Source organism: Coregonus lavaretus (assembly GCF_964263955.1).
Source record: "Coregonus lavaretus genome assembly, chromosome: 3".
Classification (NCBI taxonomy): domain Eukaryota; kingdom Metazoa; phylum Chordata; class Actinopteri; order Salmoniformes; family Salmonidae; genus Coregonus; species Coregonus lavaretus.
Genome location: NC_139990.1, coordinates 11982615 through 12054703, shown reverse-complemented (window position 1 = coordinate 12054703; position 72089 = coordinate 11982615). Strand labels below are relative to the sequence as shown.

The window sequence follows — 72089 nt, the reverse complement described above, 5'->3', positions numbered from 1 at the left end:
AGGTTTGTTTCAGGCATTGTTTCTAGGCATATTTTAAATGCCTAAAATGTGTATTTTGTGTCAGTCAGCTCTTTCAGTAACGCTACATTTAATGGAATAAGTCCACAACAGTACTGTATTATTGTAAAGAAAGAAAGCATGTCCACAACTGATATGCTCTCACTGTGATTTTGAGACAGACATTGTGATCCCAGATAACATAATGGTCCTAGCTGGATCTAAACATTGTCTGTGTTTTCAATAAAATGTATGTGGGATCACGTCAGTGTTTACGACTTTCCTGATTTCTTTATATTCCTATTTGTTTCCTTTTACAGTACTTTATCATTCTATTCTTCTCATTAATGCTTCAAAGTGATTGTCGAGAACCCGGTTCTCCATTCTAAGTCTATTGCCGGTTCTAGCGATGAACAGCATTTCAGCGTAGTCTACTACTGTAGGTATGTTTGGTTGTTTAAAATGCATTGTTTTTCCTGGAACAACAGTCTAAAAGTTTCTATTTAGTCTTTTGTATTTCTTTAAAGTGAAAAATAAACTATTACTGACTGACTTCTGTTTTTGTGTATGTATTATAAATAATGTGTTGTGTGGCTCTTGCCTGGCTACCATCCATATTGCTCTGGCCAAACTGATGTTTCTTCTCCACCATGAGTCTGGATTTGCCTCCCTCCCCTACAATTTCTAGAATGCGAACAAATTCTGAGCATTGTGATTGGTCCCAGAAACTGATGGGTTGGGCCAGAGCCAGCCTGCATTTTGACTTTATCAACTTTGATACTCTGATTTGTTAGAGATGATCCAATCGCTGAATAATTTGTTTTTTAGGATGGCAGATTCAAACAATGTATGTAGCAATCTTTAATAGAGCAGCAGAATTAAGTTCAGGGTGAGTTGTCAGGCAAGATGTGGCTCAGCTGGTAAGGGAAAGGAGCTAGCAATGCCAAAGTCGTGGGTTCAACCCTCGCAGGGATCACTTATGTATGTGCTCTGACTGCTCCTGGCTACAATCACACCTTACAAACCGGACCCGCTACATCTCCCTCAGTGGCTACACCTCAGACTCCGCTGCAGTTATACAGGGTATCCGCGAGGGCTCTGTGCTGGGTCCCTTACTCATCTACAGTGCCTTGCAAAATTATTCATCCCCCTTGGGGTTTTTCCTATTTTGTTGCATTACAACCTGTAATTTAAATGGATTTTTATTTGGATTACATGTAATGGACATACACAAATTAGTCCAAATTGGTGAAGTGAAATGAAAAAATTACTTATTTAAACAAATTCAAAAAAATAAATAACAGAAAAGTGGTGCATGCATATATATTCACCCCTTTTGCTATGAAGCCCTAAATAAATAAAGTCCACCTGTGTGCAATCTAAGTGTCACATGATCTCAGTATGTATACACCTGTTCTGAAAGGCCCCAGAGTCTGCAACACCACTAAGCAAGCAGCACCATGAAGACCAAGGCGCTCTCCAAACAGGTCAGGGACAACGTTGTGGAGAAGTACAGATCAGGGTTGGGTTATAAAAAAATATCCGAAACTTTGAACATCCCACAGAGCACCATTAAATCCATTATTAAAAAATGGAAAGAATATGGCACCACAACAAACCTGCCAAGAGAGGGCCGCCAACCAAAACTCACGGACCAGGCAAGGAGGGCATTAATCAGAGCCAACAAAGAGACCAAAGATAACCCTGAAGGAGCTGCAAAGCTCCACAGCGGAGATTGGAGTATCTGTCCATAGGACCACTTTAAGCCGTTCACTCCACAGAGCTGGGCTTTACGGAAGAGTGGCCAGCAAAAAGACATTGCTTAAAGAAAAAAATAAGCAACCACGTCTGGTGTTCACCAAAAGGCATGTGGGAGACTCCCCAAACATATGGAAGAAGGTACTCTGGTCAGAGATTTTTGACCATCAAGGAAAACGCTATGTCTGGCGCAAACCCAGAGAACACCATCCCCACAGTGAAGCATAGTGGTGGCAGCATCATGCTGTGGGTTGTTTTTCATCGGCAGGGACTGGGAAACTGGTCAGAATTGAAGGAGTGATGGATGGCGCTAAATAAAGGGAAATTCTTGAGGGAAACCTGTTTCAGTCTTCCAGAGATTTGAGACTGGGACGGAGGTTCACCTTCCAGCAGGACAATGACCCTAAGCATACTGCTAAAGCAACACTAGAGTGGTTTAAGGGGAAACATTTAAATGTCTTGGAATGGCCTAGTCAATGCCCAGACCTACATAAGTGCCCCAAACGGCACGGGTCATATGATCAATGGAAGTTTTCATATGGCAAATGGACGGTCCCTTACTAGACATCCGCGGGTGTGCTAAAAATAGGGCGACGGCCTCGGGTCACGAAATAAAGTTTCCAGGATACTCCGTTTCCGAGATATAGATGTTTCTTTTTTTGTGGTTATTTTTGCAGTACCGGACAATTCCACAGTGTAGCGATCCGCAGCATATTGCAAATGGAGATTTCATCAGCCAAATGGACATGGCCGTTTCTCGTAAACGGAACAGACTTCAAAGACGAAACTCGGTGAGCAGAGGGGCGGCCAGATGTATTTTTAGCCTGAAAACAAGATGGCGTCGAGGTTACAACGCTCTTTGAGTTAATGCACATTTTCTGGGTTAAAGGTCGAAAATGGTAATACAGCGCTAATTTGACCGCTGCACGTGAAAAAAATGGAACCAGCAATTTAACTATCGTGGTTTATGAGAAATCGTACAACGTCATCTTCGTGATTATAAAAAACTTATGTTTTTTGTAGAAAAAAGTTATAGGTCCAGTTGAGGCGTGTTAAGGCGGATCTGTTAAGGCAGGTTTTGGAGCTCTATGTGATCTGTGATTTTATGTGATTTTCTGTATAAAATGTGTCCATCTTCAACTAGTTAGGTGCAGTTTAATATTGCAAATGTACAGCAAATGGACAGTGTCCATTTTCCATTACATATACAGTGGGGAGAACAAGTATTTGATACACTGCCGATTTTGCAGGTTTTCCTACTTACAAAGCATGTAGAGGTCTGTAATTGTTATCATAGGTACACTTCAACTATGAGAGACGGAATCTAAAACAAAAATCCAGAAAATCACATTGTATGATTTTTAAGTAATTAATTTGCATTTTATTGCATGACATAAGTATTTGATCACCTACCAACCAGTAAGAATTCCGGCTCTCACAGACCTGTTAGTTTTTCTTTAAGAAGCCCTCCTGTTCTCCACTCATTACCTGTATTAACTGCACCTGTTTGAACTTGTTACCTGTATAAAAGACACCTGTCCACACACTCAATCAAACAGACTCCAACCTCTCCACAATGGCCAAGACCAGAGAGCTGTGTAAGGACATCAGGGATAAAATTGTAGACCTGCACAAGGCTGGGATGGGCCGGCTACAGGACAATAGGCAAGCAGCTTGGTGAGAAGGCAACAACTGTTGGCGCAATTATTAGAAAATGGAAGAAGTTCAAGATGACGGTCAATCACCCTCGGTCTGGGGCTCCATGCAAGATCTCACCTCGTGGGGCATCAATGATCATGAGGAAGGTGAGGGATCAGCCCAGAACTACACGGCAGGACCTGGTCAATGACCTGAAGAGAGCTGGGACCACAGTCTCAAAGAAAACCATTAGTAACACACTACGCCGTCATGGATTAAAATCCTGCAGCGCACACAAGGTCCCCCTGCTCAAGCCAGCGCATGTCCAGGCCCGTCTGAAGTTTGCCAATGACCATCTGGATGATCCAGAGGAGGAATGGGAGAAGGTCATGTGGTCTGATGAGACAAAAATAGAGCTTTTTGGTCTAAACTCCACTCGCCGTGTTTGGAGGAAGAAGAAGGATGAGTACAACCCCAAGAACACCATCCCAACCGTGAAGCATGGAGGTGGAAACATCATTCTTTGGGGATACTTTTCTGCAAAGGGGACAGGACGACTGCACCGTATTGAGGGGAGGATGGATGGGGCCATGTATCGCGAGATCTTGGCCAACAACCTCCTTCCCTCAGTAAGAGCATTGAAGATGGGTCGTGGCTGGGTCTTCCAGAATGACAACGACCCAAAACACACAGCCAGGGCAACTAAGGAGTGGCTCCGTAAGAAGCATCTCAAGGTCCTGGAGTGGCCTAGCCAGTCTCCAGACCTGAACCCAATAGAAAATCTTTGGAGGGAGCTGAAAGTCCGTATTGCCCAGCGACAGCCCCGAAACCTGAAGGATCTGGAGAAGGTCTGTATGGAGGAGTGGGCCAAAATCCCTGCTGCAATGTATATAATAATAATAATAATATGCCATTTAGCAGACGCTTTTATCCAAAGCGACTTACAGTCATGTGTGCATACATTTTTACATATGGGTGGTCCCGGGGATCGAACCCACTATCCTGGCGTTACAAGCGCCATGCTCTACCAATTGAGCTACAGAGGACCACAATGTGTGCACACCTGGTCAAGACCTACAGGAAACGTATGATCTCTGTTATTGCAAACAAAGGTTTCTGTACCAAATATTAAGTTCTGCTTTTCTGATGTATCAAATACTTATGTCATGCAATAAAATGCAAATGAATTACTTAAAAATCATACAATGTGATTTTCTGGATTTTTGTTTTAGATTCCGTCTCTCACAGTTGAAGTGTACCTATGATAAAAATTACAGACCTCTACATGCTTTGTAAGTAGGAAAACCTGCAAAATCAGCAGTGTATCAAATACTTGTTCTCCCCACTGTATTGCCAGTGCCAATATTTAATATTGCAATTGGACAGACTCACACAAGTACTCTTTTGAGACCCAAAGAACCACCCCAGAAGCCCAGGACACAGAGAAAGCACCCATAGATACATGCTCTAGCCTGACAAGTGCTCACACTACCCATCAGACCGAGAAAAACTCACACACACAGCCAAGCTGGAGTGATACAGTGTGGGGCTTACAGACGCACAGAGCCTGCAATAGTTACCTGAATTCGAACCATCAAAGAACCGTCAGACCTAGAGCTCTGAAACTTTAAAAAACTGTTCTAGAGCTTAAGTCGGTCCTGCACAGTGAGCTATGTGGCTCTAGAAGGTTCTCCAGCCGAGAAACAGCATTGTCCATTTGCAATATCTTCAATTCATTTTTATGATCACGAAAATGACGACATTTAGAAAAGTCCCAGAATCACAAGACTAGGTGCATTGAAACCGCCCCGGCCCATCGAAACAGACCCTATACGTTTCTGGCCGATAGCTCGTTCAGGGACCCCATCTGATTAAACAGGGAGTTACCATCACCAAATTGTCAGGCTAAAATCATCACTGAAAGGCAAATGGATGGCATCACTGTAGTCTCTAGGCCGTTCCGAGTTCAACGAGGTGCCCCACTTGACCGTAGCTCACTCGATCTGACCGCAGCGACTGTGCAAATAAGTAGGCCCGGAATTGATGCCTGACTAGTAGTGATTTCAACATGATTTGACATATTGCGGCCTCTGGGTCTCACAGAGACACGCCGTTTTCGACTATCTCATCGGTGGGAGGTTGGGGTGGACAAGCCACAGAGTTATTCTAGCTGCGTGCAGCGGTTCATTCAGTTTCACCCATCCGAGTTGTTCCCTTAGGATAACATGGGTTTACAGGTTATGCTCTAACTCTGCTCTTGTTAATTCAATTTGCAAAATTCCTTTTGCCACATGTTCAGGGTCACCTGTAGCTCTACAGATATCAATATTAATAGAGTACATGGTCCCCTTCATATCCTAAAACGGAAGTATGAACTTTACCATTAACAAATGAACCGGGTGAAATAAAAAAACGGACAGGCTGAAATCAACACTGAGAGGCAAATGAATGGCATCACTGTAGTCTCTAGGCCGCTCCAAGTTCAATGATGTGCCCCACTTGACCGTAGCTCGCTTTGGCTGACCGCAGGGACTGTGCAAATAAGGGGACCAGAGTTATTCCTGAGTAGTAGTGATTTCAACATGATTTTGACATATTTCGGCCTCTGGGTCACACAGGGACATGCCGTTTTCGACTATGTCATCGGGGGAGGTGGACAAGCCACAGAGTTATTCTAGCTTCGTGTGGCGGTTCATTCAGTTTGACCCATCCGAGTTGTTCCCTTAGGATAACATGGGTTTACAGGTTATGCTCTAACTCTGTTTCTGTTTATGCAATTTGCAAAATTCACTTTGCCATGTGTGTTCAGGGTCACCTGTAGCTCTACAGTTATCAATATTATTAGAGTAGATGGTCCCCTTCATATCCTAAAATGGAAGTGTGAACTTTACCATCAACCAATGAACATGCTGAAATCAACAAACAGGCAGGCTGAAATCAACACTGAGAGGAAAATGAATGGCATCATTGTAGTCTCTAGGCCGCACCGAGTTCAACAAGGTGCCCCACTTGACCATACTCGCTCGGGATGACCGCAGTGACTGTGCAAATAAATAGGCCCGGAATGAAGCCTGACCTAAATTTGAGGTGCTTTTGGGTGAGAGCATTAGAACCGTTGAGGCTAGAAACAAAATTCAACCACAGGAACGCTCCTAAGGTCCTCCCGATCTGTGCAAGCCTACCCTTGACCATGTGAAATTAACCCTTAACAGTGAAAACAGGGTGCATTTATTCAAACTCATTTTCCATAGAAATACATTGCCTGCTGCCCTAACTTCAACTTGACACCTATGTGGGTTTTGATTGCCATATCAAACTGTCTTCTATGACAACCCATCACGCCACTATAAGGATTACCTGTGTTGATTTTAAGCTTCCTGGAGCAACCAGAAGTGGTAAGATTGACCCTAAACCTGGTTTTGATTTCACTCCCTGCAGTTAGTGAAAAACACTGCATTCAATCCTCTGTAAATAATTCAGTTCTTCACGTATAGACCTGAAACTTAGGATTCTGTAAAAGCGTGTCCCAATGAGGATATGTGTTTACCTTCAGCTTCTTGTGACAACCGGAAGTGCCTTAAATTGGGGTCATAGGTGCTGTTTCGAAGGGTTAAAAAAGTCACATCCTTCCAAAATGTCATATGTGTGATTAGGCAACCCTCGTGAACCGGTAAATTGCAGAAAACCGGGTTTTTATCCGGGGTTTTTTGAGAGCACAGCTTACTCCATGGAACTACAGACCTCCAGGCCTCTAGGCCTACACTCCCTGCCCGGTCAACAGCCCTAGCCCTGGGCCAGAGAGTAAACCTTACTCCCTGGAACTACAGACCTCCAGGCCTCTAGGTCTGCACTCCCTGCCCAGTCACCAAAGCTGCAGGGGTGCCCAAGGGCAACATTACTCTCATTTGAAAAGCGTTGAGAGGCTAGGTGGATCTTCTGTGGAGAAGTTCTTCCCAGCATTTCAACCTCCCTCCTCCCTGACCCAACAGCATAATGCAAGGAGAATGGAATGTTATATAGGAATATTCATTTGGAAGACAATTGCCCACACAATGTGTTGAAATTAATGTATTTCCAGATTATGGTTGGGGGGCATATAAAGAGCAACATATGTGAAGATCAGCAGGCTCTGACGTTTTTTGGGCTAAAATATTGACATCCAGAAAGGTCTCAGGACAAGGCCCAAAATGAAGCCTGGCCTAAATTTGAGGTGCTTTTGGGTGAGAGCATTAGAACAGTTGCGGCTAGAAACACAATTCAACCACAGGAACGCTCCTAAGGTCCTCCTGGCTCCTAAAGCCATCCCCCCCCTTGTACTCCTGGTAACCCTTCCGGTCACCCTGTGCATGGCTGGACTAAGTGCAATGAGTGAAAAGGGGGCACTTAGTCGTTTTTTGGACCATTTTTCAAAATTTTCAGAAAATGTTAAAAAATACTTCTCGAGTGGTTAGAGGTCCCAAATGTGGACTGGTACCCTCTCTCGTGATGGACTAATGTTACAGTTACGACTGTCGTTTTTCATTGGGTCACCAGGTGCCTGCAGTCAAAACTGTCCTAAAATGACCGGTGGCACCCCCTTGTGGCCGAACCCAGGTGGGGGGGGTGTGGCCCACCTCGGGGGTCTCCCCCAACCTGGCCATGGACCCCCAGCCCACCCCCGTGGGCCCCTGGAGCCATCCCCCTGTGTACCCCTGGTAACCCGTCCGGTCACCAGGTGCACTCCTGGTACCCTGTCCGGTCACCAGGTGCCTGTAGATAAAATCATATTTAAATGACCAGTGGCGCCTCCTTGTGGCCAACACCGGTTGGGGTGAGTGTGGCATCACTCAGGGGTCTCCCCCAACCCGGCCATGGACCCCTAGCCCACCCAGGTGGGGCCCTGGAGCCATCCCCCCCTTGTACTCCTGGTAACCCGTCCGGTCACCCTGTGCACGGGTGCAATGAGAGAAAAGGGCGCACTTAGTCGTTTTTTGGACAATTTTTCAGGTTTTTCAAAAAATGTTTTAGAATACTTCCCGAGGGGTTAAAGGTCCCAAATTTGGACTGGTATCCTCTCTCGTGATTGGCTACAGTTACCCATGGGCGACAAGTGGGACTCTGTCGTTTTTCATTAGGTCACCAGGTGCCTGCAGTCAAAACTGTCCTAAAATGACCGGTGGCGCCCCCTTGTGGCCGAACCCGGGTGGGGGGGTGTGTGGCCCCCCTCGGGGGTCTCCCCCAACCTGGCCATGGACCCCCAGCCCACCCCCGTGGGCCCCTGGAGCCATCCCCCTGTGTACCCCTGGTAACCCGTCCGGACACCAGGTGCACTCCTGGTAACCCGTCCGGTCACCAGGTGCCTGTAGATAAAATCATATTAAAATGACCAGTGGCGCCCCCTTGTGGCCAACACCGGTTGGGGGGAGTGTGGCATCCCTCGGGGGTCTCCCCCAACCCGGCCATGGTCCCCTAGCCCACCCAGGTGGGCCCCTGGGGCCATCCCCCCCTTATACTCCTGGTAGCCCGTCCGGTCACCCTGTGCACGGGTGCAATGAGTGAAAAGGGGGCACTTAGTCGTTTTTTTGACAATTTTTCTGATTTTTCAAAAAAAAAAGATATATACTTCCCGAGGGGTTAGAGGTCCCAAATTTGGACTGGTACCCTCTCTCGTGATGGGCTACAGTTACCCATGGGCGAAGTATGAACTAAACGGGAAGTATGAACTTGCAATGTATCATATGGCAAATGCCATTGTAAAATATTGCAATTGGACAGCAATCAAGTCAGCCATTTCATTGCTTAAAATCATCATAAACAGTCAAAGGACAGTACATACAGTGAGGGAAAAAAGTATTTTATCCCCTGCTGATATTGCTAATGGACAGTGTCCATTACACATGATACATTGCCAGTCTTAACATGTTATGATGGACACTGTCCATTACCCATATGTTTAAGCAGTGATTTACCATCACAAAATGGACAGGCTGAACTCAACACCAACTAGTGAGGGAGAGGAACCACTATGTCTGTTTGACTCATACTTTACATTGCTAATGGACTTTTTGTACATGCCAGTCTTAACATTTAATACTGCAATTGGACAGTGTCCATTTGCCATGTAATGTATTGCCAGTGCCAACATGTACAGTATAACATATTAGCACTGCCAATGTATCATATTGCAAATGGACACTGTTTAAGCAGTGATTTACCATCCCAAAAGGACAGGCTGAACTCAAAACCAACTAGTGAGGGAGAGCAACCACTATGTTTGTTTGACTCATACTTTACATTGCTAATGGACTTTTTGTACATGCCAGTCTTAACATGTTATACTGCAATTGGACAGTGTCCATTTGCCATGTGATGTATTGCCAGTGCCAACATGTCCAGTATAACATATTAGCACTGGCAATGTATCATATTGCAAATGGACACTGTTTAAGCAGTGATTTACCATCCCAAATGGACAGGCTGAACTCAAAACCAACTAGTGAGGGAGAGCAACCACTATGTCTGTTTGACTCATACTTTACATTGCTAATGGACTTTTTGTACATAATAATAATATGCCATTTAGCAGACGCTTTTATCCAAAGCGACTTACAGTCATGCGTGCATACATTTTTGTGCATGGGTGGTCCCGGGGATCGAACCCACTACCTTGGCGTTACAAGCGCCGTGCTCTACCAGCTGAGCTACAGAGGACCACATGCCAGTCTTAACATGTTATACTGCAATTGGACAGTGTCCATTTGCCATGTGATGTATTGCCAGTGCCAACATGTCCAGTATAACATATTAGCACTAGCAATGTATCATATTGCAAATGGACACTGATTAAGCAGTGATTTACCATCACCAAATGGACAGACTGAACTCAAAACCAACTAGTGAGGGAGAGGAACCATTATGTCTGTTTGACTCATACTGTATATTGCTAATGGACATTTTGTACATGCCAGTCTTAACATGTTATACTGCAATTGGACAGTGTCCATTGCCAATGTATATCAATAAGGACTTACCATTATGAAATGGACATGCTGAAATTAACACCAACAAGAAAATCTGATTTCCTATGACCAAACATGACAAATTGACCTTCTCGGTTGATTCAGGACTTAACATACACCATTTGGACATTATATATATATAATTTGTATATTTCATTATATATATTTCATTTGGACATTATATATCATTTGGACATTTCATATGCCATTTGGACATGGTGCCGTGGCTTTTGCGTTCGGAACCCGACTTCCTATGATCAGATGTGACAAGTGGACACTTTGTCCATTTGCAGTATAATTATATTTACATTTTAGTCATTTAGCAGACGCCCTTATCCAGAGCGACTTACAGTTAGTGAGTGCATACATTTTCATACTGGCCCCCCGTGGGAAACGAACCCACAACCCTGGCATTGCAAGCACCATGCTCTACCAACTGAGCTACAGGGGACTATAACATTCCACAGGCCTAATGGACAAACTCACATAAAATAAAACAAATCTATATCCATACAGTTCTTTAGTAATGTATAATTTAGACAAAATAAAAAAAAAAAAAAAATAATCAAAAACACACCTTTGACGAAGTCATTTCACCCTCGAGATTTGACTTAGGTTTACATTTGCAATATGCTTTCGTACGGTGGAGCGAGCTCGCCATCCTCAGAATTTTTGAGTTACTACACTGGCATTTGCCATATGACATTTGCAATATGTTTTGCACCAATTGCCGGCATTTGAGTGGTCTTTTCTTTTGTGTGTATGTTTTGTCCAATGCCAATATGTTGCCATTAATTTTTGTCCATTAGGCCAATGCTTTCCCTTACCTCAATCCAATTGAGAATCTGTGGTATGACTTAAAGATTGCTGTACACCAGCGGAACCCATCCAACTTGAAGGAGCTGGAGCAGTTTTGCCTTGAAGAATGGGCAAAAAATCCCAGTGGCTAGATGTGCCAAGCTTATAGAGACATATCCCAAAAGACTTGCAGCTGTAATTGCTGCAAAAGGTGGCTCTACAAAGTATTTATTGTTTGTGTCACAATAAAACATATTTTGCATCTTCAAAGTTGTAGGCATGTTGTGTAAATAAAATTATACAAACCCCCCAAAATCAATTTTAATTCCAGGTTGGCAACAAAATAGGGGGGTGAATACTTTCGCAAGCCAATGTACATCCTCCCTCTTGGTCAGATCCTTTGTCACTTAAACCTTGACTTCCACTGATATGCCGATGACACCCAGATCTACCTCAGCACCAAATCCCTCCTCAACTTACCTCTGACCCACATTGAATTCTGCCTCTGCAATAAAAACATGGATGCGATAAAACGGAACTCCTCCTCATAGGCACCACTGTCTCTCCCTCCCTCCATGCATGCAACCTTGGCATCATCCTGGACTCCACCCTCTCATTTGACCACCACATAAGACAGACTGTCAAATCCTCATTCTTCCACCTCCGCAACATTGCCAAAGTCAGGTCCTTCCTTTCCCGTCCTGCCGCTGAAAACCTCATCATGCATTAATTTCCTCCATCTTCACTACTGCAACTCACTACTCTCCGGCATCAACTCAAGCTCCCTCCATAAGCTCCAAATGGTTCAAAACTCTGCAGCCTGACTCCTCACCAAGTCCCTGTCTCCCAACGTATTGACTACAAGATCCTTCTTCTGACCTACAAAGCCTTTCAACACCTTGCCCCCCTTACCTCTCAGACCTTCTTCTCCCCCACCAACCCATACACGCACTTCATTCCGCCACAGTGGGCCACCTTGTCATCCCCAGGTCGAAGCTCCAGAGCTTTGGCGACAGGGCCTTCTCCAGGCTTGCTCCTAGGCTCTGGAACTCCCTCCAGCCACCCTTAAGCATCCCCTACTAAGACACTCATCTCTTCACCATACTGAGCAGCACCTAACCCTTACCCTACCCCTTACTCTAAACTGGGTTCGGTTCATATCCAAATTCCAACCCTCCCCTCCCCATACACTGATACATCACACTCTTTCCCTTCTTTGAGCCCACCCATCTCTTTATTAATGTCTTGTTTAGTCTGATGTTTTGTTTTGACTCCTGTTTTGTTGTTTTTCTATAATTGTAAAGTGACTTTGGGTCCTTGAAAAGTGCTATATAAGTCCCATGTATTATGATTATTATTATTACTTTACTACTAGTCTATTGCTAGAGGACTCCTGATATCTCCAGGAGTGATAAGTATATATATTTTTGTCTTTATCTGTTGTGGTCTAGTACTGTCTTTTTGCTAGCTAGGGCCATCTACTTTAAGTGCTGCCTGTTTTCCCAGTGGCCTACTTGGTGTGTGAACTGCTGACTGCTCATAATTTGCAGATAGTTGTTGACACATCAACCAGGATCAAGGGGCAGGGCAATTTGTGACTTGTTTTGGTAATCAGTGGCTGTATTGGGGGGGGAGTGGTTTCACCTCTCCTAGGCAATCAGCAATTAGTACAGGGAGGCGTGGTCTCTACCTTTGCTAGGCAATTAGCAATTATTGTTAGTTATTCAGTCTCGGCTGTGTCAGTGGCGGTAGTGTCGCAAAGCAAAGACCGTCGCGAAACAAAGACAGTTCTGTGGAGTTGTTCGAGGGAGGCTCCACACCACTCTCTCACTTGACTATGTTACCTAGTTATTTACAGATTATCTAATTTTGCTATTTTGTAGCTTTGTCAACTATGTGTGTGTTTTCTATACCTGTTCGCACCTCTCCCTTTAGGCTTTACAGACGCTCCCCACCCCTTGGCTGCAACCCTTCTAATTTAGTGTACCCTGCGCGCACAACCCATGTGGAATTCCAGGTCTCTGGCAGCGTTTGGAACTGCCGTTCTGTGGTGAAGAACGCTGAGTTAATCTCAGCCTATGCTGCACTTCAGTCCCTTAACTTTTTTGCCCTGACAGAGACATGGATTACCCCAGAGAACACTGCTACTTCAGCTGCTCTTTCTTCATCTGAATATGTTTTCTCTCATAGTCCGAGAGCATCTGGTAATTTCTCCTAAGTGGAGATGTTCTCTTTTCTCCCTCTCTCACCTGTCCATTTCCTCATTTGAATTCCATACTGTCACTGTCACTTGTCCACTCAAGCTTAACATTATTGTCATCTATCGCCCACCAGGTGCCCTTGGAGAGTTCCTCAATGAGCTTGACACCTTGATAATCTCATTTCCTGACGATGGCTCACCGCTCTTCGTACTTGGCGACTTCAACTTCCCGACATCTGCCTTCAATTCATTTCTTTCCAACTCACTCTTTCCCCTCCTTGCCTCTTTTGACCTCACCCTTTCCCAATCCCCTCCAACTCACAAGGCAGGCAATACGCTTAACCTCATCTTTACAGGTGTCTCCCGAGTGGCGCAGTGGTCTAAGGCGCAGTGGTCTAAGGCAGTGCAGGCTGTGCCACTAGAGATCCTGGTTCGAATCCAGGCTCTGTTGTAGCCGGCCGTGACCGGGAGACCCATGGGGCGGCGCGCAATTGGCCCAGCGTCGTCCAGGGTAGGGGAGGGAATGGCCGGCAGGGATGTAGCTCAGTTGACAGAGCATGGTGTTTGCAACGCCAGGGTTGTGGGTTCGATTCCCACAGAGGGTATGAAAAAAATAATAATGTAAGTCGCTCTGGATAAGAGTGTCTGCTAAATGACGTAAATGTACTAGAGGCTGCTTGCCTACTAATCTCACTGCAACCCCCCTCCAGGTCTCTGATCACTACTTTGTTTCCTTTTCTGTCTCCCTTTCCTCCAACCCTAACCACTCAGCCCCTACCCAGATGGTCTTGTGCCGTCGCAATCTTCGCTCTCTCTCTCCCACTACTCTCTCCTCTTCTATCCTATCATTTCTCCCTTCTGCTAAATCCTTCTCCCTTCTGTCTCCTGATTCTGCCTCTTCGACCCTACTCTCCTCCCTTTCCGCATCCTATGACTCTCCCTGTCCCCTTTCCTCCCAGCCGGCTCGGCCTTCCCCTCCTGCTCCGTGGCTGAGTGACTAATTGCGAGCTTACAGAACAGGGCTGCGGGCAGCTGAGCAAAAATTGAGAACTAAACTTCCGGAGGACCTATCATCCTTTCACTCCCTCCTCTCTACCTTCTCTTCCTCTGTATCCACTGCTAAAGCCACTTTCTACCACTCTAAATGTCAAGCTTCTGCCTCTAACCCTAGGAAACTCTTTTCCACCTTCTCCTCCCTCCTTAATCCTCCACCCCCTCCCCCTCCCTCCTCCCTCTCTGCAGACGACTTTGTCAACCACTTTGAAAAAAAGGTTCACGACATCCGCTACTCATTCACTCAGCCTATTGCGTCCACTGGTCTTACTCACACAGAACTACCCTTGACCTCTTTCTCCCCTCTCTCCAGATGACATCCTGCGACTAGTGAGGTCCGGCCCGCCCGACAACCTGCCTGCTCAACCCCATCCCCTCCTACCTTCTCCAGACCATCTCTGGAGACCGTCTCCCATTCCTCACCTCCCTCATCAACTAATCCCTGACCACTGGCTGCGCCCCTCTGACTTCAAAATGGCACGAGTTGCTCCCCTCCTCAAGAAACCAACACTCGACTCGTCTGACGTCAAAACCTATAGACCTGTATCTCTTATTTATTTTATTTCCAAAACACTTGAGCGTGCTGACTCTGATCAACTTTCTCGTTATCTCTCTCAGAACGATCTTCTTAACCAGTCAGGCTTCAAGACGGGTCACTCAACCGAGACTGCTCTTCTCTGTGTTGCATCCTACCTGGCAGGCCGCTCCTACCAGGTAACGTGGAGAGGATCTGTGTCTGCACCACGTACTCTCACTACTGGTGTCCCCCAGGGCTCAGTTCTAGGCCCTCTACTTTTCTCACTATACACCAAGTCACTCGGCTCTGCCATATCCTCACATGGTCTCTCCTATCATTGCTATGCGGATGACACTCAACTACTTTTCTCCTTCTCCCCTTCTGACACCCAGGTGGCGACACGCATCTCTGCGTGCCTGGCAGATATCACAACTTGGATGTCGGCCCACCACTTCAAGCTCAACCTCGACAAGACGGAGCTGTTCTTCCTCCCGGGGAAGGCCTGCCCGGTCAAAGACCTCTCCATCATGGTTGACAACTCCAGCGTCGCCCTCCCAGAGTGCAAAGAACCTTGGCGTGACCCTGGACAACACCCTGTCGTTCTCTGCTAACATCAAAGCAGTGACCCGCTCCTGCAGGTTCATGCTCTACAACATATGTAGAGTACGACCCTATCTCACACAGGAAGCGCCGCAGGTCCTAATCCAGGCACTTGTCCTCTCCCGTCTGGACTACTGCAACTCGATGTTGGCAGGGCTCCCCGCTTGTGCCATCAAACCCTACACCCCAAACCAAGCACTCGGTTCTGCCACCTCAGGTCTCTTGGCCCTCTCACCCTTACAGGAGGGCAGCTCCCGCTCAGCCCAGTCCAAGCTCTTCTCTGTCCTGGCACCCCAATGGTGGAATCAGCTTCCCCCTGAAGCTAGGACAGTGGAGTCCCTGCCCATCTTCCCAAAACATCTGAAACCTTACCTCTTCTGACATTATCTTAAGTAATCCTCCTCCTAAGTGGTATAATTATTATATTGAGGTGAAGCTGGTAATGCTGTCTAAGCTCCACTAGAGGGAGTGTGTCCTCTACTATTGTCATACATAGAAAATATTTGGAGCTGGCTTGATGTTCTCTCATTAGAGAGGTACTCTAAGACTAATGCGAGACCAGACTGATGCGTGGAGAACGGACACCAAATTAGAACGGATGAATTTTGGTCTGTGCACGTGTGGAGTGTGAGACATATAAAATGCCCTCTTTTCTAATTGGCTAAACAGATCAAATCACATTTTATTTGTCACATGCTTTCTAAACAACAGGTGTAGATTAACAGTGAAACGCTTATGGGCCTTTCCCAACGATGCAGAAAGAAAATAGAGAAATAATAGAAAAGTAATAACATGTAATAATAAATACAAAATGAGTAACAATAACCTGGCTATATACACGGGGGTACCAGTACCGAGTCAATGTGCAGCGGTACAAGGTAATTGAGGTAGATATGTACATATAACCAGGAATAAATTGACAGATAATAATCAGTAGCATCAGCGTATGTGATGAGACAAAGTTAGTTCAAAAAGGGTAAATGCAGATAGTCTGGGTAGCTATTTGGTTAACTATTTAGCAGTCTTATGGCTTGGGGGTAGAAGCTGTTGACAGTCTTATTGGTTCCAGCCTTGGTGCATCGGTACTGCTTGCCGTGCTGTAGCAGAGCGAACAGTCTAGGATGGTTACGTATCTGTCGTATACCAGTCTGGCCTCGCCCTAATCCAGTCATTTCATGTCTGTCTGTGCATGTTGAAGTAACCATATTAAAGGGAAATGATCTAGGAACAGAAATTCAACTGGGCCCAAGAGTTTTGGGGAAAGAGTCTAGGAGCAGAAATGGAACTGGGCCCAAGAGTTTTGGGGGAACACGCACATTCTCAAGAGTATTTCTTCTGATTATGTCTGCCCAATATGAAATATCCTAAATGATGTCTGTTCTAAAGAATATATCTCTTTCTGATGCATGCCTATTCTACATAATGCATTTCTACCAGAGTGTTTCTACCAGTGATCCCTATCATTAGTTCAGACAACAATCCCATGATCATGCCCTAACCCTGTCCTGCCCTCTCTCCTGTTTTTGACTGTGCAAATGACCCTTTCTCCTCCTCTTTAATTATTTCCCCCCATTTTCCTAATCGAATGCTCAATTCCATATTCAGCCCTATTCCATAGATACGTGTATCGGTCTGAACTGAGCTAATTGGAATAGGCTACTACTACAGCCAATGCTAAGAGATCTGGACCTTTATGGCACAGTTGGTAGTGTACTTGCCCCATGGACAGTGTTGCTGGTTCAAACCACGCTTCAGCTTTCCCACCTCAATTGCTACAAATATGTACCTAAGACAAACTATCATGGTCCAAACACACCAAGACAGTCGTGAAGAGGGCACAACAAAGCCTATTGCCCTTCAGGAGACTGAAAAGATTTGGCATGGGTCCTCAGATCCTCAAAAAGTTATACAGCTGCACCATCGAGAGCATCCTGACTGGTTGCATCACCGCCTGGTATGAAAACTGCTCGGCCTCCGACCGCAAGGCACTACAGAGGGTAGTGCGTATGGCCCAGTACATCACTGGGGCCAAGCTTCCTGCCATTCAGGACCTCTATACCAGGTGATGTCAGAGGAAGGCCCTAAAAATTGTCAAAGACTCCAGCGACCCTAGTCATAGACTGTTCTCTCTGCTACCGCACGGTAAGCGGTACTGGAGCACCAAGTCTAGGTCCAAAAGGCTTCTTAACAGCTTCTACCCCCAAGCCATAAGACTCCTGAACAGCTAATCATGGCTACCCAGACTATTTGCATTTCCCCCCCCCACCCCACCCCACCCCAATCCCCTCTTTTACGTTGTTGCTACTCTGTTTATTATTTATGCATAGTCATTTTAACTCTACCCACACGTACATATTACCTCAATTACCTCAACTAACCGGTGCCCCCGCACATTGACTCTGTACTGGTACCCCCTGTATATAGCCTCCCTACTGTTATTTTATTTTACTGCTGCTCTTTAATAATTTTTTATTATAATTGTTTTACTTCCCTATTTTTTACTTAACTCTTTTTTTTCTTAAAACTGCATTGTTGGTTAAGGCCTTGTAAGTAAGCATTTCACTGAAAGGTCTACACCTGTTGTATTTGGCGCATGTGGCATATACATTTGATTTGATGTATGGGAGAGTGAATTACACTCTGACTTCAACATACAGTACCTAATACTGTATATACTGCACCTACACACAGTATATTATCTTCTTAAACAAGGCATGTCAGACATGGAGGTTATCTGGAACACATCTGCTGCATACACGCCGATCATATACCTGTACGTGTCATGCGTGTAGTTAGTGTGTTGCTGCCAACTGTGCCAAAGCCTCCTGTTGGTTATTTGTGTCAAGGTTACTTTCTAGGATGTCATGTCAGACATAACACACATACACACACACACTTCACATATATGCATGCTTCACACACACACTCACACAAGCGTGCACACACACACATATACACACACACTACACACACACACAGGGACGGACTGGGACCAGAAATTGGTGCTGGCATTTATATCATACCAGCCCATTTATTGAGGCCCCCACACCGGACAATTGTTTTTCCTTGAAGCCCCCATTATTAGCCAAATAGTGATCATTTTGCGGAAAACACCCAATTTAGACAGGCCCACTGGGCTGAGAATGGACCAGCCCATCTGGCATTTGCCAGAATTGCCCTATGGCCAGTCCGTCCCTGACACATGCACACATGTGCCCACACACACACAGGGAGATTTAGGGAATATCAAATAAGTAAATCTACAGGGGATTCAAGTCTCCCCATGGACCCCATCGATCAGTGACTTTAGCATAAATGTGTACAAAAAGACAGGTGCTTCTAATGGAACAAAGATAAACTGTTATTACAACAGGCTAGGCTACAACACATTCATTCATCTAAATTATTTTACAAGAGGCCCTCCAAACTGGGAGTCGGGGAATAAATAACATTATAAATCACCTGTCTGGAAAATGTATGCACTCACTAACTGTAAGTCGCTCTGGATAAGAGCGTCTGCTAAATGACTAAAATGTAAAATGTAAATGGAAACTTGTATTTATTTTTTGAAATTTGAATTTGCCTGAGCATATGGCACACACCTCCATCACAAGGGCCTGAGCCTCCCTAGCCCCTCGCCCCCATGCAAGCAAAAAGCCAAGCCCCTGCCCGTTTCCCCTCCTCTCTCTTCCACTCCCCTCCCCTCCTCCCAGCCAGGACGGAAGTGTGTCCATTCCTCCCAGTAGGATTAAAGCGGTTGGAGGATCAGTCAGCAACACGCGCCCATAAACAGGACGGGACGAGCGCGCGGCCAGCAATAGGACCGCACCGTGTTGTGTATGTGTCTGTGTTTATATTTCAGAGCGCGTTCACCAGAACGGAAAATAGAACTACAGACAGACCGATTGGGCCTACAGAATCGTTATAAAACGGCATTTCCATAGCACCTTCTGAGTTCCTTAAGGTTTATGCGATTTGAGTGACTCGGAGGCTCGTGCCTTTCCTCCTCCAAGGTTCCAGAGAGGCGCGTGGAAAAGCCCTGTGCATTCCTCCTCGCGAAGGGAGGGAGGGAGAGAGAAAGAAGGGGGATACGCATACGTAAATACATACGTGCCTGGAGCTGGTTTCGACTGTGGGACTGTGCGTAAAGAAGTGGGGGTTTAAAAAAGGAGACGGTTGGGGTTATTTTGTCGCCAAACGGACCTATAGAGCGGCAATGAGATCGAGTCGCTGGTGAGCCAATGCTTTGATGAATAATTTACGGTCTTGTCGGTGGAGAGAGAGCGAACCACAACCACCGCCTTCTGCCAGCCTCTGACGCCGTCGGAGAGGGCCCCGAGTGATGACTAGAGAGAGCCAACAACACTGACTCTGAAACGGGACGAAAGATTTGGACATTGAGTGGTGTGATGCTGTGTCGGTTGGAGAGGAGAAAAGGAGCTTTGGGCACTTTGCGGAGGATCCTGTACACATTCTGTTTTCGGATTATTCTATAAACCCGCCATGCCGCGACATCTAAAACAATAACAACAACAAACGAATAAATAAACATAAACCAGTCAACTCTAAAGGTGGCTCTTTTGGACATGCCCTCATGAAAATAACCCATCCCCCCAGAAAAAGAGAATAGATTTAGGCCTATGTAAAGTTGGCCATAATTGTAGTGAGTAGCCTATAATGATTATTCTAAAGCCATATCCAAGTAAAGAGATTTAATCATTGTGAACTGAAATGAATATTGCTAATTTGATTTGAAGAGAATCTTATGAAAGGGCTGCCTTTATTTGCATATCTGGCGTCAGTTGAGGGTTATTTTTTTGAGATAACACCTATAGGCCTATCCTATGTATGTCTATTTTGACTGTAAAAAACAACATATCTACCTCAAGAACCTCAGCCTGTTTTCCACAGAAGAGAACACAAGGGGAGAAACAAACATATGTATCCCAAATGAATACCTCAGTAATACCTCAGTGGATGTTCTTATAAAGTGTAGCCTTGTTTAAAACCCCTCAGATGGCTTCATTCTCAGACTCCGACCTGCAAACCTGTCCTCTCTGCAAGGAGCTCTGCGGCTCCTCCTCCACTCCTATTTCCTCCAACTCCTCCACCTCATCCTCCTCCTCTCATTCCTCCTTGTCGTCCTCCTCCTCCCGGCGCCTCCATGTTCTCCCCTGCCTCCACGCTTTCTGCAGGCAGTGTCTGGAGGGCCAGCGCAGCCCTGGGGACCCTCTCAAACTCTGCTGCCCCACCTGCAATCAGAAGGTCTCCATCTCCGAAGCCGGAGTGGACTCCCTCCCTTCCTCCAACTTCCTCTTCAGTAACCTTCTGGACGTGGTGGTGAGCACCGAGGAGCAACTCCAACTCGGCCAGAATACGAACGGCCACCACCGGGGGGTCGGTGTGGGCTCCATACCCGGGTTCCACCACCCCCACGGCGGGCTCCTCCGCCCACACCGCCTGGGAGAGCCCCAATGCAGCTCCTGTGACGAGGGGAACCCGGCCAGCTCCCACTGCCTGGACTGCCAGGAGTACCTGTGTGATAACTGCGTCCGCGCCCACCAGAGGGTCCGGCTGACCAAGGACCACTTCATCGAGAGGCTGGCTGAGAGCCTGCACCAGCACCAAGCGGATCGAGGCAAGGCCAGCCCCATCGGAGGAGTTGGAGAAGGAGGGGGAGGTGTGGGCGTCTCCCTGGCCCAGTCCTTTCACTACAACTTCTCACTGCTACCTTTGTTCCAGGACAGGATGAGCTTCTGTCAGAACCACGACAACGAGGTAGGGACACACACTTGCACACACATACACACACACATTCAAATGATAATGAGGTCTGGGCCTAGAGTATATGGCACAGGAGGTAGTGCCTTCACTCTGTGGATCCACAGGGTTTCTGGGTTGAGCACTGCTTCACTACGCTGTTCTCCCTAAATCACTACGCTGCAGCTATAGGCTTAGTCCTTACAGCTGGTCTTCATATGGCCATAGGTGTGGACTTTAGACCCTCTCACATTAGCACTCTGTGCACACACACACACACTCACACACACACAGCCATGTCAAAAACAAACACCAACATAAACTGTTTAAAGCCCAGCAGTTCTGTCTGTAATGCCAGCTAGTTGAGTGATACCAGGCAGCCTTACCCCTGACCCCCTGGTACCACAGTGTAATAGCATTATCTGTGTAGTAACCACACACACACACACCACACAAACACAGTGTAATAGCATTATCTGTGTAGTAACCACACACACACACACACACCACACAAACACAGTGTAATAGTATTACAGTAAGTGTGTCGTAGCCAGGGCCTTACGGAGGGCCATATGGCCTGGAGTTCAAAGACGAGCTCAGTGGCTTTTCACCTACTTCCCTGGAGACACAGGCAGGCATGTGCACTGTACACACCAGCCAGAGGGAGAGGCATCTCAATCCACATATGTTTCGCTGACAGCATAGAACCCATAGGCAGAGGGAAGAGAAGACTAGTGGCTCGGCGAGGGAGTAGAGAGGGCGACCAATAAAAACATTTAAAAAAAACATGCAACTGGAACTTGGTTACTGTGATATCTGTAGTGGTCAAGGAGAGACATTCCACAAGAGCAACATTACTTAAAAGCAAGTCTTCGTTGTCCTCACTCATTATTATAGGTATTGTTTACCAGATGGCTTCTGTTGGAGGGAGTGACTCACACACACACACATACATCATATACACACACATCATACATACACATAACATTGCCAGTAAGGGCTCTGTTTTCCAGTAATGACTCACTCAATGGTGTGTTTGAACTGTGATGTCTCTGCCTCTAGTCCTCCAGCTGATGATTAGTTCTAGTGTTCATCTTCCTATCTCACCCCTCCTCTCACCCTGCCTCACCCCTCCTCTCACCCTACCTCACCCCTCATCTCACCCTGCCTTACCCTACCTCTCCTCTCACCCTATCTGACCCCTCCTCTCACCCTGCCTCACCCCTCCTCTCACCCTGCCTCACCCCTCATCTCACCCTGCCTTGCCCTACCTCTCCTCTCACCCTACCTCACCCCTCCTCTCACCCTACCTCACCCCTCATCTCACCCTGCCTTACCCTACCTCTCCTCTCACCCTATCTGACCCCTCCTCTCACCCTGCCTCACCCCTCCTCTCACCCTACATCACTCCTCAGCTCACCCTGCCTTACCCTACCTCTCCTCTCACCCTATCTGACCCCTCCTCTCACCCTGCCTCACCCCTCAGCTCACCCTGCATCACCCCTCAGCTCACCCTGCCTTACCCTACCTCTCCTCTCACCCTATCTGACCCCTCCTCTCACCCTGCCTCACCCCTCCTCTCACCCTATCTGACCCCTCCTGTCACCCTGCCTCACCCCTCCTCTCACCCTATCTGACCCCTCCTGTCACCCTGCCTCACCCCTCCTCTCACCCTACATCACCCCTCATCTCACCCTGCCTTACCCTACCTCTCCTCTCACCCTATCTGACCCCTCCTCTCACCCTGCCTCACCTCTCCTCTCACCCTATCTGACCCCTCCTGTCACCCTGCCTCACCCCTCCTCTCACCCTACCTCACCCCTCCTCTCCCTGAGGGCAGATACACACACAGTGACCCAGTTCTCCAACCTTTGCCCTACACACTGGGGTCTGTACGCAGATGAGGAAGATCAGTACAAAGAGGAAACGTTCCCCTTTGATCTATAGAGACTCTGGACCACCATCAACCGCACTGACCAGATGGCTTCACACACACTGCCCCCTTTCCATGCACATACATTCGCAAACACTATATGCACAAGTAAAAATGCACACAAACACACACACACACTCACTATATGCACACACACACACACACTAGACACAGACAAACTAGACACACTCACACACACACGACACACTGGAGTTGGAGGCAGGGGTTGGGGGTAGAGTTGAGTAGTGTAAAGTGTTGGTTGGTTGGTATTCAAGTGGGGATGGTCTCTTCTTTTACAGGCCAATGTGGAATGTGAGTTGTTTGGAAATGGACAGCTATGTGTCTAGTGTGTGTGTGGTGTGTGTGTGTGTGTGAGCGTGCACTCACACACCACACACGTGTAACCGACTCCCCTCTTGGAAGTCTTGGATCGGAGAGTGGGGAATGTTTGGGGGGTGGGGCAGAAAATCTAGTGTCGGGAATGCTGTTTGTCCAGAATACACACACACACACACCAGTACGCATGAGAGTGAAGCCACCTACTACTCCTCCTGTAAGTTGCTCTGGATAAGAGTGTCTGCTAAATGACTTATACTAAACAAAAATATAAACCCAACATGCAACAATTTCAACGATAGTTACAGTTCAATTGAAATAAATTCATTAGTGTCTAATCTATGGATTTCACATGACTGGGCAGGGGCACAGCCATGGGTGGGCCTGGGAGGGCATAGGCCCACCCACTGGGGAGCCAGGCCCAGCCAATCAGAATGAGTTTTTCCCCACAAAAGGGCTTTATTACAGACAGAAATACTCCTCAGTTTCATCAGCTGTCCGGGTGGCTGGTTTCAGACGATCCCGCAGGTGAAGAAGCCGGATGTGAATGGCCTGGGCTGGCGTGGTTACACATGGTCTGCGGTTGTGAGGCCGGTTGGACGTACTGCCAAATTCTCTAAAACGATGTTGGAGGCAGCTTATGGTAAAGAAATTAACATTCAATTATCTGGCAACAGCTCTGGTGGACATTCATTCAGCATGCCAATTGCACGCTCCCTCAAAACATGAGAGGTCTGTGGCATTGTGTTGTGTGACCAAACTGCACATTTTAGAGTCCCCAGCGCAAGGTGCACCAGTGTAATGATCATGCTGTTTAGTCAGCTTCTTGATATGTCACACCTGTCAGGTGGATGGATTATCTTGGCAAAGGAGATATGCTCACTAACAGGGATATAAACAAATTTGTGCACAAACTTTGAGAGAAATACGCTTTTTTTTTGTTGTGCGTCATGAAACATGGAACCAACACTTTGCTTTTATATTTTTGTTCAGTGTAAATATAAATGTAAAATGTAACATCTCGCGAGAGAAAGGGAGAGTTTGAATTCCACAGACTAGGTCTCACTAACTCTACCTGTTTGAAAACTTTGTCAAAATGTTAGTGAACAAATATGCATACGAATGATTTTAATCATATTCCTCACAACTGATCAATGACTCCATACTCTATAGCCCTCAAACTCAACTCTGGACCTCGAAGCCAGTTCCACTGCGTTTTGTCATTGTTCCCCTCTAATCATGAACTGATTTAGACCTGGAACACCAGGTGGGTGCAATTAATTATCAGGTAGAACAGAAAACCAGCAGGCTTCGGACCTCATAGGGTAAAGGTTGAATACCCCTGCTCTATAGTGATATCTATTGAACAGAAAGTCATTGTGATGTCATTGTGTTCCTTGCTGGTCTGAATATTTGCCATGGCTAGAGTTTCTCTCCTATTTCTATGTGTGTAATATGATTTCATGCTTTTAATTCACCACTAAGACACAAATTCCAATATAAATGAAACTTCTGCAGCTTGGGAATGGGTAATATTATGTTTTAAAAATAGGGCTCACTACTAGTCCAAATAATGATTTCAGTTGGTCAGATTGATTTATGGATTCATTGCAGGATAAAGGGTTTGCCGTTAGAATGTTGTTGTGCTTTATAGTTAGTCGTCATGGTGGTCAGCTTGTCTGTGGTCAACATCTTTTCCGTTATATGATAACTACTTGGTTGGGTAAGATGGAGTAGCCCACACACTGAGGGGATTAGATTAATGCCCCGGGTGAACCGGGTTAGCTTTGATTGCATTGGTTTTGGAACCGGGCGGAATCCCGGCCGTGAGCCAGTTACCCCGTTTTGGCTGACAAAACAAAAGTGACCACAATAGGTGAAGCAGTAATGCAGGAGTAATGAGTAGGATTCTGGGTTTTCACATGCTTTATCTGCCTTCCCAATACAAACTAGTTTGAAAATTCAAACATATGTTTTATATAAAATGTTTCTTAATGACGCATGCCTTGTTGACAACATGACCGAGCGGCGCAGATTACTGCTTGATTTGAGAAGGGCGCTCTCCTCCCTCACCGCTTTTGCCCATTCACATCACCGGCCATAGCCCGGTGCACCGCGTTTCAGCTTTATCAAACTCCCTTACTGATAAGCGTGTGTGTGCGTATCTGTCAGATCCCTGTCATCTCTTCTTCTCATGGGCTCTGTCATGCTGTGTAAGCAATGTTGATGGAAAATTGGATGTGTACACACACACACACAGCTCTGTCCAAAGGAGGAGCTATGCTATTGAAATGTCGTCATTATTTTCACCCCCAGCACACACACTTCCCATCTCTGGGTCTTTTTTTAGCTGAGGGTCAGAGGTAAGGGGTGAAGGGTCACTGGGTTAGGCTGGGGGAGGGACAGACACACACACACACACACAAAATCTGCACTATACGGATGAGGCCAAAGATTTTAACTAATCGGTTTCATGCCCTCTCCCCCTACCCCCTCTGTCCCATGGGAGGTAGGTTTTACACATGGGCCTATTGTTTTAATGAAGAGGAGTGTCTTTGCATTGTAGCTCAGTGTAACACCCATTTCCACATCAACACACAAGTCACTCTCATTGTTACTCTTTCTTCACACACCTCCCCCAACCTCTCTCCATTTCCTTGTCTACTGGCTGATCAGTATGTTCAGCTACTACTACTACTGGTTGTTAGGCTAAAACCAGTTCTAGAGAATAAAAAAAAACACTTACACACACACACACATTTTGCATAACACCCGCTATAACATCTGCTAAACTGTGTACGCAACAAATACAATTTGATTTGATACACACACACCATTGTGTTGATGGTGCCCAGCAGGATTGGATTGCAGCTATCTGGCCTCCCACAGAGTCTATTTCTTTGTCGCACTGAAATTATTCCCCAAGAGAACGACTGGCTTTAGGTTCCTACTGCCAGAACACGATCAGAGAGAACACATCAGAAAGGAGAGCTTTATCTGACAAACACTCACACACACACACACACACACACAGTCAGTTTGTGAGGCCTTAGGAGGAAACTCGACCCAAAGCTGAGACCGATACAAGAGCAAAGGAATTCCCGTAACTCAATTTGGGCCTCCTCAAGCTCTCTCACACACACACACACACACACACACACACACACACACACACACACACACACACACACACACACACACACACACACACACACACACACACACACACACACTTGTATATAAAAACACACAAATACACATCTGGGATTTCCCCAGCTCTCTGCAGTTCTGTGTTTCTCATCAGCAGTATGTTGAAGACAATGGTGATTATTCCTTCATATGAAGGTGATGGAGGGGCTGTTGACTGTCAATACACCTCATTGAATATACCTTTCTGTCTGGCCTGGGTGTGTTTGTGGAGGGCAGGCATTGAAGTTTCAGAGTTTCTCCTTCTTTGTGTATCTTCCATCTGTGGGCATTTATCCTCTGAAGATGTGTGTGTGTGTGTGTTTCTGAGCGGCCAGCAGAGTTAGATTATGTGAAGTCGGAATTCCAGGGTCTTAATTCACAACATGTGCTTCACAATTAGAGAACTGCCCCAATGTGTGCTTGCTCGTGCGTGTGTGAGTGAGCGTATCTGTGTGTGTCCCTTTGTTGCGTTCCCCTCTGACAACACAACTTATTTTCTGTCTTAGAGAGCTTCTTTCTTCTTAGTCTACTCTCTTCTTCTTTGTCATAATTTCTTTAACCTGGTGATCTCATCGGGATTAAAAACATTGTCAGTAGTTGTTTGTGTCGTTGGTGTGTACACACACTGTCATTAATATGAAGCTTATTTATATCGACGGCATATTTTTCTGTGTGCGTCTCTTGCGTGCATATGTGTGTACTATGATACTCTTTGCACACCGAGGCATGCACTGACTTGGAAGTGTCAGCTTCCTTGTGTAAGCAGGACACTTCCATGTACGGGTCACTCTCTTTAGGCAGACACGCTGGCATGTGTGTTGTGCCTATGATGTGTGTCTGTATGTATGTGTGTGCATGTATGTATGTGTGTTTATGTGTGTGTGTGTGTGTCAGGTCTCATTGTGTCACTGTGATGGAGGATATCTGCCTGACCCTTGACCTTACAGACACAGCTCCTACACACACATGTCAGACAAGTAAAACAAAATACCTACCAGCTGCTTCAGTACTCTTTCACACACCCAACTTTGCTCCGGCAACTGAGTTAGGAAGGACGCCTGTATCTTTGTAGCGACTGGGTGTATTGATAAGCCATCCAACTGAGTTAGGAAGGACGGCTGTATCTTAATAACGTCACCATGCTCAAATGGATATTCAATGTTATGTATTTTTTTACCCATCTACCAATAGGTGCCCTTCTTTGCGAGGCATTTGAAAACCTCCCTGGCCTTTGTGGTTGAATCTGTGTTTGAAATTCACTGCTCGACTGGGGGACCTTATAGATAATTGTATGTGTGAGGTACAGAGATGAGGTAGTCATTCAAAAATCATGGTAAACACTATTGGTAACACTTTACAATAAGGTTCCATTTATAAAGGGGTTATAATTACATTATTAACTGTTATTTAATCATTTGTAAATGCATTATAAACTCAAGACATTTCATCTTTTCATTTTGTATTAATTTGCGAACAATTCTAAAAACTTTGACTTTATGGGATATTGTGTGTAGATCAGTAATACAAAATATCAATTTCATCCATTTTAAATTCAGGAATAAATTTAGAAAATGCTGTAATGTAACAAAATATGGAAAAGTGAAGAGGTGTGAATAATTTCTGAAGGCACTGTAGCTGAAGGCACACCTATATACAATAAAAGCAACATACATTTGGAATCAAGCCATGAATAAATAAATGAAGGTGTTAGAATGGTGTGTGTGTGTGCACGTGTGTGTGCACCGCCACACCAGAGGCAGGTACAGTGCATTCAGAAAGTATTCAGACCCCTTGACTTTTTCCACATTTTGTTACGTTACAGCCTTATTCTAAAATTGAGGACATTCAGAGACTTGTCCCGAAGCCACACCTGTGTTGTCTTGGCTATGTGCTGTTGGAATGTGAACCTTCGCCCCAGTCTGAGGTCCTGAGCGCTCATCAAGGATCTCTCTGTACTTGACTGTATCCTGACTAGTCTCCCAGTCCCTGCCGCTGAAAAACATCCTCACAGCATGACACTGCCACCACCATGCTTCACCTTTCGGGATGGTGCCAGGTTTCCTCCAGATGTGACACCTGTCATTCAGGCCAAAGAGTTCAATCTTGGTTTCATCAGACCAGATAATCTTGTTTCTCATGGTCTGAGAGTCTTTAGCTGCCTTTTGGTAAACTCCAAGCGGGCTGTCATGTGCCTTTTACTGAGGAGTGGCCACTCTACCATAAAGGCCTGATTGGTGGAGGGCTGCGGAGATGGTTGTCCTTCGGGAAGTTTCTCCCATCTCCACAGAGGAACTCTGGCTCTGTCAGAGTGACCATCGGGTTCTTGGTCACCTCCCTGACCAAGGCCTTTCTCCCCCAATTGCTCAGTTTGGCCGGGTGGCCAGCTCTAGGAAGAGTCTTGGGGGTTCCAAACTTCTTCCATTTAAGAATGATGGAGGCCACTGTGTTCTTGGGGACCTTCAATGCTGCAGACATTTTTTGCTACCCTTCCCCACATCTGTGCCTTGACACAATCCTGTCTCTGAGCTTTACGTACAATTCCTTCGACCTCATGGCTTGGTTTTTGCTCTGACATGCACTGTCAACTGTGGGACCTTATATAGACAGGTGTGTGCCTTTCCAAATCATGTCCATTCAATTGAATTTACCACAGGTAGACTCCAATCAAGTTGTAGAAACATCTCAAGGATAACCAATGGGAACAGGATGCACCTGTGCTGAATTTCGAGTCTCATAGCAAAGGGTCTGAATACTTATGTAAATAAGGTATTTCAGTTTTTTATTTTTAATACATTTGCAAACATTTCTAAAAACCAGTTTTTGCTTTTTCATTATGGGGTATTGTGTGTAGATTGATGAGGATTTGTATTTATTTAATCCATTTTAGAATAAGGCTGTAACATAACAAATGTGGAAAAAGTCAAGGGGTCTGAATACTTTCCGAATGCACTGTAAGTTAGTCAGACTCCCTCTCTCTATACCCTCATCCTTTCCTCGCTCTCCTCCCTCTATTCCTCACTCCCCTTTTCCCTGCATGCCTCCTACAATCCATATCTGGAGGCATATGAGGAACTGTACCTTGTAACTAATGTGAGATCTGTCCAGTCCTGTACAGTTATCATCATACCTTTCTGTCCATCTTTGTTATTGTTGACCCTGCTGGGCTGAGGCATGCTAACAAAGAAACAAGTCCTTACAGCTTGTGGCAGAGTACACGTTTGCGTTGGAGTGTGCGTGCATGTCTGTGTATGAGACAGAGAGGGAGGAATGGAAAGAAACTCTATCCAAATCCAATTTTACAGCCCTCTAACCAATTGTACTATTATGTGTGTTTTTTCACGTTATTTGTCATTTATTCTGTACATAATGTTTCTGCCATCGTCTCTTATAACCAAAAAGAGCTTCTGGATATCAGGACAGCGATTATTCACCTCGTATTGGACAAAGATTTTTTCTTCAACGAGGCGACCGCGAAGGATATCCTACAGACACCCGACAAGGCCCAAATTCCCGTAATTCGCAGGAGAAAGAGACTGAGATATCGTGGACGTAGGTCGGGGTGCCTCGTAAGGATCCGACGGCGAGCGAGTAAACTGCCTCTTCCATCAATCCTATTAGCCAATCTTCAATCATTGGAAAATAAATTAGATGACCTACGATTACGCTTATCCTACCAACAGGACATAAAAAACTGTAATATCTTATATTTCACCGAGTCGTGGCTGAACGACGACATGGACAACATACAGCTAGCGGGCTATACACTACATCGGCAGGATAGGTCTGTGTATATTTGAAATAACAGCTGGTGCACAAAATCAAATACTAAGGAAGTCTCAAGGTTTTGCTCGCCTGAGGTAGAGTACCTTATGATGAGCTGTAGACCACACTATTTACCAAGAGAGTTTTCATCTATATTTTTCATAGCTGTCTATTTACCACCACAAACCAATGCTGGCATTAAGATTGCACTCAATGAGCTGTATAAGGCCATAACTAAACAGGAAAACGCTCATCCAGAGGCAGCGCTCCTAGTGGCCGGGGACTTTAATGCAGGGAAACTTAAATCCGTTCTACCTAATTTCTACAAGCATGTTAAATGTGCAACCAGAGGGAAAAAATCTCTAGACCACCTTTACTCCACACACAGAGACGCATACAAAGCTCTCCCTCGCCCTCAATTAGGCAAATCTGACCATAACTCTATCCTCCTGATACCTGATTATAAGCAAAAACTAAAGCAGGAAGCACCAGTGACTCGGTTAATAAAAAAGTGGTCAGATGACGCAGATGCTAAGCTACAGGACTGTTTTGCTAGCACAGACTGGAACATGTTCCGGGATTCTTCAGATAGCATTGAGGAGTACACCACATCAGTCACTGGCTTCATCAATAAGTGCATCGATGACGTCGTCCCCACAGTGACCGTACGTACATACCCCAACCAGACGTACATACCCCAACCAACTTTTAAGCAGGTCAACATTCACAAGTCCTCAGGGCCAGACGGATTACCAGGACGTGTACTCCGAGCATGTGCTGACCAACTGGCAAGTGTCTTCGCCGACATTTTCAACATGTCCCTGACTGAGTCTGTAATACCAACATGTTTCAAGCAGACCACCATAGTCCCCGTGCCCAAGGACACTAAGATAACTTGCCTAAATGACTACCGACCCGTAGCACTAACGTCTGTAGCCATGAAGTGCTTTGAAACGCTGGTCAAGGCTCACATCAACACCATTATCCCATTATCCCAGAAACCATAGACCCACTCCAATTTGCATACCGCCCCAACAGATCCACAGATGATGCAATCTCTATTGCACTCCACACTGCCCTTTCCCACCTGGACAAGAGGAACACCTACGTGAGAATGCTATTCATTGACTACAGCTCAGCGTTCAACACCATAGTGCCCTCAAAGCTCATCACTAAGCTAAGGACCCTGGGACTAAACACCTCCCTCTGCAACTGGATCCTGGACTTCCTGATGGGCCGCCCCCAGGTGGTAAGGGTAGGTAACAACACATCTGCCACGCTGATCCTCAACACGGGGGCCCCTCAGGGGTGCGTGCTCAGTCCCCTCCTGTACTCCCTGTTCACTCATGACTGCATGGCCAGGCACGACTCCAACACCATCATTTAAGTTTGCCGACGACACAACAGTGGTAGGCCTGATCACCGACAACGATGAAACAGCCTGTAGGGAGGAGGTCAGAGACCTGGCCGTGTGGTGCCAGGATAACAACCTCTCCCTCAACGTGACCAAGACAAAGGAGATGATTGTGGACTACAGGGGAAAAAAAGAGGACTGAGCACGCCCCCATTCTCATCAACGGGGCTGTAGTGGAACAGGTTGAGAGCTTGAAGTTCCTTGGTGTCCACATCACCAACGAACTATAATGGTCCAAACACATCAAGACAGTCGTGAAGAGGGCACGACAAAGCCTATTCCCCCTCAGGAGACTGAAAAGATTTGGCATGGGTCCTCAGATCCTCAAAAAGTTCTACAGCTGCACCATCGAGAACATCCTGACTGGTTGCATCACTGCCTGGTATGGAAACTGCTCGGCCTCCGACCGCAAGACACTACAGAGGTTAGTGCGTACGGGCCAGTACATCACTGGGGCCAAGCTTCCTGCCATCCAGGACCTCTATACCAGGCGGTGTCAGAGGAAGGCCCTCAAAATTGTCAAAGACTCCAGCCACCCTAGTCATAGACTGTTCTCTCTGCTACCGCACGGCAAGCGGTACCAGAGCGCCAAGTCTAGGTCCAAAAGGTTTCTCAACAGCTTCTACCCCCAAGCCATAAGACTCCTGAACAGCTAATCACGGCTACCCGGACTATTTGCAACCCCACCCCATCTTTTTACGCTGCTGCTACTCTGTTAATTATTTACGCATAGTCACTTTACCTCTACCCACATGTACATATTACCTCAACTACCTCAATTAGCCGGTGACCCCGCACATTGACTCTGCACAGGTACCCCCCTGTATATCGCCTCCCTACTGTTATTTTAGTTTACTTCTGCTCTTTTTTTCTCAACACTTTTTTGTTGTTGTTGTTTTATTTGTACTTTTTTATTAAGAAATACATGCATTGTTGGTTAAGGGCTGTAAGTAAGCATTTCACGGTAATGTCTACACCTGTTGTATTCGGTGCATGTGGCAAATAAAATTTGATTTGATTTGAATTGAACTTGTGAACTCTGTATTCAGAGAAATACTCTATGTAAAATATTCTTAGCCCTTGTGGACAAATAGTAGTATTCAGAGCTCGTCTTATATGATGTGTCCTCCCGTCAGTTACAGTCACTGGTCCACTTGTTTCACAAGTTCTCTGTTTTCAATCAGGGTATAGATATAGCTGTGGTATCTGGGGCTGTGTCAGATTTGTTATTCAGAGAAAAGGACTCAATTACCCATTTCAGACAGAAGATGTGGTATACTACCTCTAAAAAATATAAGGCAATGATAAAAGAATGGCGCCGGACGGGATGGCTGCCGTTTTAAGGACTCCTAACCAATTGTGCTATTTTGTGTGTGTTTACGTATTGTTTGTAACTTATTTTGTACATAATGTTGACGCTACCGTCTCTTATGACCGAAAAGAGCTTCTGGATATCAGAACAGCGATTACTCACCTCGAACTGGATGAAGATTTTTTCTATAATGAGTCTGACGCGAAGGATATAATGTTGCTCCCAGCCAAGGCCCAAATCCCCGTCATTCGCATTAAGAAAATGAGGAAATACAGGGGGCGCAGATCAGGGTGCCTTGTGAGAATTCGTCGGCGAGTGGGTAACCCGCCTCTACCATCCGTTCTATTGGCCAACGTGCAGTCACTGGAGAATAAACTGGATGAGCTCCGTTCGAGACTATCCTACCAACGGGACATTAAAACCTGTAATATCTTATGTTTCACTGAGTCGTGGCTGAATGACGACACAGATAATATACAGTTGGCTTGGTTTTCCGTGCATCGGCAGGACAGAACAGCTACGTCCGGTAAGACGTGGGGTGGGAGTGTGTGTCTATTTGTCAATAACAGCTGGTGCGCGATGTCTAATATTAAGGTAGTCTCGAGGTTTTGCTCGCCTGAGGTAGAGTACCTCATGATAAGCTGTAGACCACACTATCTACCAAGAGCGTAGCCGTCTATTTACCACCACAAACTGAATCTGGCACTAAGACTGCACTCAACAAGTTGTATAAGGCCATAAGCAAACAAGAAAATGCTGATCCAGAAGCGGCGCTCCTAGTGGCTTTAATGCAGGCAAACTTAAATCTGTTTTACCTCATTTCTACCAGCATGTCACATGTGCAACCAGAGGAGAAAAAAAACTCTAGACCACCTTTACTCCACACACTGAGACACATACAAAGCTCTCCCTCGCACTCCATTTGGCAAATCTGACCATCATTCTATCCTCCTGATTCCTGCTTACATTGACTTGCTCAATATGGAGGTGGTCAGATGACGCGGATGCTACGCTACAGGACTGTTTTGCTAGCACAGACTGGAATATTTTCCGGGATTCATCCAATGGCATTGAGGAGTATACCACCTCAGTCACCGGCTTCATCAATAAGTGCATCGACGACGTCGTTCCCACAGTGACCGTACGTACATATCCGAACCAGAAGCCATGGATTACAGGCAACTACCGCACCGAGCTAAAGGCTAGAGCTGCCGCTTTCAAGTAGCGGGACACTAATCCGGACGCTTATAAGAAATCACGCTATGCCCTCAGACGAACCATCAAACAGGCAAAATGGTAAATACAGGACTAAGATTGAATCCTACTACACCGGCTCTGATGCTCGTCGGATGTGGCAGGGCTTGCAAAGTATTACAGACTACCATGGAAACCCAGCCGCGAGCTGCCCAGTGACGCGAGCCTACCATACGGGCTAAATGCCTTTTTTATGCTCGCTTCGAGGTAAGCAACACTGAAGCATGCATGAGAGCACCAGCTGTTCCGGGCGACTGTGTGATCACGCTCTCTGTAGCCGATGTGAGCAAGACCTTTAAACAGAACAACATTCACATGGCTGCGGGGCCAGACGGATTACCAGGACGTGTACTCAGAGCAATGTGCGGACCAACTGGCAAATGTCTTCACTGACATTTTCAACCTCCCCCAGACCGAGTCTGTAATACCTACACGTTTAAAAAAGACCGCCATAGTCCCTGTGCCCAAGAAAGCGAAGGTAACCTGCCTAAATGACTATCGTTGGTAGCCATGAAGTGCTTTGATAGGCTGGTCATGGCTCACATCAACACCATCATCCCGGAAACCCTAGACCCACTCCAATTCGCATACCGCCCCAACAGATCCACAGATGACGCAATCTCAAATGCACTCCACACTGCCCTTTTCCACCTGGACCAAAGGAACACCTATGTGAGAATGCTGTTCATTGACTACAGCTCAGCATTCAACACCATAGTGCTTTAATCTTTTACTTTTTTACTTTCGTTTATTTAGTAAATATTTTCTTAACTATAATTTCTTAAAACTACATTATTGGTTAAGGGCTTGTAAGTAAGCATTACACCTGTTCGGCACATGTGACAAATAACATTTGATTTGATTTGATATGATGCCCCTTATTAAAAAAACAAAGTATGGGGTAGATCAGCTTTAATATTGCAGATAGATTGTAACTTCCATTAATGTAATTGTCTGCAATTCCCCATATGTTTTTTTCCTGCAAATATATATACAGTGGGGGAAAAAAGTATTTAGTCAGCCACCAATTGTGCAAGTTCTCCCACTTAAAAAGATGAGAGAGGCCTGTAATTTTCATCATAGGTACACGTCAACTATGACAGACAAATTGAGAAAAAAAATCCAGAAAATCACATTGTAGGATTTTTAATGAATTTATTTGCAAATTATGGTGGAAAATAAGTATTTGGTCAATAACAAAAGTTTCTCAATACTTTGTTATATACCCTTTGTTGGCAATGACACAGGTCAAACGTTTTCTGTAAGTCTTCACAAGGTTTTCACACAATGTTGCTGATATTTTGGCCCATTCCTCCATGCAGATCTCCTCTAGAGCAGTGATGTTTTGGGGCTGGGGCTGTCGCTGAGCAACACAGACTTTCAACTCCCTCCAAAGATTTTCTATGGGGTTGAGATCTGGAGACTGGCTAGGCCACTCCAGGACCTTGAAATGCTTCTTACGAAGCCACTCCTTCGTTGCCCGGGCGGTGTGTTTGGGATCATTGTCATGCTGAAAGACCCAGCCACGTTTCATCTTCAATGCCCTTGCTGATGGAAGGAGGTTTTCACTAAAAATCTCACGATACATGTCTGTCATAGTTGACGTGTACCTATGATGAAAATTACAGGCTTCTCTCATCTTTTTAAGTGGGAGAACTTGCACAATTGGTGGCTGACTAAATACTTTTTCCCCCACTGTACACTACCAGTCAAAAGTTTTGACACACCTACTCATTCAAGAGTTTTTCTTTATTTTTACTATTTTTTACATTGTAGAATAATAGTGAAGACATCAAAACTATGAAATAACACGTGGAATCATGTAGTAACAAAAAAAGTGTTAAACAAATATTTGAGATTCTTCAAATAGCCACCCTTGATGACGGCTTTGCACACGCTTGGCATTCTCTTAACCAGCTTCATGAGGTAGTCACCTGGAATGCATTTCAATTAACAGGTGTGCCTTAAAAGTTAATTTGTGGAATTTCTTTCCGTCTTAATGCGTTTGAGCCACTCAGTTGTGTTGTGACAAACACAAGATACAGAAGATAGCCCTATTTGGTAAAAGATCAAGTCCATATTATGGCAAGAACAGCTCATATAAGCAAAGAGAAACGACAGTCCATCATTATTTTAAGACATGAAGGTCAGTCAATATGGAACATTTCAAGAACTTTGAAAGTTACTTCAAGTGCAGTCACAAAAACCATCAAGTGCTATGATGAACCTGGCTCTCATGAGGACTGCCACAGGAAAGGAAGACCCAGAGTTACCTCTGCTGCAGAGGATATGTTCATTAGAGTTACCAGCCTCAGAAATTGCAGCCCAAATAAATGCTTCACAGAGTTCAAGTCACAGACATATCTCAACATCAACTGTTCAGAGGGGACTGTGTGAATCAGGCCTTCATGGTCGATTTGCTGCAAAGAAACCACTACTATAGGACACCAATAAGAAGGTCGGTTAAGACATCTACTTTGTGCATGACACAAGTAATTTTTCCAACAATTGTTTACAGACAGATTATTTCACTTATAATTCACTGTATCACAATTCCAGTGGGTCAGAAGTTTATATACACTAAGTTGACAGTGCCTTTAAACAGCTTGGAAAATTCCAGAAAATGATGTCATGGCTTTAGAAGCTTCTGATAGGCTAATTGACATCATTTGAGTCAATTGGAGGTGTACCTGTGGATGTATTTCAAGGCCTACCTTCAAACTCAGTGCCTCTTTGCTTGACATCATGGGAAAATCAAAAGACATCAGCTAAGACCTCAGGAAAAAAATTGTAGACCTCCACAAGTCTGGTTCATCCTTGGGAGCAATTTTCAAACGCCTGAAGATACCACGTTCATCTGTACAAACAATAGTACGCAAGTATAAACACCATGGGACCACGCAGCCATCATACCACTCAGGAATGAGACGCGTTCTGTCTCCTAGAGATTAACGTACTTTGGTGCGAAAAGTGCAAATCAATCCCAGAACAACAGCAAAGGACCTTGTGAAGATGCTGGAGGAAACAGGTACAAAAGTATCTATATCCACAGTAAATCGAGTCCTATATCGACATAACCTGAAAGGCCGCTCAGCAAGGAAGAAGCCACTGCTCCAAAACCGCCATAAAAAAGCCAGACTACGGTTTGCAACTGCACATGGGGACAAAGATCGTACTTTTTGAGAAATGTCCTCTGGTCTGATGAAACAAAAGTAGAACTGTTTGGCCATAATGACCATTGTTATGTTTGGAGGAAAAAGGGGGTGCTTGCAAGCCGAAGAACACCATCCCAAACGTGAAGCACGGGGGTGGCAGCATCATGCTGTGGGGGTGGTTTGCTGCAGGAGGGACTGGTGCACTTCACAAAATAGATGGCATCATGAGGAAGGAAAATTATGTGGAAATCTTTAAGCAACATCTCAAGACATCAGTCAGGAAGTTAAAGCTTGGTCGCATATGGGTCTCCAAATGGACAATGACCCCAAGCATACTTCCAAAGTTGTGGCAAAATGGCTTAAGGACAACAAAGTCAAGGTATTGGAGTGGCCATCACAAAGCCCTGACCTCAATCCTATAGGCAATTTGTGGGCAGAACTGAAAAAGCGTGTGCGAGCAAGGAGGCCTACAAACCTGACTCAGTTACAGCAGCTCTGTCAGGAGGAATGGGCCAAAATTCACCCAACTTATTGTGGGAAGCTTGTGGAAGGCCACCCAACACGTTTGACTCAAGTTAAACAATTTAAAGGCAATGCTACCAAATACTAATTGAGTGTATGTAAACTTCTGACCCACTGGGAATGTGATGAAAGAAATAAAAGCTGATTCTCTCTACTATTATTCTGACATTTCACATTCTTAAAATAAAGTGGTGATCCTAACTGACCTAAGACAGGGAATTCTTACTAGGATTAAATGTCAGGAATTGTGAAAAAAACTGAGTTTAAATGTGTTGTCATATCTTTCAAACTGTGCTCTTTCACAAAAGTTCTCAACCTATAACCTATATACTTATTATGGACACAGTATGTTTTTCATTAGTTATTTTGTTGTTGTTAGTTGTTATTAGTTGTTATTAGTCCCAACCTTCAGCTCCATTCAACCCCTCCCATCTATCTCTTAACACCATCCATATTGGATTTCTATTTGCCATATATTTTTCAACTGTACTGTGATGTTTCACAAAAGTTCTGAACCCTTCTGTTCTCATTGTTTCTACAGATTGTAAATTGAAAATAATTGTTTTTGCTAAAAGTATTATTATATTATTGATCGATTGACTAATACGTTTCAGATCACCCAGTAGTGCTATCTGCAGGGTTAGCTCCAGGTAAATATTGCAATCCTTCAGCCATTCCTGGACCTGTGACCCAAAACAAGCTACAAATGGACAGTACCAAAACAAATGATCTAATGATTCTGTCTCTTCGCAGCAAAATCTGCAGAGCTGGGAAGATTGTATTCCCCATATAAATAACATTATATTGGTAGCAAGAATTTTGTACAATAATTTAAATTGAAAAATTCTAAGTTTTGAATCCGGCGTCGTTTTGCGTATCAGTTCATAAACAATTTGCCATGGAATCGGTACGTCAAAATCTATTTTGCAATCTATATGGGACGGCTGTCAATCCTTTGGTTTTTAAATGAAACTGGTATACTTTTTTATTTATCACTTTCTTGCAGGTACACCCCTTTTATGGGGGGTGGGGGGTGTTGTTAAACCATGGGGGCTGTTTTGCATTTCAAATTAGGGAGGTGTTAAACAATAGAAGTATAAATGAATTGACCTGCTAAAAAGCAGAGAACCATTCACACAGACCCAATGCCTGTATTTTGGTTACAGGGTCTGTGAAAATGCAGGAATCATGACTAGGTCTTTAGTGGGGTTTTAAATTACCCTGTTTTTTTTTTTGTTTTTTTACCACATACCTCTTTCAGATATACAAAAAAGCAGGCATGGTAAATTAGTGGCATTTTGGTCTGTGTATGAAAGGGATAATGTGAAGCAGTCATGGCTGTTCTACAAAAATGTATTTTTACAGTGTTTCTCCAAGGCAGGTAGAGTTTCTGACACCATGGTGTGATGTTACTGGCTATTCAACCCCCTCCCCCGTATCCCTTTGGCTACAAGGAATGTGAACTCCGGTCCTAACTACCACTACAATGCTATTGCTAACCTTTATATTTGTTTACCAGAGAGCTAGCCACCATGCTTGCTAACCTTTTTGTTTTATAAACCAGAGCGGTAATAGCCACCATACTGCTAACTCATTAGCTTTCTTTACCAGAGAGCTAGCAACCATGCTAACCTTATAGCAAACCAGACAGCTAGCCACCATGGTAAAATTTAGCTTTGTATACCAGAGATAGCCATTAGCCACCATGTAAATTGTTTAGCTTTATGTTACTGTTATTATTCTAATTTGAAACAAGGAGGTTTATGTGTGTGTGTGGGGGGGGGCATGTCCGGTGCACTAATGAAATACAATAACTCACTTCCCTGTAGCTCTGCTTCACTGAAAGGGTTTTTATGAATGTGTGTGTATATGAGCGAGCGTGTGTGACATCCATCCCCTTCCCAGAAGGCCCCCAGGCTTCCCAGTCCACAACCCATTTCACACACCTTTCATGTTTTCCTGCCTCTGGTGTGTGTGTGTGTGTGTGTGTATTTACGTGGGTTTATGTGTAATGTGCCCGCTTACGTGGGTGAGTGTATGTGTGACATGCAGGCATACATAGAAGGTCAAATATGTGTCATTCTCTCCTGTCATTAGCAGTTGTATCATCGCACACCATAGGGGAGGCAGATAGCCTAGCAGTTTAGAGTGTTGGGCCAGTAACCGAAAGGTTGCTGGTTTGAATCCCTGAGCCAGCAAGGTGTGAAAAATGCCCTTCTACCCTTGAGCAAGGCGGTTAACCCCCAACAACAACTGCTCCCCAGGCGCCATGGATGTTGATTTAAGGCAGCCCCCCGCACCTCTCTGAGTTAGATGTGGAAGACACAGTTTGGTTGAATGCATTCAGTTGTGCAACTGACTAGGTTTTCCTTTTCCCATAGGACCTTTTCTTTCTTTTAAAATGGTAATGCTTTATTGGGACCTGAGAGCTGAACACAGGGAGCAGAGAATAGAGCCTGGTCTTGGCTTTATGACTTTATGGTCGAGGGTCACACAGCCTGCTTAGAGGGGTCATAAACAGTTATAAAGCCTGCATAAAACAGTTACAATGGCTATACAGAAGGACAGTGGTTGTGATCAGGAGTAGATTGGGGTGGTGAGTGTGCATGACTCTGTGAATGATTTGTCTCTAAAGGCCTCCTCTGGTTCTAGAATGTTCTGTGTAGAATTTACAACCCCCGTTAACTTGGTAGCACACCTATGATGTCAGCTTTTCTCTGAAACATATCTTGTTTTTCATGTTTCTGTGTCATGTGCTTTCTGTGTGTTAGTTGTTCTCAACGCGTGTGTGTGTGTTAGTTGTTCTCAACGCGTGTGTGTGTTAGTTGTTCTCAACGCGTGTGTGTGTTAGTTGTTCTCAACGCGTGTGTGTGTTAGTTGTTCTCAACGCGTGTGTGTGTTGTGTTGTCACTCAGGCTCATGGAATGCCTAGAGAATTTGTGTGTGTTTGTTTAACTATCCTTGTCCCCTGTAGCTCAGTTGGTAGAGCATGGTGCTTGCAATGCCAGGGTTGTGGGTTCGTTTCCCACGGGGGGCCAGTATGAAAATGGAAATGTATGCACTCACTAACTGTAAGTCGCTCTGGATAAGAACGTCTGCTAAATGACTCAAATGTACCAGAAGTGCTGACAAGGATAGTAAAACAAGGAAAATTCGGTCAAGTGGGTACATTTTTTGGTCCCCACAAGGATAGTGTGTGTGTGTGATGTATTCTTGGAGGCTATGAATCTGGGGAATTGCTAGTAGATCCTGTGTGGGTCAGTCAATAATATTAAATCCATTCCAGGTGTTATGTAATCCACAAGAAACCCCAGCCGTGTGTGACTCATTGTTGCAGCTGACATGATAGTGGTGGTGAAGTCCCTATAGTAAGTGTCTTTATACAACTGGCCATGTAGTCTAGCTACAGTGAAAACATGACAACACTGTTCTCTCTATAAGTCTCTCTTTTGTAGGTAAAGGGATCTCATCTCAACATCGCAACCATGCTTGACACAACAATGGTCAAAATCCTTTAGCCAGTTTCTGTCTCTTCTCAGAAAAGCAAAACTTTTTTGTTGTTGTGTCTAATGATCAATGTAAGTAAAGGAATGCTGAATGCTCAATTATTATGTTGGTTTTTCCTCCTTCATATTGAGATATCAAAGTAGTTTTTTTGGTTAGTCCAATCTATCGGAGGTCTTTGAAAAAAGTGAAAGAAAAACAACATGATAAGAAGAGTGAAGAGCAGATGCGTTTTAGGATCTAATGATCAAGATGATTCAGCTCATTGGTTGGAGATTGAAGACTTTCTCTCCTGTCTGACCCTCACCCCTCCATCTATAATCAGCTGCATTCCATCCTTTTGTTCTGCCCTCCCCTTGGAATTTTGGAGCGGTTGAAGGGGGGGGGGGGGCTGGAGGAGGAGAAGAGAGGGATCGAGGAGAGGAGAACAGGAAGGGAGTAGCATAAAGTAAAGGAGGGTGTGTGTGAGTCATTATATCATGCCTCCCCTGGGACCGGAGCCATTATTGATGGATTGATTGCTGTTCCCACCCCCCTCCGCTCTACTCACATTGGACAACATTGATCCCTGTCGCTCCAGGATTTGTCGCTCAGCGCATATTTAATGAGTCTTTTGTAACCAATCACAGTGTATAGGAGATTTAGGTCATTCTAATGGTTACGTGTGACTATCAATGAGTCAGAATTAAAACCTTTTTATTTATTTTGTATTTATTTCAATGTGTTGAAATTACAGATTTATCAATGCATTTTGTTATGATCAGTTGATGATGATCTTTTTGGAAGGTTTCACTTAGTGAGTCAGTTTCTCGAAACCCAATGTAAGCTTATATGTGTGTACGTGTGTGTATGTGTGCGGTGTGTGTGTACTAAGCCCTCTTATTGGTGTATTGATCCATAAAGCCCCATATAGCCCTGTCTCATCTCACTGTCAGCCCTCTGAGCCTGAGGAGGACCAGGGGTTGTGTTCAATCAAACAGGCACTGCAGCATTTACATGTCAACACACCTCATAGTCAATAAAAAAACAATCTCCCAATGGTTTCTGGTCTCATACACTCTTCCATGACAATTAATACTTAACATATTAAAGCACTTAACCCATTAGAAAACTATATATTATATATTTGATAATGTTTTGATAGCATGATTTAATGAACTCTCTCTCTCTCCCGCTCTCGTTAAGGTGTTTCTGTTTTTCTGTGAGACGTGCTCGGTGCCTATCTGTAGGGAGTGTAGTGTGGGCAGACACATGGGCCACAGCTTCGTCTATCTACAGGACGCTGTCCAGGACTCCAGAGCCATCACCATCCAGCTACTGGCCGATGCACAGCAAGGAAGACAGGCTGTACAGGTGAGTGTCTGTCTGTGTGTGTGTCAAATCAAATCTATCAAATCACATTTTATTTGTCACATGCGCCGAATACAACAGGTGTAGTAGACCTTACCGTGAAATGCTTACTTACAAGTCCTTAACCAACAATGCAGTTTTAAGAAAATAAGAGTTAAGAAAATACACAGTCCCGTGTAGCTCAGTTGGTAGAGCATGGTGTTTGCAACGCCAGGGTTGTGGGTTCGATTCCCACAGGGGGCCAGTATGAAAATGTATGCACTTGCTAACTGTAAGTTGCTCTGGATAAGAGCGTCTGCTAAATGACAAAAAATGTAAAAGTAACACAATAATGAGGCTATATACAGGGGGTACTGGTACCGAGTCAATGTGCAGGGTTGTTTTTGTCCCAGCACCAGTTTAGAAATGTGGGATATTCTGCATATCACCCACACACTCCTCTCTAGACCTCACTGTAGCATGGGGTTAGATGTAGCCAGCTGGCCCTGGGAGGGGTTGGGTCGCCTGGGGTGACGGGTGTAGGGGGTAGGGCTGGGGGTCGGCAGAGAATGGCATTTACCCAAGTTACGCATGTGAAAGAGAGGAGGTGAGGGGGAGGAGGTGAGACAGGGGGAGAGAGAAGAGGGGAAGTTAAAGCAGGACGAGGGGAGGGGAAGAGAGGGGATGAATAAAGGGGAGACGGGTAAGACGGAGGAAGGGAGAGAAGAGGAGGAGTAGGGGAGAAGATGGGTGTTACTGATAATGCTAGATAATATCTATTCAGCCATGGTGTTGATACCCATGTCCTCCCACACAGACACGTGTTCACTGACAAGCAGCTGGCACTGAGACTGAGAAAAACCGAATCAAATTCTATTGGTTGCGTACATACATAGATTTGCAGATGTTATCGCAGGTGCAGCGAAATGCTTGTGTTTCCAACTCCAACAACGCACTAATATCTAGCAATAATAAAATAAACAAAATATACAATACACACATAATAATTAAAAAGATATAGATATTAGATCGAGCAAAACTTTTACACATAAATAGTATTCTATTCATTCTATGGGTTTAGGAAATATTTCCTTTAAGAAACGTTGCCTTTATTGTTGTACAGTGTTGTGTTATTAGTAATGGATTTTGAGAGTAGGTTCGCCTAATAGTACCAAAGGGTTAACTGTTAAAAACAGTTACTGATGTAATCACTCTGACTGACACACATTCTCTGAATGTCTACTGGAGACTGCAGAGTTATGTTCACTCCCTCTGAACAGTTGAGAATGGTTTTGAAACAGATGGGTATGTTGCTGAATGGGATGCTTTGTTATAGTACTTTCTGGAAACCAGAGTTACCAGGAGTTGTGAGATGTTATGTAACCTCCCTTGAAGGTTGGTCAATGTTGTGAACCTCGACCCTGGAAGGTGTGTGTAAAGCCGGGTGTACAGTAGACAACTCTCAAAATCCTAAAATTGCTGAGCCTCTCACATTAAACGACCATCTTTCCTGTAGTTTTTTTTTTGTCTTGCCAACATAGTGGTGCGCACACTAAACAATGTGGCACAGACGGTGGTCACTCACTACAAGATCCTTCACTTGGTCGTGAGGATTCTCCATACCATGCTGTCTCGTTAAAACAATGATGTGATGATGTGATTAGATTTAACGTAGCTACAACAAGCTGTGGCTCAAAGCAGCCTCAGAAATATTTTCAGTCAGACATTCACGCTTGCCATACAGAGTTGAAATATCTAGCCAACATTTTGAATTGAATAACATTGCTTGTGGACTTCAGAACGATTTGACACATTGGCTTTGGCAAGTACAAACGCATACTCGTAGTAGTCATCGCTCCTGCTCGAGAGTCTACACATTCTGGGTGATGCAAAACAATGTCATCATCTCACTGGCTTCTCTGGCAAGCTCTCATTGGCTATGTCTGATTACCGTTCTCAAGACGTGTCTTTGCACATCTCACGCTACAAGAGTATTGCAGATTTTGTGCCGATAAAATCAAACATGTTTGAAAATATTGGGACGTCTGGGACTGCTCAAAGACGAGATCTGTAGCCCACAGATTGCGTCTCATTAAACGAGCGTCGGTGACGGCCGCTCGCCCGAGTAGGCAATGACATGGGGATTTTGTCTCCAATCTCAAAAACTAAATCGGGACCAACATCGTGTAGTGTACACCTGGCTTTAACCTGGTCAGGACTCAGCGTAACCCTGAAACACTATCTAGTCCAGCAAGCCAAGCCAAGGTTATGTTATGTACGTCATAAGAGGAGTCCACATTATCATCACTCTACAACTAGTCCCTCTCTCTATATCCTGATACAGACCTCGGACAGGCACACACACACATAAACACACCACCTCTGTACCAGAATATTTCTGCCCACTCCACATCCATTATCTCCTCAGACCTCCGACCCTGAACTTGTGACCTGCTGGTTGGCCGGAGCTGCCTTACGCTGCTTCTGATTGGTCAATTTTACCTCCTGTGTCCCAAGCGGACACATTTACCATGATCAGCCATATGGACGCTTAACAGTTAAAACATACATTTGAAAAAATAACTTTTAGTCATTTAGAAGACACTCTTATCCAGAGCGACTTACAGTAGTGAGTGCATACATTTGCATACTGGACCCCCATGGGAATCGAACCCACAACCCTGGTGTTAAGTGCCATGCTTTACCAACTGAGCCACACAGGACTAGGACCACATACTGTATCTCCTAGTTCATTCATTCAATGTCATTTGTGTTACACATTTGAGCTTACAATTAGTCCCAAATCTCTCTCTCTCTCTCCTATTACTCTCTTGCTCTCTCTTTCGCCCCTCTCTCTTCCCCCCTCTCCCTCTCTTTCTCTTTCTCTGTCAGTATTGATAAAGCCATTCCCCTCCTCCCTTCCTGCTGTTGTCTCCAGGGGTCCTGATATAGCTGACCCTTTAGCTGCCCGTCCCAAACGGCCAGCGGGAGAAGAAAGGACCCTGCTGTCAGGCTTTGTTCCCCAGGGTGTGGGTCTTTAGCCATGGGTCAGGGGTCAATGACCTCAGGGGGATTTAAGTGACCTTTGACACCCCACTCCAGGTGATGTCACAAAGGAGCCCCTCCCCCTGGCAGTGTGAGGTCCAACTCACCCCTGACCCCCAAAATGAAGGAGGGAGAGGTACAGACTGATAAAGAGAGAGAGTGGAGGAAAAGAGTGATAAACAGAGGGGGAAGAGTAAGGAGAGGGGGAAAAGAAATGGAGGGAGGGAGAGAGAGACATAAATGACAAATATTATACAAAACATTAAGGACACCTGCTCTTTCCATGACATAGACTGACCAGGTGAATCCAGGTGAAAGCTATGATCCCAAAGTGACACTACTCCCTCTACTGTCGCTTATCTTCCTACTCACACTCATTGACTTCAAAGGCCACTGCTCATGTTGAGTAAGATCTGCGAAGTGAGGAGTTGGGAACTACCACCTATGTTAGGAGGGATGTAGTGTCATTGTGTTGTGTGAGGTTATGTGCTATTCCTGACCCCCAGATATCCTGTGTCCTGTCTACTTTCTGAATTTTAGTATGTCATAACAGAGCAGGTGTCTGGTCACATGAGAGGGTGATGATGTGTTATAGAGTGTCTTTAAAGGGGCACTGCAGTTGCTACATCCATTTTTGTACACATTGATTCTTGAAAAATATAACTTATAAATAAATGCCTCATGAGCTTAGTTCAACTGTCATACACCATCAGAACCCAAAATATAAGCTTGTTTTACTCCACTGTTTGTAAACAAAGTAAATGTAAACAAACACTGTATAGCCTCAAAACATGGTTAAATCTATACTTTTGATTCCATGGATGGTCAGTCCTTTTCTCTACAGCTCTGTCTATACTTTTGAGAGTGTTTACATTTCTCCAGCCCTATCCCTCAGCTTTTTACCGAATGCTTTGTTATTGTTTTAACTGCGGATTGCACCTTTAAGTCATATTTCCTGGCCACTTCCTGTTTCCTGCATGATATAGTTGATATTCCTGTGTGGAGTTGACTATGGACCAACCAGGAGGTGGTGTGTGATTGTTCAAACCCCCTGTTATATTCTATTACATCTACTGTAGCTGAGTATATGGAGAAGTGTGGTATTTCTAACCTTGTTAGTTCTTGTTCATCTGAGAATGGAGAAAGTCCAGTGGTCTTGTATGATATTTCTAACCCCGGTCAGTTTGACCCTGTACTATCATGTTCCCCTGTTATAGCTGAGTATGGAGAACGTGCAGGTGGTGTTTTGTCAAATCTCTAACCTGTTATTTATTGTATTGCCCAGGTCATAGCAGAGCAGCTAGAGATCAAGACCAAGGTGGTGGTGTGTATTATTTCTAACCATGTAATATCGTGTTCCTGTGTTCTAGCTGAGTATGGAGAAAGCCCAGGCCATAGTGGAGCAGGTTGAGATCAAGGCCAAGGTGGTTCAGACAGAGGTGAAGAACATCATCCTCAGACACAAGAAAGCCCTGGAAGAGAGAGAGTGTCAGCTACTCTGGAAGGTAAGTATTTTATTTTCTCCATCTGTGTGTGTGTGTTCCTCTCTGCTCTCTGCTCTCCACTCTCTCTCTCTCTCTCTCTCTCTCTCTCTCTCTCTCTCTCTGGTTTACATGGTTAGTGGAATGAGTGGAATGGTATCAAATACATCCAACACATGGTTTCCATGTGTTTGATGCCATCCCATTTGCTCCGTTCCAGACATTATTATGAGCCGTCCTCCCCTCAGCAGCCTCCACTGGTGGGAATCTATTTACACATCTATAGACACATTGTGCTGGTTCTACATGTCTGCATACACACCTAACAGTGTAGTGGAGTATTTGCATGTAGCTGGAATGTGAGGTGTGGTATGTTGGATTTTTACACGTGTGTTGCCTGACACAGGTATGACTATGTGGCCTCAGAACCAGGAAGCGTGACCTGATTCTCCCTGTCCACCCACATGACTTTACTAGTGCTTTGTGTGTGTGTGTGTGTGTGTGTGTGGGTGTGTGTGTGTGTGTGTGTGTGTGCGTGTGTGTGTTTGACTCATGACTCAGCCAGTGTTTACGAACCTCTCTCTTTACCTGGCCTAAATGCAGAGTGAAACCTGACCCATTGAAGATTCAATAACAAACAGGGTAAACTGTACCTAGTATCTCCAGGCTCTGATACACAACTCTCTCTGACTCTGAAGAGGAAGTCTTGGATTTAGAATCAGAATGGGCTGCTGTTGGAGCTCAAGAATAGGATATATCAACTCATGTGAAACCCAGAGAGCCAGTGGTAAAACATGCATATATTCACAAACAAGTTAAAGGGACATTTGATTTGATTTGATTTGATTTAAAGGGAAATGTCACAATTTTTTATCTTCATATTCATCATCTCCAGCACCACCCAAACATCAACATATGTAAAAAAAGGCACATTTCTATGTTTTGTAGAAAAAAAGATAGAGGAAGATAAATGTTTCCAATGACATCATCCGTGTACATCATGTAATTTTAACCAATTATGAGTAGGCATTGCTTACTAATTCCTATATTTTTTACTACAAAACATAGAAACGTGCTATTTTCACATTTGTTGGTATTGGGATGGTGCTGGAGATCATGAATATGAAGTTGAACATTTGAGAAATGTCCCTTTTAATATGCAGAATACTCATATTTGTGTGAGCGTGTATGTTTGTGTGTGTGTTCGAAAGGTGCAGGGGCCGGAGAGAGGAGATCATGGTTTTAATCATGTAATCAAAGGACACAGCTGGTCCGCCACACGCCCCCACACACACCCTTCCCTTCATGTTTTAACCTGTCAGAGGTGGACCCATAGCTTTAACCTGATCCTCACCAGTCTACCATTAAAACCAACCTTTACTCATAGCCTTCCGCTAGCACCATAAAAACTACAGCTGCTGGCGGTGTGTGTGTATGAATGTGTGTGTATGTACAGTGGGGAGAACAAGTTTTTGATACACTGCCGATTTTGCATGTTTTCCTACTTACAAAGCATGTAGAGGTCTGTAATTTTTGTCATAGGTACACTTCAACTGTGAGAGACGGAATCTAAAACAAAAATCCAGAAAATCACATTGTATGATTTTTAAGTAATTAATTTGCATTTTATTGCATGACATAAGTATTTGATACATCAGAAAAGCAGAACTTAATATTTGGTACAGAAACCTTTGTTTGCAATTACAGAGATCATACGTTTCCTGTAGGTCTTGACCAGGTTTGCACACACTGCAGCAGGGATTTTGGCCCACTCATCCATACAGACCTTCTCCAGATCCTTCAGGTTTCGGGGTTGTCGCTGGGCAATACGGACGTTCAGCTCCCTCCAAAGATTTTCTATTAGGTTCAGGTCTGGAGACTGGCTAGGCCACTCCAGGACCTTGAGATGCTTCTTACGGAGCCACTCCTTAGTTGCCCTGGCTGTGTGTTTTGGGTCATTGTCATTCTGGAAGACCCAGCCACGACCCATCTTCAATGCTCTTACTGAGGGAAGGAAGTTGTTGGCCAAGATCTCACGATACATGGCCCCATCCATCCTCCCCTTAATACGGTGCAGTCGTCCTGTCCCCTTTGCAGAAAAGCATCCCCAAAGAATGATGTTTCCACCCCCATGCTTCACGGTTGGGAAGGTGTTCTTGGGGTTGTACTCATCCTTCTTCTTCCTCCAAACACGGCGAGTGGAGTTTAGACCAAAAAGCTCTATTTTTGTCTCATCAGACCACATGACCTCCCATTCCTCTTCTGGATCATTCAGATGGTCATTGGCAAACTTCAGACGGGCCTGGACATGCTCTGGCTTGAGCAGGGGGACCTTGCATGAGCTGCAGGATTTTAATCCATGGCGGCGTAGTGTGTTACTAATGGTTTTCTTTGAGACTGTGGTCCCAGCTCTCTTCAGGTCATTGACCAGGTCCTGCCGTGTAGTTCTGGGCTGATCCCTCACCTTCCTCATGATCATTGATGCCCCACGAGGTGAGTTCTTGCATGGAGCCCCAGACCGAGGATGATTGACCGTCATCTTGAACTTTTCTAATAATTGCGCCAGCAGTTGTTGCCTTCTCACCAAGCTGCTTGCCTATTGTCTTGTAGCCCATCTCAGCCTTGTGCAGGTCTACAATTTTATCCCTGATGTCCTTACACAGCTCTCTGGTCTTGGCCATTGTGGAGAGGTTGGAGTCTGTTTGATTGAGTGTGTGGACAGGTGTCTTTTATACAGGTAACGAGTTCAAACAGGTGCAGTTAATACAGGTAATGAGTGGAGAACAGGAGGGCTTCTTAAAGAAAAACTAACAGGTCTGTGAGAGCCGGAATTCTTACTGGTTGGTAGGTGATCAAATACTTATGTCATACAATAAAATGCAAATTATTTACTTAAAAATCATACAATGTGATTTTCTGGATTTTTGTTTTAGATTCCGTCTCTCACAGTTGAAGTGTACATATGATAAAAATTACAGACCTCTACATGCTTTGTAAGTAGGAAAACCTGCAAAATCGGCAGTGTATCAAATACTTGTTCTCCCCACTGTATGTGTGTGTGTGTATGTGTGTTCATGTGTGTTAGATCTGGGATGATAAACCAGAAATTATCGACACTGACCAAATGGATCACTTATCGCAGGCATTTTGCTGATATTGTTCATTGAGTAGCCACGATAAATAGCCTATACAAGAGAAATGTGACATGTGAAATGAAATACATTTGCTAATATGTGTGATTGTTAATGGGACAATTTATGGCTACAACCATCAAACTAGTAGTAGTAGTTTAAAATATCTTTAAAAAAAACAACTGGTTTATCACATCAATTCAGGCAGTTTATCGCGATATGGATTTTTGTCCATATCGCCCAGCTCGTGTGTGTGTGAGGTCAGAAGATCATACAGGAGGTTTTCACTTACCGTGGTCTCTCTTTAAAGCCCTCATATATACCCACAGAACCCAGCTTCACTTTTCTCTCCTGATAAAGTCATTAAAGGCTAACCCCCTTACACACACACACACACACACACACACACACTCTCTCCTTCTCTTTGAAATCCAAGCAGTCTTTTGTGTGTGTGTGTGTGTGTGTGTGTGTGTGTGTGTGTGTGTGTGTGTGTGTGTGCGTGCATGTGTGTGAGGGAGAAGGAGTACACCTAAACAGGAGATGGGGAGATTTCTGTAGCGTGGTTTAACCATTGTGCACGCATGTGTGTGCAAGTCTATTGTGAGACAGACAGATCCAGGTTGGGGGCTCCCTCCCGTCTCCGTAACAGGATTATCCCTGATTCAAACCACACTTCTACTTCCAACAGGGTCTAACAAAGACCCCGTCTCTCTTTTAGATTCTCCTTTGTTTCTGCTAAAAGGTTCTATTTAACATAGAACCAGACAGGCTGGGGGGTTTAGTCCTTCTCTTTAACATAGGAAGAGGTTAGCCTTTTGTTAAGTTTTGTGTAGTAATGTTGTTAACCCCTACCTCTTTGAACCCCCCTTATCCCTTCTCCTTCTGTTGAATGGCCTTTTCAGTCAGTCAGTACTGTCACTGTATTACCCTTTACAGACAGACTTTACAGTATGTTGCCTGTAAACAAAACAAAAAAATCGGGCAATGTATTTTAGAGCCCAATTCCTACAGTCCCATTTTTACCACCTTCTTGCCAGGATAAGCCTTTTATATCTCCCGTGCACATGCCGGCAAGTTTAGGAGTGGGAGTAGATGTGGGCCGATGTGGGTGGATGTCTATTTTAATAAAACCATTTAATATACACCATCACAAAGAAATCCATTATTAATTAGTTTAGGCAAGTCCTATGAAACATTCTAAGACTAATAACATTTATTTTCAAAATAATATTATGGCATATATGTTACTGGTCTGTGCAGTCTATAGGCTACATGGCTGCGCAATGCAAATGAAATCAATAGTTATTTTGTTCATTAAACAGACAAGACACACTTAGACTACACTGATCACAGTCAACATACATATTTTATAGTAGGCTAAGAACATAATGAAATATAACAGGATAAAATACAAATAATATTTTTCCCACACAACGTCACGAGAATCTGTATAACCTCTGTCATATAAAAATAGTGATATTTTGAAACCGAGCCCACGCCAAGCCCATGCTTTTTTGATACGTGTCATCTCTTTCCTACCCAACTCCGCTTTGTTAGGGAGCAGGCGTAGGGTCTTACATTTGAGGGTATCTTCATCATGATACCGATTGAAAATAATAGCAATCTATATTTTCAAAAGCATGTGAGTCTCGTGTTCATATTTCTCAACCTCTGCAGGCTTTTGGAGTTACCTACACGCGATCGAGCAAAATAATAGGCCTACACTTGATTTAGGCTACATTATTGCATGCTAAATGTTTCTGATCAGTGATAGATGAGCAAACATATAGATGAGCTATACCACCTCCACTTATTTGCCCAGCCAGGAAATTAACCAAATATACAGATGGAGATTCAGTGATACAAAATCCCATTGATTGGTTAAGACAAGTCACAGGCTTTTGGTCGGAAGAAGGCCTAGGGTACTAAGCGACAGAGTGAAGAGCAAAATAATCCACTTGTTAAACTATATAACATGCTGGCAAAATGTTCTGATCAGTGCTAATAAATGAGCCAACTAGACAAGATGATCATGAGCAGCACTCACCTCAGCTTAGCTAACAGCCTAATTGTTGCTTAACCAATATCCAACTGGAGATTCAGTGATTGATTTATCAAGACGAGTCCCCACGCTTGTATCAAAGCAGAGAAAAACGGTTATGAAATAGTTTAACACACGCTGGTAGACTATTGGTTCAAATGTGTTATAACAATTGGATGACTGGGAGTTTCAGTAAGCAATACTTTTATGCCTTCAATTGCATTAGCCTACTTTTTTCCAATATTTACGCAGTAATTCTTTATTGATCCATCCAGTTATGGTCAAGAAAACTGTGCATGTGGTGGGCTATGCAAAGAGATGGGTGAAGTGACATGCCTCGCAAAGTTTAGAACTGGCAGGAGGATAGTAGTAACGGGGCGCTGCCTAGCAACCATCAAGAGCTTAAGAGCGTAGTGCGTGCCAATGCTGCCTCAGCATTACCGCTACATTTCATACTAAGCAGTAGGCAGAACTTTACCGCAATCATGACTAGGTTGGTTGGCGGCAACACCTTTCATATATAAAGAAAAGTTGGCGGGATGCTAAAGTTATTGGAAAAACGTCTTGGTTTGAAAGATGTACATGTGTTCCACAGGTCACTATAACCTGTACACTGATTTACATTCTATACTTTTTGTCATTTAGAGCAGGGGTCTTCAAACTTTTCTTGCCCAGGGACCCCCACCGAGGCAAACCAGCTACCCAGGGACCGTTTTTCATTATTTTGACCTCCCTACATATATAATTGGAAGAGGAAGTGTCAACTCTAACATAGCCTATTAGCTAGAAAGGTAACTCCAAACACATTTTTGCTAAGAGCAGCAGCTGTTTAGCTGGTTAAACAAAGGTTAGTCATGTGTTGGCAAAAATGTATGTCTAAGTCAAGAAAGCTTACCAAAAGCCAGCTGCACTTGTCCAATCTGGCCTTCATACCATCATGGCCACCTAATCATCACCAGCTTCCAATTGGCTCATTCATCCCCCCCTCGTCTCCCCTGTAACTGTTCCACAGGTCGTTGCTGTAAATGAGAACGTGTTCACAGTCAACTTACCTGGTAAAATAAGGGTAAAATAAATAAATACAAATAATAATTGCCGCGACTGGTACTCGCGGTTGCTTTTTCAAAGCCTATGTCAGATTCTTCAAAGTAGCCACCCTAGTAGTAGTTTGCCTTGATAACAGCTTTGCACACTCTTGGCATTCTCTCAACCAGCTTCATGACATAGTCACCTGGAATGCATTTCAATTAACAGGGGTGCCTTGTTAATTTGTGGACTTTCTTTCCTTCTTAATGTGTTTGAGCCAATCAGTTGTGTTGTGACAAGGTAGGGTTGGTATACAGAAGATAGCCCTATTTGGGAAAAGACCAAGTCCATATTATGGCAAGAACAGCTCAAATAAGCAAAGAGAAATGACAGTCCATCATTACCTTAAGACTTGAAGGTCAGTCAATCCGGAAAATTTCAAGAACTTTGAACGTTTCTTCAAGTGCAGTCGCAAAAACCATCAAGCGCTATGATGAAACTGGCTCTCATGAGGACCGCCACAGGAAAGGAAGACCCAGAGTTACCTCTACTGCAGAGGATAAGTTCATTAGAGTTACCAGCCTCAGAAATTTCAGCCCAAATAAATGCTTCACAGAGTTCAAGTAAAAGACCCATCTCAACATCAACTGTTCAGAGGAGACTGCGTGAATCAGGCCTTCATGGTCGAATTGCTGCAAAGAAACCACTACTAAAGGACACCAATAAGAAGAAGAGACTTGCTTGGGCCAAGAAACACGAGCAATGGACATTAGACCGGTGGAAATCTTTCCTTTGGTCTGATGAGTCCAGATTTGAGATTTTTGGTTCCAACCACCGTATCTTTGTGAGACGCAGAGTAGCTGAACGGATGATCTCTGCATGTGTGGCTCCCACCGTGAAGCATGGAGGTGGAGGTGTGATGGTGTGGTGGTGCCTTGCTGGTGACACTGTCAGTGATTTATTTAGAATTCAAGGCACACTTAACCACCATGGCTACCACAGCATTCTGCAGCGATACGCCATCCCATCTGGTTTGCGCTTAGTGGGACTATCATTTGCTTTTCAACAGGACAATGACCCAACACACCTCCAGGCTGTGTAAGGGCTATTTGACCAAGAAGGAAAGTGATGGAGTGTTGCATCAGATGACCTGGCCTCCACAATCAACCGACCTCAACCCAATTGAGATGGTTTGGGATGAGTTGGACCACAGAGTGAAGAAAAAACAGCCAACAAGTGCTCAGCATGTGGGAACTCCTTCAAAACTGTTGGAAAAGCATTCCAGGTGAAGCTGGTTGAGAGAATGCCAAGAGTGTGCAACGCTGTCATCAATGCAAAGGGTGGCTACTTTGAAGAATCTCAAATATAAAACATATTTTGATTTGTTTAACACTTTTTTGGTTACTACATGATTCCATATGTGTTATTTCATAGTTGTGATGTCTTCACTATTATTCTACATTGTAGAAAATAGTAAAAATAGAGAAAAACCCTTGAATGAGTAGGTGTGTCCAAACCTTTGACTGGTACTGTACATTTGCAGACCCCCTGCAGTAAATCATACCCCTGATTTAGAGCAAAAAATTTGAGATTTAACAAACTACTGTTTTCACACTACTGGAGGTTGCCCTTACCCATATGAACTAATCTCTCGCTCTACCCTTCTCCCACTCTCCTCTCCTGCCCCCCCCCCCCCCCCCTCTCCCAGGTTGAGAAAATCCGCCAGCTGAAAGCCAAGTCCCTGTACCTGCAGGTAGAGAAGCTGCATCAGAACCTGACCAAGCTGGACAGCACCATTGCAGCCGTCACTCAGGTATGGGAGAAGTTGCATGTCCCCCTCTGTGTGGGGGGGGGGGGGGGCTTAAGGCGACCAGGTTTTAAATACTATGTTCAAAGGCGTTAAAGTCATTATATGTTGTCTGTGTCTCCTCGCTTCATAACTTAACATCAGGTGCTGGACGAGGGCCGTCACCTGGACGTGCTGCTGGCCAGAGAACGTATGCTGACCCAGATCCAGGAGCTCAAGTCTCTCAGAGGACTGCTGCAGCCACAGGAGGATGACAGGTTCATGTTCATGCCTCCAGACCAGGTAAATAACTGCTCTATGTTCACTCCTCCTGACCAGAGGTGAGGGGTTAGAGATTTTTGGGCTCTCTGTGCACTCTGAGCCAATGTTATTGACTGTTACAGTAATAGTACAACACTGTTGCCAAATTTCTGGTCTCTTTGGACGAATGGAAGTATTGACTTGTCTGCGAATTTCATGTACATTATTTTTCTATATCCACTCGTCCATGACTTATTAATAGTATTATTGATGATATTATTCATGTGATATCATTATTATCTCTCCCAGGCCCTGTACATAGCCATCCAGTCCATGGGGCTGATCAGTAGTGGAGCGTTCGCTACCGTCACCAAAGCTCACGGCGAGGGTCTAAAGACTGCACTCCGCGGCAAGCCTGCCTCCTTCACCGTGATTGGCTACGACCATGACGGGGAGCCCCGCCTCTCGGGCGGTGACGCGGTGTCAGCAGTAGTGATGGCAGCGGCGGATGGTAACCTGTCGGCTGCGGAGGTGTCTGACCACCTGAACGGGTCGTACACAGTCAGCTACCTGCCCAAAGCAGAGGGAGAATATCTGGTGTCAGTTCTGGTCTGCAACCAGCACATCATGGGCAGCCCCTTTAAGGTAAAATGTATAGTATTATTATAGTTACAACAACCAAATAATATATTTGCACATTTCAATTTTCTATGACCATCTTAAGCCAGTGGTTTTTTTTAAGGAACTCAGTCTGTCTTTCAACTTACTCTTGAAAGTTGTAATAGTAGAATGCACAACAGGCAGTTTCGAAATTGGGTAGTGCATCATTAGTTTTCCTCTTGTCATATCAGTCATTGCATACTTTAGAGAGCTATTTATAACTTGTCAGAAATGTCCAGATCAACTAGCCCATGTCAGCTAACGTTTTTTATCTAGGTTTTTTAGCCCATAGATTTTGTAGTAATGTTTGAGTCTCTCAAATATCACATGAATACACATTAGACATGGCTAAATGTATCAAATTGCAAGATGCAAGAAAATTTGCTTTAAAACTGCAACATTTTATCTGCACCTCATGACAGAATGTGTAGAATTGCAGGAAATAAGCTTTAAACCTGCAAAATGTTCTCTCCGCCAACAAGAGGGGTGTGAACAGTTTGTGTCATGAACAGTGCTTGTGCCCATAGAAATAGATGTGGCTCGTGCGCGCGTGCAGGGGGGGCATGGATGTTCCCCAATGCTGGGAGGGGGGCCTGAGTGAAAAAGTTTGGGAACCCCTGTCTTAAGCAACAAGAAAGTAATTAAACTTTAACATTGCAGCAATGTAGAATGTTAAGTTAGAATGTTAACATTCTCCCTGCCTGTGTTCTAAGGTGCTGGTGAAGTCTGGGCGGAGCTACGGCGCCCTGGGGTCCCCGGTGTCTGCGTTCGGTGGTGAGGGGGAGGGGGAAGGGCAGCTGTGTCGCCCCTGGGGGATCAGCGTGGACAAGGAGGGATACGTGGTCGTGGCCGACCGCAGTAACAACCGCGTACAGGTGGGTTTCATTCATTCAACTGGAATCCTAAGGAGAAATGGTTTTATGATGCTAGCTAGCTCTCTCTAGCCCTCTCTAGTGAGAACTGAAGCATAGCGTGTACAGTGGCAACCTAATATCACGTTTGAAAAAACAATGTTCTTCTTCTGCTACTGCTCCTATCATCCAGATCTTTAAGCCGTGCGGTGCGTTCTACCACAAGTTTGGCTCCCTGGGTTCTCGCCCCGGTCAGTTTGACCGTCCAGCGGGCGTGGCGTGCGACAGCCAACGCCGGATCATCGTGGCGGACAAAGACAACCACCGTGTGCAGGTGTTCACCTTCGACGGGCAGTTCATGCTGAAGTTCGGCGAGAAGGGCACTAAGGTAGAAACAATCAAACAATCTCACACACACACACACAAACACACACACACACACTCTTACTTACAGTATACACACACACTTTAGAGCTGAACTAATAATGATATTCTACTGTACTCTATTGTAGAACGGGCAGTTCAACTACCCCTGGGATGTGGCGGTGAATTCTGCAGGGAAGATACTGGTCTCTGACACCAGGAACCACCGCGTCCAGCTCTTTGGCCCTGATGGCTCCTTCATCAACAAATATGGCTTTGAGGGCGCCCTGTGGAAACACTTTGATTCACCGCGCGGCGTCGCCTTCAACCACGAGGACCACCTGGTCGTCACCGACTTCAACAACCACCGTCTGCTGGTGATCCGGCCGGACTGCCAGTCTGCCCGGTTCCTGGGCTCAGAGGGAACCGGTAACGGGCAGTTCCTGCGTCCACAGGGTGTGGCTGTGGACCAGGAGAACCGGATCATTGTGGCCGACTCTAGGAACCACCGGGTGCAGGTATTCGAGCCGAACGGGAACTTCTTATGTAAATTTGGCATGCAGGGGAGTGGCTTCGGACAGATGGACCGCCCCTCCGGTGTTGCTGTGACGCCCGACGGAGTCATCGTGGTCGTCGACTTCGGAAACAACCGTATCCTCAAGTTCTGAAGAGTTCTAATAACTATTTGCTTTCTTTCTTTCTCTCGCTCTGTTTTTTCTCTCTGTTTCTCAGTTTGGGAGAGGAAATAAAAGAGAGGGAGAGGAGGAATCAACAAACAGACACACAGAGAGGACAGTTTAAATAGAGAGACGATCAGAGTAGACGGAAATACGTTATTACGAAATTAAGGGAAAACGGATTTGTAGATAATGTTTTGTGTTTCTTTACTTTTAGCTTCAGATTGTTTAATCAGATTCCTGTGGTATACTGTATGACAAAGGGGACCACTAAGATGATTGATACTCAGTAGTGAAAGTGACAAAGAAGAGATCCACCATTTCTCTTTCTTCTTTTAAACTGCTCGGAGCTCTCTCGCTAAACTCTCCTCAAATCGCCATCTCAGGGACTTTTCTCACTTTTTCTTGAAATATTGAACCCTCTGCTCCACCACCTACCTCATCTAGTTCTTTATGAATGTACTCACACTCTCCGAGCAGAGGTCTAGTCCGTCAAGTTTTACAAAGAAGAAAAGAAAGTCTACCTCAATACTTAATTTTTTATTTAAAGAGAAACATAAAAATGTTTTTTGTTTGTTTGATATTTGCACAGGATGAATAGGATTCATGATGTGCATCTTGGGTAATGTGGTTTGTTGCTGAGACACTCGGACGCTGTAGTTCTACGCTGCATGTTTAGTTCTGGTTATAGAAGCCCAACCTGACCTGACCTGGAGTGTAGTCTGGAGCGTTCAGTGGTGTCATTTCATGTTATCTAGGTTTAGGGTAGCTTGTTAGTTAGTAAATCTCTGTTTAGCATTGCCCCCTCATCTCTCAATGTGTAGTGTCATGGCAGACTGTCAAAAGAAGAAGAGAGGGTTTTATGTAATGCCAAGCCTGTTAGACTGAATCAGCATTAGTTAGTTAGCTCAAGTCACAGGAGGAGACTGATGTTGACAAAGGTAAAACTGATCAGTAGAATCAGAAGAATCTCCTTTAAGCTTTACTAGTTTATTGATTATTGATCGTAGCGGAGCTGGGACAGATGCAGTTTGATGATTGGTTGAAATCATGAGGTAGTCGGTGTTGTTGTTGTTGTTATTGTGGGGAGATTGTCCCTGCTGTCCCAAAGTATCCAATTATCAATTGAATATTGTCAGGCATCATATAGTATTACAGGAATATGTTTATGATTGATTAAGCAAAGCACGCTGGATCTATATATAAGAAAAATAATGAAAATCCATATGCAAAAAAATATATAGTATTTGTCTACTCCGAAACAGAGTATTTTAGAAGTTTATCAGGAGTTATCAGGATGTTGTATCAGTTATTGAAAAAAATGTTATTGATTAGGAGATTGATTAGGAATTGTGTCGGAGTGACATCTCGTTGTGAATGATGCGGGTGGAGAACGATGCCTCCATAAAGAGGGCATCTTGAGTGGCTGTCCACAGGACGTGACCGACAGCGGTGAGAGCCAATAAGAGATCAGGGTTGGATTGTGGGTTGAATTGTGGGGCACTCCGATTGGCTCTTGGGGCCTAGAATTGAATCTAATCCCCTTGTGACGTCACTGCGAAGCCCCACCCTATTTATTGACTTCCAGTCAGGAATGCTGGAGAGAGAGTGTTCCGGAACATGTGCATGCAGACCAGACCTCTAAAAGATTGAGGTATAGAGCCCAGCTACTGGAGTCAACCAAAGGTAGAATTTCTGCACAACTGCCAACTGTAGGTTTGGCATCTAAAGAACTACAAATCGAAAGAAACACAAGACCCCTTGAAGACACTTTGTTGTTTAATCATTAGTGTTGGAGGTCTAAAACACTCCAACTCTCACCAAAAAGATGTGTTCAAAGCACTGTCAATGCCGACAGTCAGATGGGGAGAAGAGGAATATAGGGCCGTGGTGAAATATTATTAACATTCACACAGTACTGTGACATCTTGTTGAGACAAGAATCCCAGCCATATAAAACTCAATAGTTTTATGTAGCTTTGAATTTGAAGTACCTTTCAGGCCCATGTCTGAGGAGAATGTTGTAGAAAGGTCTGAAACCAGACCATGTCGCACAGCAACCAAAGAGTATCTGTGTGTGATTCAGTCTAGCATCACCACCTATGTTAACGTGACATTGCCATGAATGACTCATAACTAGCATCCCATATTAGCATTAGCATCTCAGCCGACACAACCATTGAGCGCTAACAGATTTCTGATTCATCACCTCTGAGGTGGAACTGTTAGAGGGGTTGTAAATCCCCCTTTCCCTTGTAAAGTTAGCCACTCCCTTAGCATATCCTAGCCTAGCGGTATGGGTGCTATTAGTGGGTCGCTGACTGAACTTCTTACCTCAGAGGAAAGAGCAGGCCTGCGCTTTCCAACCTAATTTCCATCAACTTTCACATCCCTTCATTTACCTCAACGGTCAGATACCTCAACATTTATATACCTCAACTTTCATATTCCTCACATTTACTTATGTGTATCTCAATTCTAATAAAGCCTACCTCAACCAGTAACTTGCATATACATACTGTTACAGTACCTCAATTCTCAGACCTCATCAACATACAAATGTAATTTTACAAATATACCTCAACACATATGACCTCACACTTTAAATACCTCTCAAGTATGTTGACTAGTAACTTATAAACCTTAAGTCTCTTATACGGACTGTATACCTCAGTTTCAGACTTTACTTTAAGTTAGTCTACATTTTTTAACATCATGTTACTTTTACCTCAACTCACAATTTAAATCATGTTACCTCACCCGTCGGACCAAAGATCTCAATCATGGTGTCTCCATTTCATTTGAAATGACAAGTTACAAATGGTCATCTCTCCACACTGTGTCCATGAGTGGGTTGTTTAGAAGTGTGGTGAATTATGCCTTTTAATCGTATGGAGAAACCAAATAGTGCAGATCTGAGAATTGTGCCAAAAAGATATCCGTGAGAGTTTGGTGCCAAATGGAGTTGGCATCAGAATGACACTGTCATAGACGGAGAACGTCATTGGACCATTATATCCTAGATATAAGTGTTTAGCGAATCAAAGCAGTTGTGGACAGATCCCTGTGCTTTGATTGGATGCACTTAGGAGGGCTGGCTCCCTTTTGCTTTACCTCATTATGCAGATCAGCAGAGCTGTAACCTGATTGGCCAACAGTGAGAGTGATTGCGATGTCACTGTTGGCTGATTAGTGATGTCAGAGGCACATGATCATGTAAGATTCCACTTGTCCTTTGTTGCGGTGCGTTAGGGGAGAGAGGGAGTGTTCTCTCTAAAGAGTTAAGGCCTCCATCTTACTCCCTTTAGACATACAAGAATTACCTCTAATTTCAGCACAATACACCATTTCTCCTCAGTAAGAACATTTACAAGTGTGGACTTTAGAGTTAGCGTAGTATTGGTTGAGGAGGATAGTAATTTATTTTGAGACAAGTCTAAAAGTCAAACTCTTTGACAATACAAAACTGTGGTGTATAGGAACACATTGAGTGAATAAGATGTTAATTTTTCGCATTAATAAGCCTGTTTATTACATGTTAATACAGCACATTAAAAGGCAAGTGAGTTAGAGTCCCCAGACCCTGCTGCTTAAAACCCACAACCGCTTCACCGATATGATCTGTCGATGGGTTTCAGTATTACTATATGAAATGTGTCGTCAAGTCTGCATCAATCTTTTTTTTATTAAGTTGCAGGAAACGCTATCTTTAAGATCCTTAGGTCTTCACTCTTAAAGAGGAAAAACATGTATTTTAAACTGTTTTGTTCATTGTTTTTATTTTTCATTTGTTGCATTCTTTCAACATTCTCTACAGTGAACCAACGTCTCACAGATATATAGGTGTTGTAAACTCAGATGGGTGGGTAGCTGAATCTGGGGATGGATGATTTTATCATGATTATATAGCCAAAGATGTGTGTTTTAGGAGTACATTGGATGTATTTAACCTTTTGACCTTTGCGATTGTATTTCCTGTTCCCAAGAGGCTCTGCAGAAGCCAATCAGTGCTCGGCTGGCCATGTCTGGAATCTTGAGATGGAGAAAAAGAGCTCAATTCGCCATCCCTTAAAACAAAAATGTAACAGAGCCAGTTAGTACAACAACAACTTTTAAAGCTACACAGTTTAAATATCTCTCTCTCTCTCTTTCTCTCTAAGTTTCAGATGTCCTTCTGTGTCGTCAGATCAGACGCTAAAGCAGTCCACTAGGGCTGTTTCACAGGGACCTGTGACATCATTTCCTCTCAACACTATTAATCCCCCCCCCCCCAATCCCCCCCACCACTAGTGTTTCCCTCCTGATGAAGACTGATTTACAATGCAGTCATTTTGTTTTTGGCCTAGTAATTACAACCTCATACACTCTCTGTGAAAATAAGCTAGGTTTCTTGACAAGTTTAGCCGCCTAGCATCGCTAGAATCAGTTGATTCCCCCTCACAATGATATCCAGGAAGTGTGGTGATGTCTTCTGAGCATGTGATTGGTAGCCTGTACTCTTGTTGGGCGGGGGTTTTATTGGCCCCTGTGGTTCTGTCCACCATTTTGTTTCTTGCCTCTCATGGCTTTAAGAGAAAATAAAAAGAAGAGACGTTTCTAAAAGTGAAACTGCACCAACTGGAAGTCTGCAAGATCTTAGACCTCTGTCAATGATTGTATCATCTTTAAAGAAAATAAAAAATACGGGAAAAAATGGAAAGATAAAAAATAAAAGAAACTCAGGTAGTTCTGTGTCCCTACCCTGTGGGTGTCACAGTGTAACGTGTCCCCCCAGTGATGCGGTTGTCACAGTGAAACTTGTCCCCCCTAGTGATAATGTAGTGAACCTTTCTGTTATGACCTCAGTACTGGTCTCATTGGTCACGTTCCAGGACATTCTTGTTTTGCATTTGCGCTGTGCAAACAATGAGATTTCTATATGGTTCCTATGCTTTTAAAACACCTCTACAGGCTTTGTGAGATGTGTAGCACAACTGTGGGAAAGACGGGCTGGAACGTGACCAAAAGTTATATGTGTGTCCGTTTAGCATATTACACATTAGTTCTCAATCTGGAAAATAAAAGTATAATTTTTTTTTGCTTTTTGGATAATCTCCCTCAAATGTACTGTTTTATTTTCATGTTTTATTTTTGTTACATTTTTCAATTGTTTGATAAACACAAAAGGACAAATACTCCAGATCATATGACTCTCTGCGACCCTTTTGGAATGTATTTTTTTGAAGAAAAGGGTTTGCTGGGAGTTCTTGTTGATTTTCGCTCACACCCTGTCCGTTGCTAGCAGGAACACAGAACAGGACTGATACTGTACTACCAACCAATCAGAGTCTGGAGAATTACAACGGATGCCACATTGTCATCCGATGGTCCATGCCAATGATGTTCCACTGATGTTCCACAATTTAGAATGTTACTGTAAAGGAGCTTTTGGTGACAATATGGCATCTTTAAGAATGTTAACTCTCAGTTTATCAACACTTAGAATCTCTGTAAGCCTATTTCTCCAGGGCTTAGTAATGCACAGCTAATTCAACATCACAGCTTTTAACAAGGAGTTGTCCTAAAAAGGTGTCTCGAGAAAACAAGGAGTTAACGGCTAGAGAAGTGGCCTTGTCTTAATAAAAATGTACACTGTTCTGTCCTGTATCCTGTGTGTGGCAGGTAGTGCGTGTGAGAGTGTGTGTGTTTGTTTGCTGCATCGTGTTGTTGAACAGAAATCCACTGAATGTATTCTCCTCAGTCCACGAGGCAGGAGGAAGGCAGGGACCAGCCAAGTTTAGATGGGTGATGCTGGCGCTTCCACGCTTCTATGTGTGTGTGTGAGTGTGTGTGTGTGTGGGCGCGCATCCATGTGTGTTTTGTGTTGGTGTACAATCACATACACACTGAAATTCTCTGCGAGGAGTGTGTATGTTTGTGTGTGTGTGCGCATAGGTGTATGCGTGTGTGTGTATGTGTGTGTGTGTGTTTCCCCCTCCCCTCCCACACTGGTCGGTGTGGAAGTGCCGATGTCAGGTCTTCAGTCTAAATTTGGCAAAGTAGACTATAATATATCGGTTACCTGCTACACTCTATCTTCTGTGGACTTTAAACGTTTCCTATGCAGTTATTTGGTTTACACTTAAATAAACTTGTATTTCTTTGATTTCTGACTGGAGCTCTTTTTTTCTTATCAATTGCAAAGCTATCAAATGATTAAGTGAGAATGTATGACCATTGTTATGATTATTTATTGTTTATTATAATGAAAGAATATACTTCATTACAAACACTCATGGAGGAATCTCGCCCCCTTCTGGAGAGAAATGACAGAGCAATGGAGCGAAATGACAGAGTCACAGTGTAACATACCTGAACCATGTTCCATAATAGAGCTTTACCACAGACAACATGCTGGAATAAATGAGTGGATGCTGCATGAAGCGCTACTTGGGGGAGAGGTAAAAAAACATGGACAATGACAACCATTCTCCACAGTAGGCAGATAGAAGGTTTGTGAGACCATCTAATGGTGCCTTGTGGCCCTAGATATTTACAGAAATCTTAAAGTCCTACTCCAGTCAAATGTTTATCTCATTTAACACCTGATTTACTTAACAAAAGGCATCTCAATAGGTGGTCCAGGTATGACATGACATGGCACAACTGAGCTCCTACGTTGTATAAGAGTTAGGATTACATTATCTAGACATTTGTCTAGCGTTCAGTGCTCCCTCCTCTCTCCTTTACCCGGCCATGGGAGCCCTGAGGCATAGAACAGAATATTAGTCAATTGCAAGTGTGTGCCTGCACACGTGTGTGTGTGCGTGCACCATAACAATTAGATTTTTTTTCGAAGCGCTCCTAGAACTCTGGTACCCTCTCCTGTTGTGCTGGAGGGGACAGAGCTGCATGCGTGCAAGGTCATGTTAACAGAGGCTGCATTTACACAGGCAGCCAAATTCAGATATTTTTCTTACGCCAATTGGTCTTTTAACCGATCACATCAAATATTTTTCAGAACTGATCTGAATGGTCAAAAGAACAATTAGTGAAAAGAATATCAGAATTGGGCTGCCTGTGTAAACACAGCCATAGAGATAGTAATATGGTTATGGATAATGTATGTAGGCTATGCTTCTAGTCTCATCTCTCTCATTTGCCCTCTCACCTCTTTTTCTCTCTCTCTCTCCCTCTCTCTCTCTCCCTCTCTCGCACAGAAACGTATAAACCATTCCTTTTCCATGTATCTCCATTCAGAAAGCTTTTGGGAAATGCTCATATAATTATACAACTGATTTAGTTGAGTTCTTGGAAAACAAGAATAGAAAGGAACATTGGGCTTCTTTAACTATTTATGGTGCAGCGGGGAGGGACGCAGTCGTCCATCAAACTAGTGGAACATACATTTAGTACACTACTGGAATGTACACTGTGTCCCCCTAGTGGCGAAAAGGGAAGTTGCAGGATATGCGATTATCCATCCTTAAATCAACAAGGGCCAAATCCTGAAATGCTTGTGTATAACTGGATTTTTGTTGTTGTTTCACAAATCTCCTATCAATGTTGTTGCATGATTCAAATACAAGTTATGCATGCACATCTCAAGTTGCCCATCCCTTCCCTACCAGACTCGGTACCGGTACCCCCTGTATATAGCCTCATTACTGTTATTTTATTGTGTTACTTTATTTTTTTTACTTTAGTTTATTTAGTAAATATTTTCTTAATTCTATTTTCTTAAAACTGCATTGTAAGTAAGCATTTCACGGTAAGGTCTACATTTTACATTTTAGTCATTGAGCAGATGCTCTTATCCAGTTAGTGAGTGCATCCATTTTCATACCGGCCCCCCGTGGGAAACGAACCCACAACCCTGGCGTTGCAAGCGCCATTCTCTACCAACTGAGCTACAGGGGACTACACCTATTGTATTCGCCTCATGTGACAAATAAAATGTGATTTGATTTGATTTGACATTGTATTCTTCAAATCTGGTCCAGGGTTAATTCACACCTGATGCAGTTTAATCATCAAGCCATTCATTATGGGGATCAAAAAGTGTGTTAGTGCTGGGCTGGAGCTAAAGCCTGTATGCCTTTAACTGTTTGGAGTAGCTGACCACTGGTTTACTCTGTACCAGCTGTAGTGGTACCAGCTGTAGTTGTACCAGCTCTAGTGGTACCAGCTGTAGTTGTACCAGCTGTAGTTGTACCAGCTGTAGTTGTACCAGCTCTATTTGTACCTGCTGTAGTTGTACCAGCTGTAGTGGTACCAGCTGTATTTGTACCAGCTCTAGTTGTACCAGCTGTAGTTGTACCAGCTGTAGTTGTACCAGCTCTAGTTGTACCAGCTGTAGTTGTACCAGCTGTAGTTGTACCAGCTGTAGTTGTACCAGCTCTAGTTGTACCAGCTGTAGTGGTACCAGCTGTAGTGGTATCAGCTGTAGTGGTACCAGCTGTAGTGGTACCAGCTGTAGTGGTACCAACTGTAGTTGTATCAGCTGTAGTGGTACCAGCTGTAGTTGTACCAGCTGTAGTGGTACCAGCTGTAGTTGTACCAGCTCTAGTGGTACCAGCTGTAGTTGTCCCAGCTGTAGTTGTACCAGCTGTAGTTGTACCAGCTCTATTTGTACCAGCTGTAGTTGTACCAGCTGTAGTTGTACCAGCTCTAGTTGTACCAGCTGTAGTTGTACCAGCTGTAGTTGTACCAGCTCTATTTGTACCAGCTGTAGTTGTACCAGCTGTAGTGGTACCAGCTGTATTTGTACCAGCTCTAGTTGTACCAGCTGTAGTTGTACCAGCTGTAGTTGTACCAGCTCTAGTTGTACCAGCTGTAGTTGTACCAGCTGTAGTTGTACCAGCTGTAGTTGTACCAGCTGTAGTGGTACCAGCTGTAGTGGTACCAGCTGTAGTTGTACCAGCTGTAGTTGTACCAGCTCTATTTGTACCAGCTGTAGTTGTACCAGCTGTAGTTGTACCAGCTGTAGTTGTACCAGCTCTATTTGTACCAGCTGTAGTTGTACCAGCTGTATTTGTACCAGCTCTAGTTGTACCAGCTGTAGTTGTACCAGCTGTAGTTGTACCAGCTGTAGTTGTACCAGCTCTAGTTGTACCAGCTGTAGTTGTACCAGCTGTAGTGGTACCAGCTGTAGTGGTACCAGCTGTAGTGGTACCAGCTGTAGTGGTATCAGCTGTAGTGGTACCAGCTGTAGTTGTACCAGCTGTAGTGGTACCAGCTGTAGTTGTACCAGCTGTAGTGGTACCAGCTGTAGTGGTATCAGCTGTAGTGGTACCAGCTGTAGTTGTACCAGCTGTAGTGGTACCAGCTGTAGTTGTACCAGCTGTAGTGGTACCAGCTGTAGTGGTACCAGCTGTAGTTGTACCAGCTGTCGTTGTACCAGCTGTAGTGGTACCAGCTGTAGTTGTACCAGCTGTAGTTGTACCAGCTGTAGTTGCCTCTCTCTACAAGTTGATGTCACTATTGCCTTATAGTACACTTATCCAAAGAACGTAACCTTTCATACTGTTACAATGGTGCACTTGAGCAAACACACACACACGCAACACACACACACACGGGCCAGACAGAGTTTCAGTCACGACTCAGATGCCAGTAGGACACAACGACCCACAATACACCTGGCGAAACCCACCAGATGGTGGGGAAGTGCCTTTCAGTACACACACCAATAAGGATGACCGCAGACACACACCAATGAACACACATATGTGTGTGTCTGTGCGTGTGTGCGCAGGCAAGCGGGTGTGTGTTTTTGTGTGTGTATGTATGATTTTCAGTGTGTGTGTTTCTCAGAGGAGCCAATTAGCTGTATAAGGCTTATCTTGTCTACAAAGTGCCAGAGAAATTATCCAGGTTGCTACGCCTGAGTAAACGCACACATAATCATCCCAACAATCTGTTTGTTGTTCAACAAGAAGTTTTCTGTTGACAGAGCTCTACAATGTTCTCATGTCAGACTGAGGGCTCTATTCAATCAGATCCCCTTTAGCCGACATCCGCATAGCGGTTGTTTTGGTTGTGTCCGAGGTGGAACTGTGTTAGAGCTGTCAAATCCACAAGCGGCTCTTGGCATTATACCTAAAGCATTATACCTAAAGCATTATACCTAAAGCAGGCATTGCCATTGTTTACTGGGTGATTTGTGAAGTTTTATTTGTGCTTCCCATGACTGTGTTTTTGAATTTGAATGTATATATATATATATATATATATACATATATATATATATATATATATATATATATATATATATATATATATATATATATATATATATATATATATATATATATATATATATATACATACAGTACCAGTAAAAAGTTTGGACACACCTACTCATTCAAGGGTTTTTCTTTATTTGTTTTACATTATAGAATAATAGTGAAGACATCAAAACTATAAAATAACACATATGGAATCATGTAGTAACCGAAAAAAGTGTTAAACAAATCAAAATATATTTTATATTTGAGATTCCTCAAATAGCCACCCTTTGCCTTGATAACAGCTTTGCACACTCTTGGCATTCTCTCAACCAGCTTCATGAGGTAGTCACCTGGAATGCAATTAAATTAACAGGTTTGCCTTCTTAAAAGTTAATTTGTGGAATTTATTTCCTTCTTAATGCGTTTGAGCCAATCAGTTGTGTTGTGAAAAGGTAGGGGTGCCGGAGAAGATGGCTGCCGTTTTACAGCCCTCTAACCAATTGTACTATTATGTGTGTTTTTTCACGTTATTTGCAATTTATTCTGTACATAATGTTTCTGCCACCATCTGTTATGACCAAAAAGAGCTTCTGGATATCAGGACAGCGATTACTCACCTCGTATTGGTCGAAGATTTTTTCTTCAACGAGTCGGACGCGAAGGATATCCTACAGACACCCGACAAGGCCCAAATCCCCGTCATTCGCATGAGAAAGAGACAGAGATATCGTGGACGTAGGTCGGGGTGCCTTGTAAGGAGCCGACGGCGAGCGAGTAAACTGCCTCTTCCATCAATCCTATTAGCCAATGTTCAATCATTTGAAAATAAATTAGACAACCTAAGATTAAGGTTATCCTACCAACGGGACATTAAAAACTGTAATATCTTATGTTTCACCGAGTCGTGGCTGAACGACGACATGGACAACATACAGCTGACGGGATATACGCTACATCGGCAGGATAGAACGGCTGACTCCGGTAAGACAAGGGGTGGCGGTCTGTGTATATTTGTAAACAACAGCTGGTGCATAAAATCTAATACTAAGGAAGTCTCTAGGTTTTGCTCGCCTGAGGTAGAGCCCACACTATTTATCAAGAGACTTTTCATCTATATTTTCGTAGCTGTCTATCTACCACTACAAACCGATGCTGGCATTAACATTGCACTCAATGAGCTGTACAAGGCCATAAGTAAACAGAAAAACGCTCATCCAGAGGCAGCACTCCTAGTGGCCGGGGACTTTAATGCAGGGAAACTTACATCCGTTCTACCTCATTTCTACCAGCATGTTAAATGTGCAACCAGAGGGAAAAAAAAACTCTAGACCACCTTTACTCCACACACAGAGACGCATACAAAGCTCTCCCTCGCCCTCCATTTGGCAAATCTGACCATAACTCTATCCTCCTGATTCCTGCTTATAAGCAAAAACTAAAGCAGGAAGCACCAGTGACTCGGTTAATAAAAAAGTGGTCAGATAACGCAGATGCTAAGATACAGGAATGTTTTGCTAGCACAGACTGGAATATGTTCCGGGATTCTTCAGATAGCATTGAGGAGTACATCACATCAGTCACTGCCTTCATCAATAGGTGCATCGATGACGTCGTCCCCACAGCTGCCCAGTGACACAAGCCTACCAGACGAGCTAAATCACTTCTATGCTCGCTTCAAGGCAAGCAACACTGACGCATGCATGAGAGCACCAGCTGTTCCGGATGACTATGTGATCACGCCCTCCGCAGCCGATGTGAGTAAGACTTTTAAACAGGTCAACATTCACAAGGCCGCAGGGCCAGACGGATTACCAGGACGTGTACTCCGAGCATGTGCTGACCAACTGGCAAGTGTCTTCACTGACATTTTCAACATGTCCCTGACTGAGTCTGTAATACCAACATGTTTCAAGCAGACCACCATAGTCCCTGTGCCCAAGGACACTAAGATAACCTGCCTAAATGACTACCGACCCATAGCACTCATGTCTGTAGCCATGAAGTGCTTTGAAAGGCTGGTCATGGCTCACATCAACACCATTATCCCAGAAACCCTAGACCCACTCCAATATGCATACCGCCCCAAGAGATCCACAGATGATGCAATCTCTATTGCACTCCACACTGCTCTTTTCCACCTGGACAAGAGGAACACCTACGTGAGAATGCTATTCATTGACTACAGCTCAGCGTTCAACACCATAGTGCCCTGAAAGCTCATCACTAAGCTAAGGACCCTGGGACTAAACACCTCCCTCTGCAACTGGATCCTGGACTTCCTGACGGGCCGCCCCCAGGTGGTAAGGGTAGGTAACAACACATCTGCCACGCTGATCCTCAACACGGGGTGCGTGCTCAGTCCCCTCCTGTACTCTCTGTTCACCCATGACTACATGGCCAGGCACGACTCCAACACCATCATTAAGTTTGCAGAGGACACAACAGTGGTAGGCCTGATCACCGACAACGATGAGACAGCCTATAGGGAGGAGGTCAGAGTCCTGGCCGTGTGGTGCCAGGTTAACAACCTCTCCCTCAACATGATCAAGAAAAAGGAGATGATTGTGGTCTACAGGGACAAAAAGAGGACTGAGCATGCCCCCATTCTCATCGATGGGGCTGTGGTGGAACAGGTTGAGAGCTTCAAGTTCCTTGGTGTCCACATCACCAACGAACTATCATTGGTCCAAACACCCCAAGGCAGTCGTGAAGAGGGCACGACAAAGCCTATTCCCCCTCAGGAGACTGAAAAGATTTGGCATGGGTCCTCAGATCCTCAAAACGTTATACAGCTGCACCTTCGAGAGCATCCTGACTGGTTGCATCACCGCCTGGTATGGCAACTGCTCGGCCTCCGACCGCAAGGCACTACAGAGGGTAGTGCGTACGGCCCAGTACATCACTTGGGTCAAGCTTCATGCCATCCAGGACCTCTATACCAGGCGGTGTCAGAGGAAGGCCCTAATAATTGGCAAAGACTCCAGTCACCCTAGTCATAGACTGTTCTCTCTGTTACCGCACGGCAAGCGGTACCGGAGCGCCAAGTCTAGGTCCAAAAGGCTTCTCAACAGCTTCTAAACCCAAGCCATAAGACTCCTGAACAGCTAATCATGGCTACCCGGACTATTTGCACTGTCCCCACCCCATCCCCCTCTTTTACACTGCTGCTACTCTGTTTATTATTTATGCATAGTCACGTTAACTCTACCCACATGTACATATTACCTCAATTACATCGACTAGCCGGTGCCCCCGCACATTGACTCTGCACCATTACCCCCCTGTATATAGCGTCCCTCCTGTTATTTTATTTTACTGCTGCTCTATAGTTATTTGCTTTTATTTTTTACTTAACACTTTTTCTATTTTAATGCATTGATGGTTAAGGGCTTGTAAGTAAGCATTCACTGTAATGTCTACACCTGTTGTATTCGGCGCATGTGGCAAATACAATTTGATTTGATTTGGTACACAGAAGATAGCCCTATTTGGTAAAAGACCAAGTCCATATTATGGCAAGAACAGCT

General features: G+C 44.4%; 1 protein-coding gene across 1 annotated transcript; it reads left to right on the top strand.

Annotated features, from left to right (window-relative positions):
• Nucleotides 1–20575: 20575 nt before the first annotated feature.
• Nucleotides 20576–58342, top strand: LOC311114653 (E3 ubiquitin-protein ligase TRIM71-like; the record flags this gene model as incomplete). Its single annotated transcript, XM_084157219.1, has 9 exons — nt 20576–21337; nt 42886–43053; nt 47445–47579; nt 55462–55566; nt 55705–55842; nt 56110–56445; nt 57174–57335; nt 57505–57699; nt 57824–58342. The coding sequence occupies 9 exons, from the start codon at nt 20576–20578 to the stop codon at nt 58340–58342; spliced, it is 2520 nt and encodes an 839-aa protein (XP_084013345.1).
• Between the last annotated feature and the right edge of the window lie 13747 nt (nt 58343–72089).